Source organism: Puma concolor, chromosome D2, assembly GCF_028749965.1.
Source record: "Puma concolor isolate L17-30 chromosome D2, mPumCon1.1.hap2, whole genome shotgun sequence".
Taxonomy (NCBI): Eukaryota; Metazoa; Chordata; class Mammalia; order Carnivora; family Felidae; genus Puma; species Puma concolor.
Window position 1 is genome coordinate 25,038,080 of NC_141677.1, and position 72,089 is coordinate 25,110,168.

Sequence of the window (72,089 nt, forward strand, 5' to 3'; positions counted from 1 at the left end):
AGTCAGTCAAAGGACAGATATATGTTTTCACTCATATGTGGATCTTGAGAAACTGAACAGAAGACCATGGGGGAAGGGAAGGGGGAAAAATAGTTACAAACAGAGAGGGAGGGAGGCAAACTACAAGGGACTCTTAAATACAGAGGACAAACTAAAGGTGGATGGGGTTGGGGGAGAGGGAAAATGGATGATGGGCATTGAGGAGGGCACTTGTTGGGATGAGCACTGGATGTTGTATGGAAGCCAATTTGACAATAAATTTTATTAAAAAAAACAATTAGGCCATAAAATCACTCCAGTGAAATGAAAATAATGCACATTTGAAAACTATTTTAAAAGGACTCAGGGCTTTGGCTCTAAGAAAGATGGAATAAGAACTGCTCCCCATCTCTTCTACCGAATGCAACTATAAATCCTAGACTGATTGCATAAGACAGCTATGTGAAGTCTTTAATTTTTTTTAATGTTTATTTATTTTTGAAAGAGAGAGAGACACAGAGCATGAGTGGGGTAAGGGCAGAGAGAGAGGGAGACACAGAATCCAAAGCAGACTCCAGGCTCTGAGCTGTCAGCACAGAGCCCAACAAGGGGCTGGAACCCACAAACTGTGAGATCGTGACCTGAGCTGAAGTCGGACGCTTAACTGACGGAGCCACTCAGGCACCCCAGTTATGTGAAGCCTTTAAAAAATAAATGGCAGCGTGCAGATTGAGGAATAAGACCTGAATTTGAAATTTAACCCAAACTAGGGCATTTACCAGTGGTTTTCTCCAGTATCACACAGTCTGGACTCAAATGCAGCCCAAAATCTGAAAGGTACCCGGGCTGCTATCAAGAAGAGATCTGAGAGACACTCTGGATTTCCATTTCCAGAGGCAGAGAAAAGGAGATTGTATGGAACAGACAGAGTGGAGAACACTCTGGGTTTTGCTCACATCATCTCCTATCCCAAACCCCAGGCAATAAAGGAGTGGCAGTGTTTTTTTATTTTTTCTCTCTGTCCTTCTAGTGCTTGGCCCTAGTCACAAGAAGTGCCCTGCTGAGTAGAAAAAATAAAGGTTCAACTTTCTGGCTGGAAGACCCAGTGGGTTGAAACATATTGGTGAGATTGCAGACAGAAGAGAAATCAAGAGTAATTCCCTAATATTGTATATGAGGCTGGGCCTGCATTTGATATGCACATATATGGATCTGAGCATACCATAAGATTAGACAACAGGATGACAGGACAGACCACACCCCAGGCCCCAGACTGGATGGTACACATGTGGGATTGAATAACACTGAAAACACTTTGAAATTGAACTGATACTGGAAACATAGCCCATAGAAGTCAGGTCAGAACATGGGATGTGAATGTAACCTGGACAATTGCCTGCTAAAACAAAAAGTCATTTCCCTCAGGATTTAAGCAAGATTCAGAATCTCATAACTTAATATTCTAAATGTCTAGGATTCACTCCAGAATTATTTGGGGAAGGAGTAGAAAGAAAGAAAACCCAGGGAAATCTTAATGAACAGGAAAACACAATGAACAGGTGTCAACTCTGAGATTATCTGCAAGAAAGAAGAGTAAATGCTCTTGAAACAAACAGAAAGGTAGACCATCTCAGCAAAGAAATAGAACATATAAGGAGAACCAAATGGATATTTTAAAAGTGAAAAATACAATGTCTGGAGCGCCTGGGTGGCTCAATTGGTTAAATAAGCATCCAACTCTCAATTTTGGCTTAGGTCATGATCTCACGGTCATGAGATCAAGCCCGACCATCAGGCTCGTGCTGGGTGTGGAGCCTGAGTAAGAGTCTCTCTCTCCCTCTCTTTCTGTGCCCCTCCCCCATTCACGCACATGAGCATGCATGCTCTCTCTCTATCAAAAAATAAAATTAAATATTAAAAAATTTTTAAAAAAGAAAAGTAAAATTTCAAAACCAAAATAAATCAATGATGGACTCAATAGTAAATCAGAAATGGCAGAGGAAAAATAGATCAATGTAAATAGTGCAATATTAACAACAGAGAAGAAAAATATTTTTAAAAATGAACAGAACCTCAGGGAATTATAGGAAACACCAAAAGCACTAACATCAATGTTGTATCATCAGAGTCTCAGAAAAAGAGAAGAAAGAGCATGGAGTAGAAAAATTATTTGAAGGAATAATGGTTGAAAATATTCTAAATCTGACAAAAGACATATGTTTTTTAATTTAAGAAGCTCAGTGAATTCCAAATAGAATAAACTCAAAGAAGTCCATCTTCAAACACAGTATAGTCAAATGGCTGAAAATGAAAGGCAAAGAACAATCTTGAAAGTCAGTCAGAGAAAACCAGTTTATCTCATATAGAGGGATAAGGATACAAATGGTCGCAAATTTCTCATCAGAAACCATGGAGACCAGAAGAAAGTGATACAACATTTTATTTTAAAATTTTATTTTATTTTATTTTATTTCATTTTATTCTATTTCATTTTATCTTATTTTTGCTGTTGTTGGATATGCCAACTTTTGTTTTGAGGAGGTTAATTTTTTATTTCAATTTTTTAATTTTTTAAATTCTAGTTAGTTAACATATATGGTAAAATTGGTTTCAGATGTGGAATTTAGTGGTTCAAGTGATACAACATTTTATGTTATTTTTTTTTTTAATTTTTTTTTCCAACGTTTTTATTTTATTTTTGGGACAGAGAGAGACAGAGCATGAACGGGGGAGGGGCAGAGAGAGAGGGAGACACAGAATCGGAAACAGGCTCCAGACTCTGAGCCATAAGCCCAGAGCCTGACTCGGGGCTTCAACTCACGTGACCGCGAGATCGAGGACGCTTAACTGACTGCGCCACCCAGGCGCCCCTATGTTATTTTTTAAAATATTTATTTATTTATTTATTTTAGAGACAGCACAACAGGGGGAGAGGGGCAGAGGGAGAGAAAAGAAAAACTCTCAAGCAGGCTCCACTCTTAGCATCTTGCAGCCCAAGACAAGGCTCTATCTCATGACCCTGGGATCATGACCTGAGCTAAAATCAAGAGTCAGATACTTAACCAACTAAGTCCCCCACATGTCCCAGTGATACAACATTTTTAAGGGCTTAAAGAAAAAAACCAGTCAAATCCAAATTTATAGCCAGTGAAAATATCCTATACAGTGACTATTTTACTGTAAAGAATGAAAGTGAAATAACAATTCTCAGTGTAGAAAGAAAAAAAAAGAATTTGTCATAAGCAGACCTGCTCTAAAAGAAATGCTAAAGGAAATGATTTAATGGAAGGTATTGACATCAGAGGTCTGAGGGAAAGGAAAAGGCTGGTAAAGGGGGAATATGAAAATAAATGCACTGCAAACATGGAAAAAATTCTTGAGATTGATGGTGGTCGTGGGTACTTAATGACACCAAGCTATACACTTAAAAATGATTAAAATGGTAAATTTTGTGTGATTTGTATTTTCCCATAATTTTTTTAATTTAATAAAAAATAAAAGCATTAACTGTATGTCATGTATGTTATTACTAGACCAAAAAAGAAAAAGCCACATAACCATATAAATTGAGGCAAAAAAAAAAAAAGACTTCAAAAAATCTGACATCCATTCATGATAAAAACAATCAGCAAACTAGGAATGGAAGGAAAAATTTTAAACCTAATACAGGGCATCTACAAGGATCTTAAAGCTAACATCATACTTAATGGTGAGAGACTGAATCCTAGCCCTCCAAACTGGGAACAAAACAAGAATTCTACTCTTACCAATCCTATTTGTTATTATACTGGAGGTTCGAAGCAATGCAAAGCAGAAAAGAAAAATAAATAAAAGGATACAGGTTGGAAAGGAAGAAGTAAAATACTCCTATTCACAGATGACATTGCCCATGTAGAAAATTATCTATGTAAAAAATGACATGGAATCTACATAAAAGTTTCTACGACTGATAGCATGGTAGAAAGTCAACACACAAAAGTCAACCAGATTTATATATGCCCACAATGCAGAAATTGAAACAGAAGTAAACAAAACAATAGCAATTTCCATAGATTGCCCCCAAATGAAATAATATGAATCTAAAAATCATGTGCAGGCTTACGTCCTCAAAATGCTGATGACAGAAATCAAAGAGAGAGACATATTGTGTTTTCTTGGACTGTTCTCAGTGGATTAGAAGACTCCGGTAGAGTTAAGATGTCAATTCTCCCAAATTTGATCTATAAATTTAGTGCAATCACAACTGGATTTTTTTTATAAATACAGAGAAGCTGATTCTAACATTTATATGGAAAAGGAAAGGAACTAGATTCGCCAAAACAATTTTGAGAAAGAAGAACAAAGTTGGAGGGCTGAAACTTCCCGGTTTTAAGACTTACTATAAAACTATAGTAATCAAGATATGTGAACAGAGACATAGGTCAATGAACAGAATAACAGTTCAGAAAAAGATGTACACAATTATGGCCAATGGACAGTTGACCAAGATGGAAATGCAATGCAACAAAGAAAATACAATCTTTGCAACAAATGGCGATACAACAATTGGATATCCCTAAGCAAAATAATGTACGTTGACATAAACCTCATGGCCCATACCAATATTCAACATTGATGATAAATGCACATCTATAAAACTTTCTAAAGAAAACATAGAAAAAATTCTGCATGACTTTAGGCAAAGTGTTCTAAATTTAACACAAAAAAAGTATGATCCATAAAAAGAAAAAAAAAAGGATAAACTGGATTTCATCAACATTAAAAACTTTTGCTCTGTGAAAGATACTGTTAAGAGAATGATAGGTCAAGCTCTATACTTGGATAAATATTTACAAGTCACATGGACTTATATCCAGAATATATAAAGAATTCTCAAAGCTCAACATTAAGAAAATAAACTACTCAACTAAAAATTGGCCTGGGTGGCTCAGTCAGTTAAGCATCCGACTTCGGCTCAGGTCATGATCTCACAGTTGGTGAGTTTGAGCCCTGTGTTCAGGCTCTGCGCTGACAGCTCAGAGCCTGGAGCCTGCTTCACATTCTGTGTCTCCCTCCCTCTCTGCCCCTCCCCTGCATGTGCTCTGTTTCTCTCTCTCTCTCAAAAATAAATAAAAACATTAAAAAGTTTTTTTAAAAAAATGGGCAAAGGACTTGAACTATACTTCAGCAGAGATGATACATAGATGGCATGTGAGGACAGGAAGGACGCTCAACACCACTAACCATTCGGGAAATGGAAATGAAAACCATGAGGAGATACCACCACCCCTATTAGAATAAATAAAATAAAAAATATTGACACACGTACGTGTTAATAACAATGTGATGTTGAGTGCCACTCACAAATCACTGCTGAGATGTCTCACATAGATGCTGATATAAATCCCAGGTTTCCATACAGACATATTTGACAATCTTTTGCATGTTATGTTTCAAAGGACTACCACTCAGCAATAAAAAGGGATACATGCAACAACATGGTTGAATAGCAAAGGTTTCATGCTGAGTGAAAGAGAGTCTCAAAAGGATGCATACTGTATGATTTCAATTAATGACATTCTAGAAAAGAAAAAACTAAGATGATTGAGAAAAGATTGATGCTTGCCAGGGGAAAGAAAGAGGGTAGGAGGAGGATGTGACTATAGAGGGGGCAGCATCTGGAATTTTGATGGTGATGGGCTTTTCTGTAACCTGTATGTGGTGGAGTTTAACATGAATCTATTATATGTGTGTTAAAATGCATAGAACTGTATATCAAAAAAAGTCCATTTTATTGAATGTTAATTTAAAAAATAGAACATGACTTAATAGCATAATTTTAGATTTAAATACAGAAATAATACTTGTAAAAAGCATGATAAATTGGAAAACCTAATAGCAGACAGAACTGAAACAGTATCACATGCGTGTAAAAAACTTTTAGGAAGAGAGTGATTAAGTAACTTGACAGAAGTCACAATTTAATAAGAGACCATGGGATCTGAAAGCAGGCCAGCTGACTTGAACTGCAGAAGAGGTGTTACAGCACTACCTAGGAAGTATCTATGCTTAGTGGTTAAGAGCATTGGGTGAGGACTCCAAATGCCTACTTTTGAATCCTGGCTCCACCCTGCTTTCCAGCTTGAGATGTTACCTCATCTGTAAAATGAGATCAGTAGCAGGACCTACTTGATAGTTTTGTCATGTGTACATAAAATGCTTAGTATATCACCTGGTACACAGTGAGTACAGAAGACAGGACAGTTATTAACCACTTGGCTACTAAGTTTCTCCGCTGGTAACAAAAATAATACCTGCACTGTTAGGAGTTTAAAACAGTACTGTACAAACCTGTTCTTTAGCTGATACATTAGTATTTCCACAAAGAACACAAGTCCTTAGGGTTCATACTGGGTTATAGATATAGATGAAAAAACTTGAGTTTAGTTCTGTTTGGTAAAAAACAAAAAACAGAAAACACAGTCCTCCTTCTACTGTTAACCCATCCTCCACTTCTTTCTCATTTTTGTTGCATAATAATCACTTCCTGAGTGGACATCCATGCATATCTTAAATTTCTACTCAGATCTTTATGGAGTACCAATGAAAGTTATATGAATCTAAATGTGTCTTGAAACACAAAGAACCATACATCAAAAAAGTCCATTATTTATTGGATATAAGTTGAAATCCTAGAGAAACCAGAACACAAACTTCTACTTAGCATTTCTGATATAAAGAAATACTACTAACAAAAAGAATAATAAATTGTGAAACATAAAAAGCAGGCAGAAGTGAAACAATATCACATGACTGTAAAAAAATTTCTTGGAAGAGAGTGATTAAGGAACTTGACAAAAGGTCACACATTGACTAGAGATAACAGTGGAATCCAAAGGCAGGTCAGTATATATACACTTGGCCTCAAAGACAAGAAACAGTAGTCAAGATAAGGAGAGGAGCAGAGAAAAAGTAACCTCTCTGAGCACAGCAACTCTGGCTAGCTCACTGCATGCACGAACTTGTGAAGCAGGAACAGAAATTATAAGCACCCTGGCTATTATTATACATATAGATCACCTTGATTACTTTAAGTGATGTTGCCTAATATAATGGGCAGCAGTTTTTTAAAACAGGCAAAGCTCTTTTCCAAGAATTGACGTCAGCATGGCCTTGTAATTGTTCCTCTCAATGGCTCAACTGCCACTACAGTCACAGATGTTCCCTGCCTGGCGGGGACTGTTGCTTTCCACACTGTAGCATGGACACACAGAAGCCACTCTCTCCTCGGGGTCTGCAGGAGTTTGGGAGGGACCTTTGCTTCTGGCTTATTAGCTGTCCACATCATTTCCAGTCAGAGGTGTAGGATAGCTGAGGCATGTCCCTTTTCTCATTCGCGTATATGAAATTCAGTGTTAGAAAGGGATAGCTTGGAAGACCCAAATCCACCTCAAATCAGCATGGCAGCTGCCCCTATTCATAATCAGAGGGCTGCCTAAATAGTTTGATTTTTAGGTAAGAGTCAGAAAATCCTTTTCTCCTACTCCAATTCGTATTCCCATCAGCCCAGACGTGCTGCTAAAAATATCAAGATGATTAAATCTGGATTAATATTTTTAGCCAGATTCAATCTATTGAGCTTTTAGCAAAGAGCAGGACCAAAGGGTAAGGGACCCAGGGAAGACAACTTTTGATGGGAACTTTAAGGCAGAGATAGAAAAAAGGGATTAGCAAAGAATACACAGGGGATGTTTAAGTATGCAGGCGGGAGATCGGGGAAAGATGAGCGCAAATAAGAACAGAAGTTAATAAAAACAACTTCGTCCACTCCATCAGAAGAAATTCACCTCGTCCTTCTAAGACTCATAGATAAGAAATGATTCAATAATTGATTATCCTCTGTGTCCTGTCTTGTTATCATATTTTCAGTAATCTTTGTTTGATAAGCAAATCTAAAGATGTTGGGTTTTAGTGATAAAACGGGATGTATCATCACTTTGAAGTTGGTTGTCTTAATTTTGCCTTTATTCACCACAAGCGAGACTTGGAAAGCTGCAAAACTTTGTGTTTTTCTTCCCCTGGCTGTGTTCCCATGTCCATAAATGATACTTCCGGAAAGACGAAATTCAAGTCGTGTCCCGGATGTGATCAAGACTGGAATATTATCTAGTATCTGAATAAAACTCTCATTTTCTAAGAGGATACTTACTAAAATAGCTCTTGAAACTCCAGAAAGTCTGACTGGTTTCCCCACTGTGTTTGAAGACGTTTTGCTGTGAGGTCAGCACACGCTCCACCTTTGTGACAATTGGCCAAGCCCTCGGGCTGGGGTCGGGTGGAGGATGGCCATACGTGTGCAATAGAGATGACAGCTTCATTTCCCACAAAAATCTTTTTGTATCAACTGTGAGAACCTTTCTGAGTTTAAATAAATACTTAAAAGTCTGAGACGACTGGATTTCTCTCTGTGCTGTCTAGAGTAACATCAAACTTCAGCAACGGAGGGGCAGAATTCCTTCTCCAGTTAACAGAGGCTCTGATATGGATACAGACAATTAACCATGGTATAAAGCTCCTGGTTGTCCCTCAAGTTCTGTTCATTGTGTGGTTGACAGTGTGGGCTCTGGAGTCAGAGAACTGGGTTTAAATCTGCGAGTCTGGACAAGTTATTAGCTTAGGCTCAGTTCTCCCATCTGTAAAATGGAGGTCATAAGGGTATGTAAAGAGCTTCAATCAGTTCCCAGAACATAATAAGGGCTAACTAAATGGCAGGTATTATTATTATCGTTATTGTTGCTCTTGATGTTTTTTCATCATTGACATAATTATTATTCCTTAAGTGGATAGCTCTATTTAATGTGCTCCACAGAGTTCGGGCCACTCCACTGACCAGGCTGGCAGAGAACTAAAATAGCACTCTAGTGCATCTAGGGCCAAGACAGTGGCAATTGGGTTTTCAGCTCAGCGTACTGATTAGTTGATGGTAACTTCCTGGAGGACTGTGTGGACAAGAATTCTAAGGCTGCTGATGAGATTAGCAGAGTGCCGTGATGCACTATCGATGTCGGCCACCAGTGTGGCCGGGAAAAGGGCAATAGTTGGCTTATTTGCCAACCCCGGCCTAGGTACCATAGGCCGTGTCACAGCTTCTTTCTGCCCCTCTGAAACAGTGCAGAAAAGTACATTCTCCTTCCAGGTTATGGCAATTCGAACGCCCTGGATGTTGAAAAGGGTTTCTTATTGGTAGCGAGCTATAACCCAGTTCAAGACCAAACACTGAAAAATTGTGTGTGAGTGTCTGTGTATGTTTTAATTTTGTTTAGAATTTCATAGCTTCCTTCTGGGAAAACGATTTGGCTACTAGACATCATCATCTGAGTAACATGGTGGTCTCCTCTCTCCCAATAATGATGATAATGGCTTATATTTTCAGAGCACTTAATTTGTAAAATGCTCTTACATCCATTAAGACACTTTATATTCAAGTATTTGGCATGCAGCAAGCACAAAAGGAAGTGAAGGCAAACTGGTGTGGGTATTTCTTAAGTCTCATTTCAAGTTCATTGATGATTCCAGCACATATGTTTTGTTTCCAAAGTGCTGGCGTTTCACTTCCAGGGTAATGGTATCTGCGTCTTGCTGTGAGCCTCCCTCTGGTTCTTGACTCCTTAATTTATTTTCCTTTCATTTATGATTCTTCCCCATGTAATACATGCTTGTCTGTTGTTAAAATATTGCCCTCATATTGTGTGGCATGCCCAAGTATTTCCTCAATGAGTCACTTATGGATCACAGGGCCAATTCTGTTCTCAAGACAAAATACCAAAGCTAAGATTAGTTCCAGTTTTGTATTAATGATTGCAGATTCTTAAGGCTTAGAAACTCCCAGTTGTTGCACAGATACTGAAATGGCCAAATGGTGGCCGATGTCAAAGGCAGGCTCTCATTCTTTTTTTTTGTACCAAAGGGCTGTTATCCTGTCCTTCTAGATAGTTTCTACTTCAGAAGCATAATCCATTCTCTCCCACTCATCCAGTCTCAAGAGATTTGGAACTATTTTGCAATAAAAGATGTGTAAGGTTGACCCTCTCTGCCCACACTGCTCTCTGCTCAAATGGGTTGAGTCAGTATTTCCTCTCTCCCTAATTCAGCAATGGGCCAGCTGGGTTTGTCTGATAGACTAAGACCCAATTAAATGAAATTCAGACTTCACCTAACCAGGAAAAAGACAGTTAAGCAATGATTTAAGTAATGAAATCAAAGAAGACTAGGGAAGCAGATTAGATCCTAAAACCTCTTTCCTCCATAGCAGTATTTTGGGAAGTTTCCATAGTAGAGTAGTTTGTCTTATGAAGCTTCAAATTATCAAATAGGGAACAATGTTTTCTAGATGGATTAAAATTCATTAGATGAGGAAATAAAAATATTATTTATTGTTTATATGATTTCAAAGGCCAACAAAAAAACTATTAGAGGCCATAAAGCCCTATATGTTTCTCTCTCTCTTTTTTCCCTTGTTATTTAGGTTTGTTTTTTGTTTGCTTTTTGAATATAGTTTATATACAATGTTACATTAGTTTTTGGGTGTACAACATAGTGATTCAAGTTTTTACATTATGCTATGCTCACCTTGGGTATGGCTACCCATCTGTCACCATTCATCACTATTATAACACCATTGACTATATTCCCTATCCTGGGCTTTTTAGTCACATGACTTATTCATTTCCATAACTGGAAGTGTGTATCTCCCAGTCCCCTTCACCCATCTTGCTCATCCCTTCACCCCCCTGCCCCTCTGGCAACCATCAGTTTGTTCTCTGTATTTATAGATCTGATTCTGCTTTTTGTGTGTTTATTGTTTGTTTTGTTTTTTAGATTCCTCATATAAGTGAACTCATATGGTGTTTGTCTTTCTCTGACATTTCTTTTTTTTATTTAAAAAAAATTTTTTAATGTTTATTTATTTTTGAGACAGAGACAGAGCATGAATGGGGGAGGGTCAGAGAGAGAGGGAGACACAGAACCTGAAGCAGGCTTCAGGCTCTGAGCTGTCAGCACAGAGCCCGATGCGGGGCTCGAACCCACGGACCCTGAGATCATGACCTGAGCCGAAGTCGGACGCTGAACCGACTGAGCCACCCAGGCGCCCCATCTCTGACTTATTTCACTTAGTGTAATACTGTCTAGATACATCCATGTTGTCACAAATGGCAAAATCCTATATCTCTTGTATGTTTTCACTGAATGAGCGTTTGGTATTATGTCCTTGATATACATTAAAAAGTGCTACAGGAAACAACCACATGAAATTTAATTTTGCATTTAATGTGGAGATATGATTTGCATGTATTTTCTACATAATTCAATGTCTTTCTTTGACACCCTTCCTGAAGCCATTTTTTTTTGAAGAACTAAGTATCATGAAAAGCTATGCTTCCCTTGAGTAACTAATGTTTTTCTCCTTAAGGATAATGACAAATAATAACTGTTTAAGTATCTCTTTTGTTGTTGTTGTTTTGCCAGTTAGGAAGTTCAAGGAAGGATGTGTGGTTCAACTGCAGTATGAAACTTTGAATACATCAATCGGAGTTATAAATGACATAAACAGTGTAAACATGTAGCGTCTCATTAATAAGACTAGAGGGAGTGAGTGCTGGTGGTGGTGTGACCGCTCATTGGTGTCATCAAAGACATGGGATTTTTCTTTTGATTTTTCTACCATTTTTGCCTCATGTCTTTTCAGTCTCATGTTTAGTGCCTCATGTCATATGATGGCTGTTACAGGACAAGGCCATATGTCCATGTTCAGTTCAAGAGAAAAGAGAAGGGATGAGCCAGCAAGTTCTCTTCTCCCTGGCCATCTCAAAAGGAAACAAAAGCTTTTCCAAAATGAATCTACTTAAATCTCGATGACATTTCTGGATCACATGACTACCCAACAAAATCGGTTATGTTAACCAATTATAGTTATAACAACGTATTTTTTCTGGTTCAATTTTTATTAATATTTTAATAGGCAACCTTAAATCTAAGGAATTGAAAAAAGTTTAAGTTATGACTCTTGCTTTCTTTCTATAAGCTTAGCCTCTAGTTGAGAGGCAATTCAGGACAATAACAACAACAACACCAATAATAATAATAAATAATAATAATAATACAAGTCAATAACACATGATGTACACAAGGCATTCATCATGAAATACCAAATGAGTGATCTAAATAGTAAATGTTAAGGGATCCAGATAGTAGGTAGATAGAAGTAGACTAAGTCTAGATGGTAAATGCTGAAGGATCCCACTATGATTTCGGATGAGCAGGGTGGGTTTTGAAGAGTAGAAAGGGCTTGAGGTAAATCTTACAAGGAATGAAAGAGATAATTGAAAGTCTTCTTTTGTCATTAAACCCTAGAACTACATATGTTCTACTGTATTTTTTATTATCTGCAAATCTGCTTCCCACAGACAGTAGAGATTTTTGGAGTATCCATGACCTATCAGCTACCTGAAAGTCAGGAATCTAATGATAAGGTAAAATAGCATTAAAAATGTTGGTAGCTTATGTAATGCACTAAGAATAAGTATATCTATAGGGCATAGGAACTGGATGACCTAGGGGGAAAGAGGAGCTCAGTCCAATGGCCATTTACTAGCTGCATAATCTTGGGCAAACTGCTTAACTTCTTAAGCTTTGGTTTTTCTCATCTGTAAAGTGAACACAGTAATTTCCTCCACAATGACTTGCAATGATTATAGAAGCTAATATGCTTGAAAGTGTTGTGTAAACTTTAATAATGAGGTACAAATTATTATTTGAAAGTGACACTAATTTCAGCAAAAGACTTCTTCATATAGATTTAATTATTATCACTATCAGAATGTCCATCTAACCAGGTTCAAAGATTTCCATTGATTTCACACTTGGTACTGGAAATCAAAACTGTCAAGTCCACTTATGGCAGGGCTAGTAAGCATACAAGGGCCTCTGAAACAGTGGACAAATATTAGGTTCTTCCATGAGTTGACTGAATCCCCTCGAAGGCTTAGAGAAAATTCTCAGATGTCAAGTCAGTGGGGTTCATTCCAGGTATGCACATAATCTCAAGTAGAGTTTGCACCCATATTAAAAGTAGGTTTAAAATGAAGCAAGATATTACCTTTCCATTTTGAGAAAGTCTGACATCACATCTGTAAAAATGGTATGAACCTCTGAAGAAAGGCTTTGGCATAAGGATAGCATGGTGATGTTCAAAAGTGGTTTAATCTCCCTTTGCTAGATTTGTCCATGGAAAAGTTAAAAATAATTTTGGAAAAAACAGAATAATGAGCACCCTGGAGCTCTCATGCCACTAGCCTCCTCAAATAACAAACAGAAATAAGAAAATAGCTCATTCATATATTATAAAGAAACCACCACACAGAGCACTAAGTACTAAACAGGATGCAGGATTTTTTTTTTTCTAATCCTAATGCTGTAAATGTGCAATAAAGGGAAGAATAATACACAAATGAGTTTAAAATAGAACTGAGCAGGTCTTATCCATTCTATTTTAGGGAAATTCAATGAAGTATGTACTGGGTTTCTAAAACCGTTGTAATGAATGTTGCATGGGAATTCATGGACACTCATCCCAGACCCACCCCCACTAGACCAAGGGAAAATCTTGCAGACCATGAGAAGTTGCATCCAAGTGTATTGCCTCGCATGCTTGACTAGCTGTTTTAATGTTAGGGCTCAGCATCAAATTCCAGACATGGTACTCATTCTCAGTATTGTCTGTTGACCTGATATTTAGCTGGAATAAAATATTTTAAACAGAGAGTCCAGATGGGAGACTGACACCAACAGTGGAGTAGTGTAATCATTTCAATAAATCTTAAGTGCAGTTTAGGCACTGGTTTCCTGGACATCCTGAAATTTACAATTCTGTTTCTGGGAAATAAAATAAAATTTTATGTTTATTACATTGCTCTGTGACACTTTTCATGGGTTAGTAATTCTCTAGGGATTTCAGGGGAATACAGCTAACATGTTTTAACCTGTTCTTAGGTGCTTCCTAGGTGCCCAGATCTTACATATGTCATCTGATTTAATCCTTACGGCCAGTCCAAAAGGTAGGTGTTGTGATCTTTTTTCCATAGTAAAAGTAGAACTTGAGTAGGTTAACCAACTGACTCAAGACCACAAAGAGATGGACTTGGAATTCTGAGCAGCGCCCACCACATAGCCCCTTCTCTTCAAGTACTTTGAAAATCATCCTTTTTCCACTATAGCATGTGGTGTCTGAATATATCATTAAAGATGCAAATGTATGTATTGCTGCTTTCCTATAACTGCAATGCCCAGGAAAGAAGGTTGGGAGGAATTCTGGCTAATTGGCTATTTTAATTAGCTGAGGGTTAGTGTTTTCTTTAAAAATCTTGTTGAAGCAGCTCTTGAAATGCACCCATCTTCTTCCTTGGCTTAGCAGAATATGGCAACTAAAAGCAATGTTTTATCTGATCATGCCATAGTCTTAACCAGATCTCCGTTAAAATGTCACTTAATCAGAGAGACTTCCTATGACCACACTTGATTAAAAAAAAAAATCTCTCCAAGTTTTCCCTCCATTTTTCCACCCTTTCACTGCTTTGCTTTTTCCTTCACAGCACATGTCACTAATTGATATGCTACATATTGACTTGTTTATTCTTTGTCTCCCTTCAGTGTAAGCTTCATGAGAGAAGGGGCTTTGTGACATCCAGAATTGTTACTCCAGGGCCTAGAACACTGTCTGAAATATAGTAAGTACTCAAACAATACTATGGGATGAATGAATGACTCCAGTTAAATGACTTCTAACCATTTAGTTCTGTTGCTGAAGTAGATTGGGCTGAATATGTGTGTGTGACCCCCTGTTGTCCATTATACGGCACTTAGGGTTGGAGTTATTTATAATAAAGCTGTTGCCACACTGTCTGATTCTTTCTTATACAAATAGACATAGAGCAGTAGTTTTAGTAAATTAAGGCTTCTGGCCAGTTAGAAATGGTCCATCAAGTTGTCTTACAATTTGAATGAAAGAATGGGTTTCTTGTGTGTTCTGCTTTATAATTGCCATCTAGCTCCTCTCGCTGAGTATTTTCCTCAAGATTCTTGCATGGAACACATGAAAAGTTATTCAAAAATGAAATATTTTCCACACCAGCTATGCACCAAAGTCTGATGAAGAGAAAATATAGTGGAGTTTCTGGGTATTCTATGTCAGAATGTGAAGGTCTATTGCCCCCAAAGGGCTAGTTACAACATCTTTAATAGTGTGATAGGCTTTATGAATTTATATCTTCAAAGAGTGGACTTTAGGTTATTTGGTGGTAGCTTATTTTTTATGCTTGACCCAGAAATATAATTTAGCACCAATCAATGAATTGAAAATTCTTCGCTTCAGTATCAGAAAGAAATTATTTTATATTAGAAAATAAAGACTTGCAGTGAAACATGTAATTGTAACCATTACAAATATTGTCCTATTCAGTGGTTCAGCCCATACTTGAATCCATAGTTGAATTCCACCTCTTCATTTCATCTACCTTTACCACACTCCCCCTCAAGTCAGAACTTCATTTGAATGGCTTACTGGCTTCATCAAATGTCTGTAATTCAACCTGCCCCATTTCCCCCTCAAAGATCCCTTCTGCTGATAATCCTCTCCATTTTCCTTTAGTTAATTTCATCATTCTGTTGGCTTACTGGTATTATCTTTTCTACCAAAGATGCAATCTCTTTATCTTTGTATTAATAGCTTCTCAATTCTTGCATGAGCTTCCATTTAAATATCATAGTTTATTACTTTTTGAATAAAATAACTATTCACAATGACTGGGAAATTAGATACTCATATTTTGGGCTCTTATGTAACATTCCTTAATTGATCTCCTCTGCTCTCAGCATCACCTCTTCTTCTAGGTTCACTGAAATTATTGACTGAGAAATCCTATGTCAATAGGATAAAGAGGGGAAAATTGATACTACCCCAGAGTCCTTTATCCTCTGACAAGTTGTAGTCACAATTTAGAATGCTATCTTATATTAGATTGGTTTGTAGGGTCAGGTACCCATACTAGCTGAAAGTTAGGACAAGAACACACTAATTCAGCCATTTGAAGTTTGAATCCATTGTTTTCATTTGTCACTTTTGAGAACTATTTAACCCAAGTTGAATTGATTTGGTTGCAAAAGTAGACTTACAGTGTAAGGGGAAGAGTGTTTCAACTTTCTAGGCAAGGGGAATAAAAGCTCACATGAGGGCTGTGCTGTGTGTGGGGTATGATTTTAAAACTTTGAAACATGACCAATGGATGGACATACCAACACAGGAAAGCCCAAATTTTCTGTTCTCAAATCCTACCCTTGCAATCTCCCTCCAGAGATATTCCTGTCTCACCACTCAAGGAGCCCAGGCAAGGGTATAAATCCACTTCCTCTCATTTTCCCCTCATGGGAAAAAGCCCAGGTAAAAACACTTTCTTCCTCCTTAGCCCAATGAACATGTGACATTATAATTCTGTTCAGTTCTGAATTAATGTTCTTATGTTTAGAACTGTCTTGCTCTCTTATATGAATATGGGTGTAGATTGGACTTCAGCAGCTGATCTGTGTTTCATGTAGGCAATTTGGTTTCTCCTGGTAAGTGACCCATCCCTGTTGAATTCTGGATGGTCAAAAATCCATAGAAGGTGTTGAAGAGATAGTCCCAAAATGAAGGATTTCTAATGTGAGGAATTGGCTGGTGTGAGATCTCAGGGAAGATTGTATTGGTGATTCCAAAATACCATTATTTCATAATTTGTAAGGGTATCTGCAGCACTATCAGCACAGCAACTATAGGCATCTGATCTCAATCAGTCCCTCCATGGAATTTTAAAATCAGAGTTGAGGAAAGGGGGCCAACCTCTCTCAGATGGCAAAAGCTGTTAAGAAAAGAGATTTGAATGTTCAGTGGTCATGTTTCCCATCATAAAGGAAAAACTGGTTTGCTATGAGAAAAAGTGAACTTGACCCAGAAAGAGGCCAAAGGCAAGGATGAGGCAAGAAAGCCCAGGTAGCATTCCAGCCCCTGGTTCCCACTGTTCCTGAGATCCAAAGGCACTGCTCTCATTTCCACAGTGAGATAGAATTCACTGTGAATTCTATTCAACTATTTCTTTGATTAAATAAAATATCCACAGAAACCTTCCAATAAACTCCTTTTCCCTGGACTAAGCTAGTTCCAGTTGGAGTTTTGCATATTTGTATTCAAGAGTCCTAATTATACATGTATACTTGAGAGTTCAAAACCAGGCTTCAATCAGGCCATTCTAATGGTGTCTGGGACAAGGTGGTGGTGGGGGGGGGGGGTGTTGCAATTTATCCAATTATAACTTTTTCCCAATTTGCCAACCACAATTAAAAGAGCAATAGTCAAGAATCACAGTTTTTCTGGTTCTGTGTTGAGGGATAGAGTACCATTTTCAACAGGAAACTTCGAGATTATCTTCTGTGTACTTTTATCACTTGTTCACCAACGAATTCTCATGGCTTCCCTTCTACTGAGTGAATACAAATGACCACTGGTTGGAGATGAATGGGCAGAGCCAAACCCAGTGTGTTCCTCTAAATATCTGTACCTTTTCTCCTTTTTTTTTTTTTTTTGGCCATGAGATTGCATTTTAAATATGGCTCTTACTTTTTAAAGTAATGCTTTCCTACTTTTTATAAAGTATTTTTAGAAGTAATACATGCTTCCTATTTTTTATTAATTTAAACCCCAGTGATGGTTGATGATGTTAAGCCATTGCAGTTCTCTGTCCCTACATTTCTGGAGCATTCCAAAGGCCAGAATATTTTCTGCTCTTGGCACCTCCATTTCTATTCCTTGTAATTTTCTGACTTTTCCCGCAAGGAGCATGATGCAGAATCAACACTCACAAGTCGATAGTTGTATGAGTAAACAACCCTGCAAGAGTGAAGAGATGTTGTGAATTGATTAATCCTTCTGTTCCACTAGGTGGTGCTGGTTGACATGTCGTCTGCCTTCAAATGTAAAGGCCTCAATCTGTCACCATTTAGTTGTCAGTAGGAATTGATGAGATTCAGAGAGTTTATCCGTCCAAGCCAGGAATTTCTGAGTTGCTGCTGGGCTTGTCCTCTGACTAGATGTGTGGGCTTCTTAATTTCTTTATTCTAAGATAGGCTAATGGTCCTCTATGTGAGAGGATGTAGTAGGATGTCTGGTTCTCTCTCGACACCTCAGAGGCCCACTTTCCTCTGGGGTTTGGGGTTTGGGGGCACTGCTTCGTAAGACCTATATGGCAAAGGGGTTGTTTGAGAGTGAAAAGACATAGGTTTGGCTCACCAGTACTAGATATCTCACTATCATCTTGCCTGCTGATCATTAGCATTTGGCCCCAAAACTATTGGTTTTGGGTCTCTCCTTTTCTGCCCCTGAGATAGAATTTTAGATAAGACTTTTACTTTCAAAATGTAAGAAATACAATCATAGGATCCTTATGATAGACTTACAAAAGGACCTTTTAAGTGATTCATGTTTTGGCAGGATAATGCCTAATATAGTAATATTCACTTTATCAGGCATCATCAGAGAAAGAGATATTGCATACAAGCAAATTTTCCAGATAATCAAACCTTATTATTTTCCATGCCAAATCTTTAGAAAATATTGCAGTGTTGGAGTAGATTAAAAATAGTCCTAAAATATATTGTACATGCTGTGCTTTTTAAAGCATAATATGCTAAATTTAATTTATTTAATAACTCACATTGCATGTATGTATGTATGTTCTAAGAGCTGTTTTGGCATTCTAGTATTTTTGCCCTGAAAAATTGCTAAATGTTTCTACCATTCTTCCTTTCTTCCTGAGTACACTCCGCTCTTTTCTATTTTTCAAGTTTGTAATCAGTGGCATATCTTATGCTGGATACCAGATTGGCAGTATGCTCAGTATGGGCTAACAAAGGCACTAAACTCCTCAGCCGAAGTTCTGCATAATAATATATTTGGACAGAAAACTGCACTTTCCTGCCTTCCATGGGGTTCTCTGGACTCCTGAACACCTCAAACCCCAGGGACAGTTTCCCAGTCAATGGTCTAACAGGAGACCTCACTTTGGTTATAGTCACTCTCTGAACGCTTCCTTCCCATCCATGTTCCATAATGGAAATGGCTTTATTAAAGATACCAAGGAAATAACATTAACATAATAAGATAGGGAGAGGGAGGAAGAAATCTATAAAAGTCAGAGCCACAATGGTAGGTTCTTACCAAAACATGAAAGACCAGAAAAGAGAAATAGCAGATAAGACTCCTTTATTCATAAAACAGAAACCCCCAACTGGGATGCCTGGATGGCTCAGTTGGTTAAGCGTCCAACCTCAACTCAGGTCATGATCTCACCGTTCATGAATTCAAACCCTGTGTTGGGCTCTGTGCTGACAGCTCAGAGCCTGGAGCCTGCTTCGGATTCTGTGTCTCCCCCCTCTGTCTTCATATTCTCTGTCTCCCTCTGCCCCTCCCCCGCTTGTATTTTGTCTCTCTCTTTCTCTCTCTCTCAAAAATAAACATTAAAAAAATTAAAAAATAAAAGAACAGAAACTCATCTTAAACTGGCTTATGCTCCAACATTCACCAAAGAAAAGAGGGTCTGGAAAACCTCAGAAGAGATGGATACCAGGGTTCAAATAGCCTCCAGGACCCAGTTGCTCTCCATCTCTGTCCTACTCTGCTCTGTCTTGGCTCCATGCACATACCTGTCTTCTCCATTCATGGCCCCCAGAAGATCCAGGCTTATATCCTCCTGGCTTCCAGTCAAATGGAAGGAGAGCTTCTCTTTTTAATAATTTCTACAAACACCACATAATTGACTCATTGGCTAGGCTTAGGTCTTATGGCTCCTAAAAGTGGATTGTTATGATTGACAGCTGCAAAACACTAATTAACCAGATCTGGTCCACCTGTTATCTCTAGAGATAAAGGGATCGGTCAACCATCACCATCTAGATCTAAGATTTAGAGGTTTGAGTGTAGTCACTCCCCAAAGGAAAAACTATTATATTATTACCAGTGTAGGTATGAATGGATGCTGAGAGAATAAAATCAACAGATTTATGCTAAAGAAGCTAATGGAGATGAGCGAGTAAAGCCTGGACACCGATCTACCAACTCCTATTATGACTGAGAATAATTCTACCACACACCAGCCATGCCTTCCTCCCCTAGTGGGTTCTCTTCTCACACTGTCTCTACCCAGGCAGAATCAGAGATGGGAGAAGGAGAAGGCAAGGTGGCTGCTGAAATCTCCATTAGCCAAATGCTCTGAACTCTTCAAAAGCTTTTATCCTATTCCAAAGGTTTTCAACTATTCCAGCTATTTTTCTTTCTTTTAACAGGTTTAAATAGGCCATCACGACTACTTCTCCAAGGACATGAATACTGTCGAAACAAACATAGCTCAACGTCTATCCTTCTAGTACTCTGATGGTTGACCATACTAACATCAAGAGGACTACCTGTGATGTAAATCCAGGTTATCTTTCTCACCTAGTTCCCCATTATTGAATTGGAAGTTTTGAAAAGTTCTAGAAAATCCCACGGATATCTTCCTTTCTTTCCTCTTCCCTTCCTCCCTCCCTCTCACTCTCTCTCCTTCGCCCCATTCCACAAAAATGGACCAAGATCCTATGTACCTATCTGCTGTATCCTAATGTACCTGAGGATACAACCATGAAGACATGAGTCAAAGTCTGACCTTGCAGAACTCACAGAGAATGGCATACACAAGTAAACAGATAGTTATAATACAGAGTGGTCACCACTAGCATAGAATTAGACATAAGGTAGCATGAGCATAAAGATAAAGACCCTTAATTCATACTGGAAGCGTCAGCAGATTGGTTGAATGTATTTCTATTACAGCAAGGTTCTCAGGACACATCTGCCTTCTCCTGATCCCCAGGAGTGCTTCAGGTAATATATGGGGCAGGAGATAAAAGATCCCAGCACATCCCTCAGACATTAAAGAGCAAAAATTCCTAGTTTGAGTCTATGAGCACTGGTTTTAGGGGGTGGGGATATTGCCTGAGGTCGTGCGCAAACTTCTTCATGTTTGTTCATTTTTTTCTGGGAGAGCATTTATAATTTTTACCAGGGCCTCAAGAGGACCATGATCAAAAGGATTTAAGAGTCACTACTCCAGAGAGAAAGGGGAAGAGAAAAAGAGACAGAGATGCAATCCCTGATGAAAGATTTCTAATGTTTGATGGGGAGCCAAGGAATGAGGGCGATTTCAGCTGCACTAGACTTGCATCATCTCACTTTCCCTGAAACCATTTCCAGCTAGAATTGAGATTTTAGAAAGTATACTAATAGATTCTTTTTTTCTTCTTTTTAAATTTTCCCTTTAATGGTGAAGAGCCCTATTGCATGTTGATTATATTAAATTAGCCACTGTCTGTCCCCCACTCCCATCCCCTCCCCAGGGAACGTTGAGCAATATCCTGATCAGGCCGCATGTGGATCTGGGCTGTGTCTGGCCTTCTTGTGAAGTAGATGGGGCTTGGCTCCAATGCCCTTCTTCTCTATTCTCCATCCTAGATCCTTCTCCTCGATACATGTGTCTCTACCCTCAGGGCCTATCCTGTGTTTCATTCTTCTTATTCATCTTCATCCTTACCAAATGATTAATTAGTAACTTAGGCATTGGTTGATAAAGGAAGGAACTCATGATTACATTTCAAGAGAAGATTGTCTAATAGATTTGGAAAGTTCTTCAGGAATCAAAGTATGGTTGCTGACTGCCTGAGAAACTGGTATTTCAAGGCATTAGAGACTCAAATCACACTACAAAACTGAGTGCTGATTCATGAGGGAAGTGTATACCCACTCATAGGTTGGTATCACGACAATGGGCAATGACGTTCTGAGAGTCACTGGGCCTCCCAACAACTGTCAAATAAGAGAATTGGACCAGATTCTCTCCAGGGTCCCCTTTAGCTTCAAAATGTCAGATATTGAATGAGAATTACAAATAAACTCCCAATAAGCAGAAATGCCCAAATACAGAATGAGAGATACTTAATGCCCTACCATGGAGATATTGTTGCAGAGGCTAAAACAACCCCTTGTGAAGGATATTCTAGAAAGGATTTGGGGTGTGTGTGTGTGTGTGTGTGTGTGTGTGTGTGTGTGTATACACTCATTTTTTCATTCAACAAATGCTAAGAAAGCCCCATCTACCAGTTAGGCCCTGATGAGTTGGCATTCAAACATGATTCTGACAGTTTCTGCTTTAGTAAGTCTGCATTCTAGACTCACACATGACTACCGTGGTCAGATATGACTATAAGGAGAGATGGGCCCTGAGGTCAGCTATAAAGTATAAGCCCTACTAAAGACATTCAAATGTTAAAAGTATACTCATTTTGTGGGTCAGATAAAATAGGTCTACAACATGTATTTAACATTGATCACAAAGTGGTGATTCATGGTCCAGAAAATAATAAAGATTTATTAAGTGCTTATCGTGTGCCAACATTGTTCTAGGTGCTTTATACATATTAAGTCACTTGTTTCTATAATTAAAGGCACTTGTATTAGGGGCAATTCTTACCTCCATCTTACAGATGAGAAAGCCAACGCACAAAAGAATGAAGTGAGGAGCCCAAGTTACCTGGCCAGCCAAAAATTCTAACTGTAGAACTGTTTTTGACACTTTACATTGCCTCTATAGATGATTTCTCTGATTCTGAACTTCCTGATTATATGAAATTGGTCTTATTTCATCAAACTAAAGAAACTGTGTTAACGAGCAACTTTTATTTACTTGTTCTGTATGCAACCTGTTTCATACAGGTTACAGTGAAGAGAGTCAGGGTCCATTTTATACTTGAACCAGAATGACTTCTGACATTACATCTCATTTTTAAAAAATGGTCTTCTCAAAAGAAGGCAAGCCCGAAAAGATGCTAGTTTCAGATTGTGTCCTTGCCTACTGAGTGGCCAAAGGCTGGGGTGGAACAGTGAACCAATAATCCTCTATTTTACATGTCAAAGGAACAAGTAAATTATTCACACTTTTATGTAACAAACTTGTAGCCTTGACCACAAAGCAGTAGAACTTAAAAAGTGGAGGAGCCTGCTTAAGATTCTTTCCCTCTGCCCTGCTCCCCTGCTCCAGCTTTCTCTCTTTCTCTCTCTCTAAAAAAAAAAAAACAACCCAAAAAGTGTGGGGAGAGGTCTGATCATCAGGTATTACAGTTAGTTCTAGGTATGTCAATAGGATTTTCCAGAAAACAGTAGCCTTCTGGGGCACCTGGGTGGCTCAGTCGGTTGAGCATCCTACTTCAGCTCAGGTCATGGTCTCACAGTTGACAAGTTCAAGCCCCACATTGGGCTCACTGCTGTCAGAATGGAGCCTGCCTTGGATCTTCTGTCCCTTTCTCTCTGCCGCTGCCCCACTTGTGCTCTCTCCCTCTCAAAAATAAATAAACATTAAAAAAGAAAAGAAAAGAGAACAAGAGAAAAGAAGAGAAGAGAAGAGAAAGGAAAAGAAAAGAAAAGAGAAAAGGAAAGGAAAGAAAAGAAAAGAAAAGAAAAGAGTAGACTTCATGATCAAATGAGTGGAAAGTTTTGAGTTATAGGGAGTCAACCTAGGTTTGCTACTTAAAGATTTGTCAGATTCCTTTCACTGGGAATCTTTTTTGCATTTCTTGGGCTAGGAATTTCTGCAGAGCAGATTTGGAAATCTGAGCCCGGTCTTCCCATCTAATTTTGCACATGTGGAACTGAAGAGCTTGGAGAAGATGAGTGAGCCACCCTCGGACTCACAACTGATAAATCATAGCCTGATTTAACGACAGTACTGAACAAAAGTCCATTGGATTTTATAATCCTTTTAGGCTAGAACTGAAAGAAATCTTAAAGAGTATCTAATTTAAGAAATTCATTTTGTTAGAGAAGAAATACTGCTCCAAAGAGGATAAGTTACTTGCCCAAAGTTGTACAGGCAGAGTCTGGATCACAGCTTAGGCTTTCTGCCTTCTCCTTGGAAGCAGACAAAACCAAAATGAATTTAATTATGCTAGCCAGAAGTGATTATTAACCAAGATTTTCTATGTACTGTGTAAAAGCTTCTGCTAAATGTTATAGGGCCTTTACATGGCAGACACTGAAATGCTGCTGTAGCCTCAGTAAGAAAGCAATTGAGAGTTGGCCAGGGATTTCACATCAGGATTATGTGAGGAGCTTTAAAAATAATACTGATGACCCTTGTGGGGCCACACTGGATGATCTAAATCTAGAATTTGGAGGTAGGATGGGGCCCTGATACCTGTACTTTTTAAAGTCCCCCAGATGATTCTAGTTTACATTGGGTGGAAAACCACTAACTTATAGCAAAATTAGAGCAAAATGTGACCTGGAGTTAGGGAGAAGGAGGACACATGGCAGCAAAGGCCTCAGGTAAGAGGATGCCCAGGTCACCCACAGAGAGGAGGCCATGGTGCCTATCTCCTCAGAATGCTCGCATGCACACACACACACACACACACACACACACACACACACACTCCTTTTATCTGTCTAGTCTATGTCTGGGAGAGGAGAAACACCTTGTGGGAAGACATGAATAAAGGGATCACTGACTAACCTTAGGCCTAGCTGAGTCTTGGTGGGGATTTGTGGGAAATCTTATCAGCATGACCCTCTGGTTTCCTTCTGAAACACACTATACTCTGAGAATCTATGCTCAGGATGTGGAAAGAACAGGTCTGAGAATCACTTAGAACTTTAGGTAGACAGGATTGACATAGAGGACTCTCACTAGCCACAAAACTAAGAGGTGACAGCAGGCAGTTGATAGAGTCCATGAAAATTGCTCTGGTGCCACCAATACAATGAACCAGTGATGACTCCCATGAGTAGATTCCACTGCAAGTGGGCACATGTTACTCCACTACCCAGGAAATGCTCCCTGGAATCAATTCCCTGCCCAGGACAGTGGTAGTCTACTATGTTCCTTAGATATCTTTGTTCCTTAGATTCTTTTCAACCCTCCTTTGCCATCCTTTGGAGATTTTTTTTTTTATGCCAGACAAATTTTGGACCTATAACCATTACTCCAATTATTTCTGTAATAATAACCTTCTTATATGTCATGAGACTGCCCAATCTGGCCATGACACAGCTGATTATGAACTGTGACTCAGTGGCCGACATTTCAAGACAACCTTTAGCCAGTTCCAGTAAAAAGTCAGCAGCCAGCATTTTCTAGCAATTATTGTAATTTTTGTATTAAAAATCAAAATAGCAATAGTCAGATTTCTCTAATTGATTCTTGACTAACCACATGAGGATGGAGTCTCATTTGGAGGGGAACCAGCTTCTTGTCCTTCACCTCTGATCACAGCAAGTCTCAGAATGAAATGCTATCTGAAATTAAATTGTGGCTTGCTTTCTTTCTTTCTTTCTTTCTTTCTTTCTTCCTCTCATTCTTTCTTTCTTTTTATCTCCCATCCCTTTTTATTTAACTATCCCCCGCCCTAGCCGGAACCTGAGAGTTAGCATGTACAGTGTGCCTTCCAACTGAACTGCCTGGTCGTCTATGACTCAGCTATCCAGAGAGCCACAGCTGGCTTGGTGTGGATTTTAAAAGACTCCCCTCTCTCAACCTCACTCTCTCTCTCCACATACCCCTCCCTTACCCCCCAACCCCCTCTCCCTCTTCAGTTACACAGCGTGAATTAATAGCCAGTTCCTTCCAGTTGGCTGTGAGGAGCACAGAGGGAAACTTCTAGTTCTCTGGCTACAGGCTTGGTCTGAGGAAGCAGCTTATAAGGTCAGTGTCCCAAACCAAAGCAGACAGCAATACAAATAAACAGCCATGGGGAGACAGACACGGAGTCAGGAAAATCCCCTACATGACTAGACTATCAGTTTCAGCAGTGCTGTGGCTGGGAATGTCAGGTTCAAGCCTGTGACACTGAGGCCAAAGTGTTTGCCTTGGAATAATTGGTGTTCTCAAGCCTATTTCTCCTTAGTGACCATATTTTGCTAAAGAAAGAAAAATCATGCATGTATGGGATGGGTGGGAGTCAGTTTCTGATAATTATAAAAATGGTGCATTTCCAGGATTTGAGTTAATTGAGGTAGAAGGACATTCTAAATTAGTAAAGAGCCTGAATTGTAGAAGTTCTCAAGAAACAAGTGCCAGTGGGGAGGGGTCCTACTGGTTGATGTTCTAAAAAAAGGATGGGTGTTCAAGATCCTAGATGTCATTTGAATCCTGGCTCCAAATGTGGTTTGTTGTGATAAATGTTACCAGAGGCAGATTTGTCATGAAACCAGTAAAGCTTGTATTTTGGGACACAGCTAAGGGGCACTCAAAATGTGTTTGTGTGGTCATATTTTGTTGTAAAATTTGCAGAAGTAAATTATTTTGTATTCTTTTTCTTAAAGAAGGATCCTGACTTGTGTAAACTCTAGGCCCCTTAAAACCTGGATCTACCCCACTTCAGAAAGGTGTGGTTAGGGTTGGGGGTGATGGTGAAGGGGATTGCCTTTGGAGTTCACTCTTGTTCCTATTGATTCAGGAATAGAGGAGGAGGTACCCTGCTGGGAGGGTCCAGCTTGTCATTTTCATTGGTGATTTGGCTTCCTCTCTCTTCATCCAGGCCAGCTCCCTTGTACCCCTCAGAACAATTCAGTGTGTCCCTACAGACACTTCCTATACTCATGATCCTGACTTTAGAAGCAAATATGAGAGTTTGTATGCCTGGCATAAATAAGCATTCAATAGCACTAGCAGTAGTGGACAAATTTTGTGCATCCAGAGAGGTATCCCCTTTTATGAGTACCTCAGATCCTAAGCCACAACTGTCCACGGTGGGCATGTGCCTCAAGTCAGGCCTTTCAGAATCCTTCCTGGGTTATTTCAACTGGAACGGGGTAAAAAGGACCTATTTTTTCTCTTCCCAAGGCCGTAAAAGATATGAACCCATGACTAATGGCAGATGCATCTTCTGCCTTGCAGAAAATCTGGTCTGAGAATGAGTGGAGAGAAAGTCAACAGCCCTGCAGTCCCTGAGTTCATCCAGCCCCATATCATCTTCCTGTAGTTCATGAGCCAGTACATTTCTCCTTTCTTCTCAAGTAGGTTGCTGTCTCTTGCAACCCAAATTATTCTGGCTGATGCATCTTTTATCTGGAATTACCTTGTCATTGAAAGAATTTGTCAAGCTCGTTGTTTCTCTTTCTCCTCATGGGCATACTCTCTGCAGAGTCATTCTCTAAAATGAAATTTTAATCACTTTTTAAAAAAAATTTAATGTTTATTTATTATAGAGAAACAGAGAGAGACAGAGAATGAGCATGGGAGGGGCAAAGAGAGGGGGAGACACAGAATATGAAGCAGGATCCAGGCTCTGAGCTGTCAGTACAGAGCCCCATGTGGGTCTCGAACTCACAAACCACTAGATGATGACCTGAGCTGAAGTCAGACGCCCAACCGACTGAGCCACCCAGGCACCCCAAATTTTAATCACTTTTATGAACACACCACACATGAATAGATTACTACACATCCTTGACACTTTCAACTCAACTACCATGTATTGAATACCTATTAGGTCCAGGACAACGGGCTTTCATCTGGACTAGGTGAACTACATGGAAATTGGCTATGCTTATACTGCAAAATAAACAAGCCATAACTTCTTCGTGCTCTTGTTGCTGAAAAGGAAAAGAAACTCTTGGGTTGATCAATGATGGCTGCAACTTCTGGAATATATTAAATGCCATGTAGCTGCTGGATTAATTATCTGAGAGCTTGAAGGACATTTTGACTATTATAAGAGTTAAAAAGAAATAGATGTGTTGGGTATAATGACTTTGCTCTCATTGAAATTACTCACAAGAGACAACTGTTCCCATTAGGGACACCTTGAGTTGGTGACTTCCTATATTAATAGTTGATGTGACTGGAGGGCATCAGTTTTTACTCAGCCTATGTAGGTGTGTACCACAACTCAAACTAATTTAGTCAACACTCAAATTAGTGCTGCCAAGAATTAGATTTTTCAATTAAACAGTTAAGAATGACTAGGGGCACCTGGGTGGCTCAGTCGGTTGGGTATCCGACTTTGGCTCAGGTCATGTTCTCATGGTTCATGGTTCGAGCCCCGCGTCGGGCTCTGTGGTGACAGCTCAGAGCCTGGATCCTGCTTCAGATTCTGTGTCTCCCTCTCTCTGGCCTTCCCTTGCTCATGCTCTGTCTCACTCTCTCTCTCAAAAATAAATAAACATTAAAAAAAAAGAATGACTTGTAACTAGTTTACAAATAATGTTTATGGTTGATTTATTAAATGATACTATTGAAGAGTTTGAAAATAGCCTTTTTCATAGGTAGGTTATATATATTTAACTTGAAACCCAATTTTCACAGAAAGTAGGAAAAAATGTATTTCATCTTAGTTCACTGCCCAAATTTTCACAAATTGCCTACTCAAAAGATCAAAATTACAGAGAGAGTGATAAATGGTAAATTACCTGAATAGAGTTTTGGGTTGGAAATCTGAAATCCTAAGTTCTTGTCTTAGTTCTGTCCATAAATTATTTCAATTACTCAGAGCCTCAGTTTCTTCATCTGTATAATGGTAGGATTGGACTACATAATAACTGTCATTTATTGTGCTATTACTATAAGCTAGACATTATACTAGGAGCTGCATGTACATTATTATACTGTCATTTATTTCTCCCATTAATTCTTTAATAGGTGATATTTTTAATCTCTAATTCTGCACACATAAAGAAACTGAGATTCAGAGAGATAAAGAAATTTTCCTAAGACCACACAGAAAGTAGGAGGAGAATAAAGATTCAAACTGGATTAGACCAGGTTCCAGGTCAGAGCCTCACACATAACCATTATTTCATACTTCTCTCAAAGATTCTTTCATCTTTAAAGTACTTTTCTTCTATTTCTATGTAGCATCTATTTCAGGATGAACAAGGTTTCCTCTTTATCTTAACGTATTTAGACCAGATTGTGGCAGTTAATGTCCAGTTAATCCAATTGTAATAAAAAGTGATCTTGGACCTATTTATTCAATTATTACCAGCTCAGAACTAATTTTCAGCAAAATTAAGATCCACTAGTCAAGAAAACACAGATGGCACCTGATTCCACAACTTATTCTCCAGTTCATTCTGACCATATTACTTTTTCTTAGGCACAAACTCTGTTTAGAAGGCAAATTTTGTACTGAAAGAAAAATTAACTATTCTTGGCTTCTGTCAATTGAGTAAAATCCTCAGCCAAACACCTGTTTTTTTTTCCCCTGGTCTCCAATCCTTTGACTCCACCCCAGCCACCACAAACAACGTCTGACCATGTGGTCTGACTCTTGTTATGATGGTGGCAATTTTGATTCTACCCCAGTTCCTCCAAAAAGGAGGTTGAGATTCCAAGCAAATCTATCAACAAGCTCATATTTATCTCCTAGAGTGTTCTTAACTCCTTGAGGAGCTGAGGGTTGGAGTTGCAAAGAAATGTAACATGTGGCCCATTGCCTTGTAGGGGCTGCAAATGGTGGGGGCACAAATGAAGCTGCTGGAGATAGAGAACAGTGTAGAATGAAGGGTAAATTATATGTTAGGAAGTCTTCACCATGGTAGAAGTGAAAGCCGAAACCAATGGTCAAGGGCTGGGCTGGGGAAGAGGGAGACACTGAACAGAGGTATAGGCAAAACTTGGGTCTGTCAGAGAGAAGGGTCTTTCTACCTAAGAGGAGTGAGAGAGCCCTGGTGAAGGTGATAGATGTCCACTAAACTTATTTGGTAATCATTTCACAATATACACATGTGTCAAGTCATTATGGTATACATCTTAAATTTATACAGTGTTGTATAACAATTATGCTTCAGTTTCAATAAAACTGAAAGGAAAAACAAGCAAGTAAGACAACCACAATGACTAATAAAGAAGGGAATGAACATGATATGCTACAGCACCGTGAGGAGACTTTCTGTGCTGAGCAGACCTCTAATCAAAACCTCTAGGGGCGCCTGGGTGGCTCAGTCGGTTAAGCATCTGACTTCAGCTCAGGTCATGATCTCATGATTCGTGGGTTCGAGCCCCGCATCAGGCTCTGTGCTGACAGCTCAGAGCCTGGGCCCTGCTTTGGATTCTGTGTCTCCCTCTCTCTCCGCTCTTCCCCGACTCACATTCTGTCTCTTTCTCTCAAAAATAAATAAACATTAAAAAAAAAAAAAAAAACACCTGGGGCGCCTGGGTGGTGCAGTCAGTTAAGCGTCCGACTTCAGCCAGGTCACAATCTCGCGGTCCGTGAGTTAGAGCCCCGCGTCAGGCTCTGGGCTGATGGCTCAGAGCCTGGAGCCTGTTTCCGATTCTGTGTCTCCCTCTCTCTCTGCCCCTCCCCCGTTCATGCTCTGTCTCTCTCTGTCCCAAAAATAAAAATTAAAAAAAAACGTTGAAAAAAAACAAAACAAAACACCTGTAGTTAAAAACTGGAAAATTCCATCAGAAAGTTTCATTGAGAACAGAAACCACTTTTTTTTTTTTTTTGCTTATTACCCTGTACCTAAAACAATACTCAATACAGAGTAATTATTCAACTATTTATTTAATGAATAAACAAATTACTTATCTACTTTTTTTTTCATTTTAGAGAGAGAGCACAAGCAGGGGAGAGACAGAAAGAATCCTAAGCAGGCTCCATACTTAATGTGGAGTCCAATGCAAGGCTTGATCCCATGACCCTGGGATCATGACGTGAGCTGAAATCAAGAGTTGGATGCTCAACTGACTGAGCCACCCAGGTGCCCCTTATCTACTTCCAATACCTAAATGCTATATTTGTTTTTTTAAGTTTTAAAAATATTTTTAATTATATTTGACAAAGAGAGAGAGGGGCAGACAGAGCTTGAGCAGGGGAGGGGCAGAGAGACTGAGACAGAATCTGAAGCAAGCTCCAGGCTCTGAGCTGTCAGCACAGAGCCTGATGTGGGACTCAAACCCATGAGCAGTGAGATCATGACCTGAGCCGAAGTCAGAAGCTTAACCAACTGAGCCACCCAAGCGCCCCCCCCCAAGTGCTGTATTTCATGTAGTCCTGTGCCTCTCAAAGTATGGTCCCTAGACTAGCATCATTGACACCACATAGTACCTTGCTAGAAGTGAAAGTTCTCAGGCTCCACTCCAGACATGTTGAGCCAGACATTCTAGAGTTGGGGTCTAGCAGTCTGTGTTTTAACAAGCCCTCCAGGTGATCCTGATTCAGGCTAAAATTTGAGAACCACTGATATAGGCCAAAGCTTAATTATGGCAATTTTACTACTGCCTCTAAAACTCAAGATACTTCTTCTTCTCTTCCCTTCTCTTCTCTTACTTGCTTTAGAATGGAGGGAAATGGGAATATTAAACCAGAACCAAAACCAAAAAATACAGTCAGGTAATATCTGAAACAGCAGTGATAGTGAAATCTTTGTATTTTAAAGAACATAATTATCTATATTCAAATAAATAACACATAGATTTATCCATTTATCCAGGCCGTTACTCAACTACCATGTGGAAGTGTCTCTGACAGGAAGAGGAAGCAGGACCTCCAACCTTGGTGAGGTAATGCTACTCAAAAATCAAATGATGAGGTCCCAGTTAAGATGGCTGCCTGACCCAAGTATTTCCCCTGCCTTCCAAAAGCCCAATAAAATGATTGCAAAAGAATAGCCCAGAAGAACAAAGAGAATGAGAAGAACACCAAGATAATACCAAAGATTTCAATTAATTTCTGAAAAACTGAAGAGGACAGAAGACTGTGGGACCTTCTTGGACCATCTCGAGTGTACTTGTATTCCTGTTAGTAAATCCCGGGGCAGATTTGTGAGGAGCTGGGCCTGAAAGTTTAGCAAGGCTCTCTCTATTCCATAAGTTAATAAGCCTCCTTCACAATATTTCATAGAATTAGAGAATTTGGAAGGGACATTAGAAATTGCATTTCTAAACTCTGCATTGAATTGGTGAAGAAAATGAGGCATAAGGAAAGTAGGAGACTGCCCTCAGTAACCCACTAGTAACTAGCAGACCTGAGATAATTAACCATGTATCTTTCCCAGTACACGTCCCACCATATTCCACTGCCTGTGTCAGATGGCCAGGATTGCCAAGGCATTCTATCACTTAGTCCCTTTTATCTTTCCAGTTACATGTACCTCTATCACACTATTGCATGAGGCATGGAAGAAAATACTGAGCCAGGGGTCAGAATACAAAAATGCCTCAGCTCTGTTCCTGATTAACTGTGTTGATTCATTCATCTGCTTTGTATTTGTGGGGGTATATGGTGTGTTAGGGAGTGGAGTGGACAAATGGAGATGGGGTTTTTAATGTATATTTTTAAGGTTTTCTTTTTAATTAAAAATTATATACAGGAATGTTATTCAGTTATGAAAAAGAGAATGAAATCCTGCCATTTGCAACAATATGGATGGACCTTGAGGGCATTATGCTAAGTGAAATGAGCCAGACAGAAAAAGATAAACACTGTATGATCTCACCTAAATGTGGAGTCTAAAACAAACAAACAAACAATGGAAAAATAAAACAACAAACAAACAAAAAAATCAAACTCATAAACACAGAGAACAGATTGGTGAGGGGGTGGGTGAAATGGGTTGAAGGGGGTCAAAAGGTACAAACTTCCAGTTACAAAATAAATAAGTTCTTGGAATGCAATGTACAGCATAGTGACTATATTGCATTGCATATTTGAAAGTTGCTAAGGGTAGATCTTAAAAATTCTCATCACACACAAAAAGCATTTGTAACTATGTGTGGTGATGGGTGTTAACTAAATGTATTGTGGTGATCATTTATATATATATATATATATATATATCTCATTTATATATATCATATATATGATTTATATATACATTATATATATAAGGTCTAAGGTGAATACAATGTTATATGTTCATTAGATCTCAATAATAAATTAATTATTTAATGTATACTCATTACATTAAATGAGCTCTATCACAGTACCATGAATAAATTATTCTTTAATATTTGCAAATCCTTTGGGATTCATTTCTTTTTGTGCTTTGTTTAATACCCAGCTTAATAACCTTATGAATTTATCAAATAATTAGCATTTCTTTAATCCTTAAACAATCAATATTCCTTTCAATATTTGTACATACCTCAAAACTAAAAAAATTGAAAACATATGTAGCTATCAAGTTAAAATTTCCCAAATATTTAAATATTGATTGCTGATGCAAATACTTATAAACATTTGGTTAAAACCACAATTCTACTGGGACACCTGGGTGGCTCAGTCAGGTAAGCATCTGACTCTTGATTTTGGCTCAGGTCATGATCTTACAGTTTGTGAGATCAAGCCCTATGTCAGGCTCTGTGCTGACAGTATGGAGCCCACTTGGGATTCTCTCTCTCTCTCTCTCTCTCTCTCAAAAGAAATAAATAAACATTTTAAAAACCCCACAATTCTGGGGCGCCTGGGTGGCTCAGTCAATTGAGTGTCCGACTTCGGCTCAGGTCATGATCTCATGGTCTGTGAGTTCAAGTCCTGCGTCGGGCTCTGTGCTGACAGCTCAGAGCCTGGAGCCTGTTTCAGATTCTGTGTCTCCCTCTCTCTCTGCCCCTCCCCTGCTCATGCTCTATCTCTGTCTCTCAAAAATGAATAAACATTTTTAAAAAACCCAAAATTCTACCACAATAAACTATCCTTAGCATTTAAACCCTTAAAAAGAAGACATGAATACTATTAAAAAGCTGATCTATACCTTGAAACAAAAACTAGTTACTGTAATGTTAATATCTTAGATTGAAATACCATTACATTATTTGTATCTCTTTCTAGGTTTGCCTTCCAAAAGTTACAGTAATTTTGTATTTTTATATCTCCACTGACCAAAGGAAAAGGACTCAGTTATGGTATCTGAATAATCAAAAAATTGACACTTGACCTGTTGGCAGCATCTAAGGGAGTTCTTATTCTCTGGTTTTTCAACCAAGTTTCTTTTTACAAATATGTTTCGCTTATTACATTATAGGAGTTTTAATTTTTGGTCTTTCATCTAGATTTAAGATTTTTAAACCTAGTGCCTTTCTGTAATGATTTCTTCTTTAATTGGGCATGCCTGGCAGAACCTCACTCATGGTCTTGCCATTTTGAGATACTGATTTAGCCTCTTAGCATTACTGAAAATGACTATAAACCTTACTTGAATATAAACCTTGTGTTTTATTATACCATCTAGAGCAAGCAGAACGCTGCAACCAGCCTACTATGCCATTCACCATGGCTACACATGAATCACAGGGGGACCAAGACAGAGCCCCCCGCCCCGTACCCTGAATTGCTTGGAGACTCAGTGCTCAGGAGCCCAAGGGGAGGGCAGCCTCATACTGTGCCACGAATTAATGTGTCATTAGACAAATGTTACCCTTTCTACATGTGCCATGAAATGAAAAGTTTGGGAAGTACAGATTGGGACAATTCATCTCCAAAGAGAGAAGGGATTGAGTCTGCGTGGCCAATGTGCTTTTCTAGGACAAGAAGCTAATTCATCCTTAATTCATCTTGGCTAAGGGAAGCCCCTTTAAGTTGGCTCTTTTGTTCTTTGATCATCACCTCTGGCATATTATAGAAGTTTGCACACTGTCTGGCTGCATGGACTGTCCCAGACCCATCCTGACTTTTCCCTGAACCCTAAGATATGAAATCAACTACCTTTCAAAGGATCTTGAAGTCCTTTAATGGAGGAAAGTAAGAGAGACTCAAATCTGAGCACTAACAATGCACAATGAGAAAGGGTGGTGAGAATACTAAGTAGAAGAACTGGATAATACAAGTGCATTTTTAAGGAAGGCATGAGTTTACATAGAACTTTGTATTTTGGTGTGGTGTGTTTCCATAAGCTACTTTTCCTACTCTGTATGGTGTTATCTTCCACTGATACTCCCTTCTCCACCGACAATAGCAGCAACAACATTCTATGATCCCATTATCCACCCCCATCACCCAAAATTAGTACTTTGTTATAGGTCTTGTAGGCTTTTTTTTTAAGTCAGTATTTTCATCTTGAAAATAGGAAGGATTCTCCAATGTAACAGGTAGTTGAATGGATTAAATGAAATATTATTTTTTAAAAAACCCATGAAAATAAAAACTATTTTTATTAACTACCCCTACTATTCTACTCATAGATGTTCTTCTCAGGGTTCGCAGAACACATCTATATTTTCCCATTTCATCATCTTTGCTCATGATGTCCCCTGCTGCTATAATGCCCATTCTCAGTTAGTACCTGCTGAGACCAGGCCCAGCTCAAATGACGCGGCCTCCAGGAGTGTTCCAAGGCTTCCAGGAGAGATGAGTCCTTTCTTTTCTGTGCTTCAGGGGTGTGCCAATAATTCTGCTTTTTAAAATCACTGGATTAGGTGATTTGTGTACAACATCCATCTCATCTAATAAAACTTGTGGAGTTCAGAGATCATGTTTTATATACCAAGAGCTTCATGCAAAGCCTTGTGCAAAGTAAACAAGACATGTTTGCTGAATTAAATTGAATGCTGCTGATTGGGTTACATCACTGACTCATTTCCTATTATTGTACAATTAAACAGACCCAAAGAGCTATGGATGAGTAGGATGAATAATTATTTAAAACACTAGACTTACTCTGATAAGATTGCAGTTTCCTAGAACTGAACAAGTGTGGGTTTAAACTGCAGAACAGAATCACCTAAGAGACTTATTAAAGCTGTAGACACTCAGGTTCTACCGAAAACTCAGTGAATGAGGATCTCTGGTGCTGGAGCCAAGCAATCTGCATTGTTGACATTTGCACAGCCACGTTTGAGAACCACCAGGTAAGAAAGCCAGGCCTCATCTCATCCATCACAGAACGTTACTCAGTAGACCCTGGTCTACACACCTTCCAGTGGCCCTTTGCAAAGTCTTCAAACAAGGTGCTGCTGATATGAAGGTAGACGGATCTCCCAGCATGGGTACCAAGGTCTGTGTGACAAAGCCAGGAAGGAGGGCCTTTTGAATTTGTAATACTATCAGGGTGCCTGGGTGGCTCATTCAGTTAAGCAACCAACTCTTGACTTTTTTTAATATTTATTTTTTATTTTTTTTAACGTTTATTTATTTTTGAGACAGAGAGAGACAGAGCATGAATGGGGGAGGGGTAGAGAGAGAGGGAGACACAGAATCAGAAGCAGGCTCCAGGCTCTGAGCCATCAGTCCAGAGCCCCACGCGGGGCTTGAACTCACGGTTGGCGAGATCATGACCTGAGCTGAACCTGAGCTTAACCAACTGAGCCACCCAGGCGCCCCAATATTTATTTATTTTTGAGAGAGAGACAGAGACAGAGACAAAGAGCAAGTGAGGTAGGGGCAGAGAGAAAGGGAGACACAGAATGCAAAGCAGGCTCTAGGCTCTGAGCTGTTAGCACAGAGCCTGACGCAGGGCTCGAACTCATAAACTGTGAGATCATGACCTGAGCTGAAGTCGGACTCTTAACCCATGGAACCACCCAGGTGCCCTGCGACAAACTCTTGATTTCTGCTAACGTCATGATCTCGCGGTTCGTGAGACTGAGCCCCATGTTGGGCTTTGCACTGACCACGGAGCCTACTTGGGATTTTCTCTCTCCCTCTCTTTCTGCCCCTCCCTTGCTCATGCTTGCTCGCACTCTCTCTCAAAATAAATACATAAACTTTTAAAAAAAAACAACCCACTGCAATGAATCGTAATATTATCTCATAGCTCCCAGTGGAGCAGCTCTGTCCATGTAACCGAGGAATACTAAAATGGATGTGTGATTTGGCCCCAGAGTAGGTAGATTTGATTCCCAGCATCATTATATGCTGACTGTGTAACCAAGGGCAGGTTGGTAAGTCTTTCTGAGTTTTTGTTTGGTTGTCTGTAAAATGGAAATGTGAGAACCTCCTTCGCTCTCAAGAACGTGATGAGGACTTTGTGAGAGGCAATGTCCTACGTAAAAATGTTTTATTAAATCTCAAGTTGGTCTTTATTATTATTTTCGATGTATGCACCAGTGTAAAAGGTTCACTTACAGAGAATTTATTTCACTTCTCCCAGCTTCTCCCTGCTGGTTAAGTGGCCCCAAGCACAGCTGCACCGCAGAAAAAATGATATCCACAGGGCACCTGGGACCTGCCCCCTGACTAGTCACAGTGCACATTAGGAGTAACTGCTTGGTCCCTCTGGTTTTCAGCCACAAAGAGAGTTAAGTTACCCATTTACATAGATGAGAATGATCCATGACCCAAGCCACGATCGTGTCTCTGCTGTCCACTAACATGGCCCTGCTTTGAAGGGTGTTGAGCTCTGCTATTGTCACTTGCCTGGCCCAATGTTCACTTTGATTCAGAAGTAGATATCAGGCCATCCAGATCAAAACAAGCACTTAAATTGGGGTAAAGGAAGTCACATCATCCCTGGAATTAGAACCAACCTCTTGTGATGTTTTGCCCTCTCCCTGCGGTGGGAAGCAGTTTTATTCCACTTAGTGGTCACCCCAGTTACTCCTTTCTGTAGGCCCAGAGCTCCCCAGCCCCTTACACAGTCTGTCAGCATTGAGCTGACTTGCTCAGCATTGAATTGAATGTGTACTTTTTATACAAAGGAAGATCTTGGTCTGAGATACATTGCACTGGTGAATGTGGTGGTTGTAACAATGCTTCTGTGTAGAACTCAAAGTTCCACATGCAGCTTAGATAGAACCTCTTATTTGGAAAGGTCTTTGGCAATCTAGCATTTTCCAAAATGTGTTCCATTAAACACTAATTGTGTGAGAAACTCTTTAAAAGGGGGTAGGATCGCATTGTTAAACAATTTTAGAAAGCACTGCCCACCCCCTCAAGACCTGTTGAGGTCTCTATGCACAATGGCATGTTAAGGGCTCTGAGAAGTCCTGCAGTGGTCTCACTTGTTTTGTTGTTGGGGAACAAACATATTTGACATGACCTGGTAAATTTTGCTCTCTTATCTCAGCTTCCTAAAGCCTTACTGCGGTTATACCATTTATATGTACAGTAAGGAGACCACATCTTTTTAGGTGTTTGCCACTCATGGCCTGTGAAAATTTGGAGACTAAGTTAAGTGTGTGACTTATGATTTCGGCTCAGGTCATGATCTCATGGTTCATGAGTTTGAGCCTGGAATAGGACTCTGAGCTGGCACTGTGGAGCCTGCTTGGGAGTTTCTCTCTCCCTCTCTCTCTCTGCCCCTCCTGCATCTCTCTCTCTCTCTCTCTCTCTCTCTCTCTCTCTCTCTGTCTCAAAATAAATAAATGAAGTTAAAAAAAAAACAACAAGGGATTGAGTGAGAAGCAGCCCTCTCACCCAAAACCCCATCCCCCTCTGCTGAGTTGTCATTCTCCATCACCAGCATGCACCACCAGAAATAACTGCTGCTTTTAATTTCTTGTTTAACCTTCCAGGCAATGTTTATGCATATCAATGCATGTATATATGCATATATATGTGCGTATACATATCAATGAATATATATATATATATATATTCATTCATATATATATATATATATATTCATATATATATATAATAAGTGTGAATATATATATACTTTTTAAAAGAAATAATAGCTTATTATACACACTTTTCAAAGAGCAAAAATTATTTATCATTATCCTAAATGGCATACAAATCACAAAATTGGCTTCTGCTTTGAATCCTTAACTTGTTCATGTGGAGATAAGAAATGTGCTTATGGAGGGCACAGAAGTCTTGGGAATGGAAAACCAGAAACGTCTACATGGCAGGAGGCTCCATTAGGACTTGCAGTGTGTGTCAAGTTCATAAGCAAATCAAAATGCAAAGACTCCTTCGACCTTGCTGCACGCAGATCTCTCCTGCATACTTTGTTGCTGATATGAAATATGCATCATTCAAATGCAAAAAAATAAAAAAGAGTTAAAATGCAAAAGGAGAATTGCCAAATGAAAAATGTAAGTATCATCAGAAGCCTAGCAAGTAGGAGGGCAGGGAGAGGGAAAGGGTAGCCACAGATGGCACATGGAGTGAAATATTCAGTAACAATTGTTACTTCTTTTTCAGTTTTAATCCACTGAGGCCAGGAGGTTTGTTTGTCTTATCATCAAGGCAGTATAACAGAATGGTTAAGAGGATTTAAAGTCATTGAGACTGTTTTCATGTCCTAGCGAGGCCGTTTACTTTCTGTGTGACCTTGGACAAGTTACCTAACCAGGCTGTGCCTTGATTTCATTAACTGTAAAATGGGCCACTAAGTACCTTCCTCACAGGACAGTTGTGAAGGTTATGGGTGATGGTACTTATAAAGAACTTAGCCTGGAGCTTGCCCCTGCTGAGTTAGTATTTGCTGAAGAGGTGATTTTTAAGAGGATTTCATTAGTAGGCGAACTATTTAGGCTGTATCCTTACCCCATCCAAGTTAACAATCCATTCACTTAAAAGTTTAGACTGAGAGCATTCTACCTAGTTTCTAGGTAGAATGGTAAGGTTTTTTGTTTTTGTTTTTTTTTTTTACCTGCATACTCTGACTTTTTTGTTTTAGTGATTCTGGTGCTTTCCTTTTGCTACTGCCTTAGAAAGTTCCAATTTATCCAGCAATTTGGAGCCAGTTGCATGTTTGAATCACTGAAAGACCATTTGGGTTCCAATGAATGACGGAGTCAGATTCTCTCCCCATCAGTTTCTAGAAATGGATTAGTGGCCCAGTCCTCTCGCTAACTTGTAGGAATGGTTGAGAGAAAGATCCATTTCAGATATTATCCATGAACTCAACAGAAACTGTGCTAAATCCATGCTCTTTAAACAAAGTAGAAATGATACTTGGAAAGTACCATAGTCTGAAACCCAACTGTGTAATCAAAACCACATTGCTGATGTCAGCAGCTAGGGGCCCGTAGCCCATTGAAAGGCCTTGGGACTCCCGCATCCGCCTGTATTTATAAGGTTTTTGCTTTCTTGCCCTTGAAATGACACATCATCTTAAGAGTTTCATAGAGATTTCCAAATCAGAGAGGGCTGAGCCTATGTAGAGCAGATGCGAGAGCCATGGCATTAAAGTAGCCGTCACCCAACAAATGAGGAACTGAGTGACTTCAGAAACTATAAACCCACAAATTTATTTACAGCTAAGGGCTCCAGACAGTTCTCAGACACTGAAGCAGGTCAAAGTCTTTGGAACCCACCACAGTATAAGTGAAGGAGGGGGATTCTTTCACGTGTGGCCGGTGACATGATGGCTGCCAAACAGGTCCAGGAAGCCGGTAAGCAATGGATCACATTATTAAATGTAGGTGTACATGTCTCGTCGGGCCCTCAAGATAAATAGTATGAAAAATAGTACTTAATATCTCTCTGGGTGATTCCACCCCGGAATCAGCTAAATGACACGAAAATTGTCATCTGTTATGGATGAGAATAATAAACTCACAGAGTAATTTTTATCCTGAACTCAGATCCCGTCTGCTTCCCCCTCCCCTCTCTTTCCACATGCTGTAATGGGATAAATGATGTTTTCAATCAGGGAGGGATGGGAGAAATTAAGAAGCTTCAGGAAAAGTAGATCCCGAATTTCCAAAAAGCTGTCTAGGTCAGTCCAGAGTCTAGTCAGAAAGTGTATTCATCCTGCCTGGATATTTCCACTGACAGCGGAAGCGAGGAGAGACAGCTGAAAATGATTACCCTCGTGACCCTTTCCCAGCGAGAACCTAACATTGAAGGTACATGGAGACTCACAGCTTGTTGCCATTTTGTCTTTGTTTCTCTGGGTAAGCAGTCATGCTGAATGAATTTGTGATTCACTTAATAAACACTTGAGGGAATGATTTCTTGCTTCCCTGAGCCATGTTTTTTAATCTGGTCTACACCACCCTTCAAAATATGAAAGGAAAAAAAAAAGCCTTACAAAACCAAATGACTGTCTTTTCTCAACATGAGTGAAGAATGTTTTCATTCTGTTTGGGTTGTTACAGAAGAGAGCGTGCCAGGGTGGGTCGGGCACTAAACTAGGTGTCAGCCCTACCTGCCCGTGGTGGGGTGGAGAGAATTACTACATTTCAAGTGGCTTGACAAGTGTAAAAATTCTAGAAATGTAAAGGCATATTATTCTTTCCTGTTTGGTGAGCCCATCAGACTTCGTCATACTACTTGACTAGCTTCCCAAGAACACTACTGTATGGTTAAGAAAAATACACTTCGTAACACCCTTAACTAGACTCTCTGAAGTGTTCGCCTTAGGTACGTGTTCTTTCTCGTTTGAGCCCATGTGATGTAACCATTGCAGAGTCTTTTTTAAAAACGTAAACAGAGAACATATATTCTGCTTGCATTGAACCGAAGGATCTCCTTGGCCAGTCAGCTGCCTTCTTTTTTTTTTTTTAATGTTTATTTATTTTTGAGACAGAGAGAGAGAGAGTGCAAGTGGGGGAGGGGCAGAGAGAGAGGGAGACACAGAATCTGAAACAGGCTCCAGGCTCTGAGCTGTCAGCACAGAGCCCGATGCGGGGCTCGAACCCACGAACTGCGAGATCATGACCTGAGCCGAAGTCGGACGCTCAACCGACTGAGCCACCCAGGCGCCCCAGTCAGCTGCCTTCTTACACCCAGATTTCAGCCAACCCGACCTGGCTGCTCTTCAGAGGGAATAATCAGATAGCCCAGATAACCAGCTTCACCTGAAGTTGTTCAGCTGTTTTGCATTGAGAGGCTTAGCTTTAAGCAAATCCTATGGCATAATACTTTTTAACATTTTATTAATGCTTAACAAAAAATTAATTTCCGAGAACCTAGTTTTGGTTTACAGAGAGCTGCAGTATGCGAAGTCTTCCTGGGGCTCTGTACAGCACAACTTAACAGAAATCATTCTGTTGACAGAGCATCTTGTATGTAAAATGTACATGGGTTCAAGTTCAGAGTTGCTGGTTTCATGACATCACTGTCTCTATATTTATACACTTGTATACAACATTAATCCTGGAGTTAACCAGTTGTTCAAGGAGAGTGTCATATTGCCAAATAGCCAATGTGTCACTACATGTGACAGCTCCTGAGCTTTCTGCCAGAAATTCAATACACACATCCCATACCTATTTCACTTAAGACAATGGAAAGGAAAGATGAGAATGTTCCAGCATCCTGAGGCTCCTATGTGAAGAAAGTATTTCTGACTGTGTCTGCAGCAAGGGATTTGTGGATGTGGGTTTCCCACGCAGGGAAACCTGCTGGCTTGTGTCAGAGATTCCCGCGGCAATGCCGTGAGACAACATGCTGAACGCATACTGCACACATGCTTTGAATGGCCACTGACGCTTAATGTAAACAATCACGGTAAAGTGATTTTAGTGTAGCAACTGCAAAATTGCGTTGCCGCTTAGACAGCTTTTGTGTTTGAAAGATACTTACATCATCTTCTAGAACTTGCCATGTTAGTCTTCGCTTTAACTTCTCATCTACTGCTAAGAACTCTTTGATCTTCCTTCCTTCTATCCAGGATCCTTCTTCTCCTGTTACAGCTTTTCTATGATTTTCCCTATTACCTACCTGTTAGCCCCACTGTGCGTTGAGCAAGCCTCCAGATTTCTGTACCGGTTGGTTGTAGAGTGTAGTAGTGGGGATAGTGGCAGGGCTGATAGTAAATAATAAGTAGTAAATTGTAGTAATAATAGTAGAACAATAGCTGCTGTAGTGAAAGTAGCTCGTTTTTACCTTCTTGGCAGCAATTTCTCCTTCTGAAGAAAATAGTTCTGCCATTTCCATTTTGAGATTTGATCTCCTCTACTCTGTCTACATGGATATGGGACCCAGGTGGATATAGAACATTCCATCCTCTGGCTCCAGTGACTGACTCATAACTGGACATGAGATCCAACCAGGCCAATGAAATCTCATTCCAGAGGGTTCTCTTGGTATCTCTTTCTCCAGTGGTTGCTCAGCTGGGAGGACACCTCAGTGCCCATTATGCCACCTCATGGGGGATAGTCTGTCTGAGAGTGAAAGCAATCAGAGGAATGCAGGGCCAAGTGATTTAGAACCCACGGTGAGGACCTTGAGCGAGCTCTGATGCTTCCAGATGCTTCACTCAGGCAGCCAGAGGGTGAATTGAGACACGTTGGAGCTTTAGAATCTTTGTTCAGCTCGTCTTGTCAGAGCCGACCACGGATGAAATGTAAGCCAGACAAAATTCAGCTTGCTTGGCCTTGGGGCTGATTAGATCCTGGGAGTGTCCACAGGGAGCAGGAATGAGGACAGTCAATTCCAAGGTTTCTGTGAAGAGACAACATGTATGTCAGGCTCTGTGTACTATAGTTCCTTAACACCTAGAAGGATTAGGGGCCTTCTGAAAAGGGTCTTCAGATAGGCCCACATGAGGTTGACTGGCGGGTGAGAGCATGAGGCAGTAGTTGACCCCAGAGTCCATTCCAGCCAGCATTTGTGGCTTATGATAGATTTGTCATGGTCTGGCCCAGGGCGAGGTGAAGTCATTGTGGTTGAAGGTAAAAAAAAGGATCCAAGTGTGTTCACTGTGCCTGGCTGGGCCTGTTTGCCCCTCGTCCACTCTTTATCCTCTGCCTTTCCCCTGCCCTGCCATGCTTCTGGGAGGGGGTGGGAGCCTGCCCCATGGCAGCCTTTCTGGGGCTCGTACGTTTGATGGCTTCTGTCTGGGTGCCTGGTGCAGCAATGGCAGGCATCAGTGACAGATCAGCGGGGACAAGGGCAAGCTGGAGGGTTTCTTCCTTCAGTCTCTGGCAGCGCTGGCCCTCCCCAATGGCTGGGGCCCTCACAAGACACACCCACCATAGTTCCCCTTTGGCCTCCTAACCCCAGGCCCTGGGCCCCTGCACATGTTGCCTTTGTGCCTCCAGTTTGGGGACTGGCAGGGGCTTCTGGCTCATGTTGTCCAGTCCTGGTGTCTCCATTCCTCTGTCACCTGTGTAACCAATACCCTGTTGCCCATGCTTGTAATATTTCCTGTTTTCCTGGTTAGCCAAACATCCAAAATACAACCACTTCCTGAGGTCAGTTACCCTGCATTTCAGTACCTTCATGTAGTATGTGCTTAAAAATAAGTTGGTTGCTCAGTAGGTTGGTGTGGAATCTCTTGCCAACCGAACTCGTCCACTGTACCCTCTGTTTCACAGGACTGCTCAATGGAATCAGAGAGCCTGGCTTTCAGCCTCCCTTTAATGGACTGGCCAAGTCCCCTACTTCCTACTGAGTCCTTTGCAGGCTGCCAGGAGCTGAGCAATAGGAATTGTTCCTGAAAACCTTTTCCGTCTTCTCAGTAATCATATTAAATATCTGATTTTGTGTGGGCTGGTCAGAGAAAACATACTTCCCTTTTCACTAAAGGCAAGGCATCTCAGCCTGACTCGTTGCTGCAACTGCTTTTTTTTCTTTTTTCTTAATTTAAGAGACAAGTCTGACTTACCCTGAAGACAATGATTGTGGTTAATGGACTTAGCATATGCATTCCCATTAACGTAGCAAACTCAAGGAGTAGGTTTTCATCTGAGTGGAGGTGAATCATAGTATTTTTAAACCATGGTATTGAAAAACATCCATCATTAAGTAAACACCATTTCCTTTAACCCATTTCTTTCATGGTAAAGTCAACCTGAATTTTTGTTTGCCCCTGAAAGAGTCAGGAAATGTATCTTTAGCCACAGCTTATACATCTGCCTGCCCTTGCTCTCAGGGTGCCACATTTCCAATCTAAATCTTTCTTTTTGGTTTAGGTGAACAACCTCTGCCTCAGGAAGAAACCCAGAAGGTTCCACATGGGCAAATGGGGTCAATGGCACAGCTTACTGGAGCTGAGTGAGCCAACAGTTCTCACATTGGTGTAGTGTTTTGTTGGCTCGATCAGCTGCAACTGGGGTTGGCCAGAGTGGGAGAACTTTGGGAGTATCCACAGGAAGTAGATATTTCCTGACCAGCTCATCCCTCGCTAACTCTCCAGCATTTTCTTGTCTACAACTAAAACATTTTGCCTTGTATGTTCCTGCCCAAGGCCTCTTGAGACAGTGGGTGGGATTTTTTTTTTCTTTCGTTTTTCAACTGGTGCCAAATGTGTCAGGAGTTAAGTCCATAATGCATAGATCTTGGCCCCAGATCTTTTAGGGATGTGGCCTGTTTCTGACACAGGCTTCCCAGTAACGAAATGTGTCTGAAAGTCTGACCCTTTAAGAATTCTTGGCGTGGTGCTGCTGTTGAAACGAAAACCCTGTTAAAGAGGAGATTGAGGAGACAAGCTTGACAATTTTTATCCTTCCTGTGTCCTAAGTAAGGATGAAAAGAGAGTAGAAGCCATGCAGACTGCATGTCCAAGGACAGGACTAACATGAGGTACCCTGAGTCCCTAGCTTTCACTTCTCCTCAGATTAGGTCCTCTAGGCAGGGCCACCACATCTGACCAAACAGGTCAACTTCAGGAAGCACCATTCTATGCATGTACAATGTGCCCAGCTGTGCATGGTGGCCCTACTGTGGGAAGACAGCTTCCTTGGTTTCCCTTGATACATAAAATGTCTTCTCTCTCTTAGCCCCAACTTTGTGTAAACTATTCCTGTTAGGCCTCAGTTTCTTTGCCTTAAAAAAAGAGGTGGTGAGTCCCTACCTCAGAAAGCTTTTATGAGACTGAATGAGCTAGCAAAAATGGGACTTACATTACTTGGGGAAAGTCTTCCCCAAAGACAATGTAGTATTATTTTCAAGTTGGCACTAACAAAATTACTCTTTGGGAATGAAAAATTTACCCATATGAGCTAAACTAACTTATTCCATGTGTTGGGATGACCACGAAAATTAATAAGGGCTAATGTGCCCCCAGGGTCCCCACGAAATGAGGCTGACCTCAAATCAACCATGCTTTGGAAAATTATGGATCATAAGTGGCCTTGAAATTATTATTACCCCTCTGTACGAATATGATTCTTGAGTTGAGAATTGTAACATTCATTATTCTTAGAGTCAGCCTCATTAGAAAATGCTGTAGGTTACATAGGAAGGTTGTCTTCAAGCACCAGATGGATTCAGAGAGAAGGGATGGAGTCGCAGCTCGAAGCAACTCATAAAACCAGTTCGAGTTTCCTGGCGGGGGGAGCAAGTGGGTTGGCTTTGGAGGGAAGAGTCTGGTAGCTCCGAAGCAGACAAGACGGACATGAGAGATTGCACAGGCAGAGAAACAGTTTGGTGTGTTAGTGGGATGCACAGTTGATTGGAATGGAGATTGCACATTTGGGGAGTGAGAGAAAGGGATGGGTGGGGTGGAGTCATCACAAACCAGAGACCGCAGAGGGCTAAGAAAGCACCACAGGACCAGGCTTGGTGCTTGGACACATTGTATATGTACTTTCCATGGCCATCCAACCAAGGATGTGGGGAAGAATCTGTTCCCTCAACCAGGTCACAACCTTAGAGAATCTCACTTTTTTTTTCTTTTCTGCATGGTCTGGTGTTGCTGTTTGTATATAATTTCCCATGTGGGTACACACACTGCTTTGCCAAATAAACAGTCCCTTCCTAAGGGCTATTCAGACTGGAACCTCTTTTCAAAAATGCATTTGTCTCCCAGCAAGTAAAACAAATAGACCATCCTAAAACTGGCATCCTTCAAATTAGAAGCCAAAGCAAGTTGCTGTAATGTATCTGTCATTGATAACTCACACTGAAACCAAAGTTTTTTTTTTAATTTTTTTGAAATGCTTATTCATTTTTGAGAGACAGAGTGCAAGCAGGGGAGGGGCAGAGAGAAGGGAGACACAGAATCCGAAGCAAGCTCCAGGCTCTGAGCTGTCAGCATAGAGCCCGACGTGGGGCTCTAACTCACAGACCGTGAGATCATGCTCTGAGCCAAAGTCAGGCACTTAACCGACTGAGCCACCCAGGCACTACCCACACCACCACCACCAGCCCTTGTTTAAAAAAAGTTAAGTCCTTAAACTCTCTTTTCTTTTCAAGTGTAGTTGAACATTTAGTCAGAACACAGACCGCCCTGAGATGAGGGGAGAGGGTTGGTTTTCTGATGTAGCACCTGACTCAGGAGCTGGCCATTGCAACCTTGGAAGCCATTGGGCATGGACTTCATTGTGACCTTGGGCCAGTTCTCAAATGGAGAGGCCATTGCATCTTTCCAAGGGAGACTCTCTTAAGGGTAGGTAATGTAAGGAGTACATGTTTCAGTCAAAACTTTGTTGTTGTAAGGAGAGGAAATTCAAGCAAGCTTAAATAAAGTTTGTAAAAATATTGAGATGCCATTGAGATGAATTTCAGCTTGTTCTCAAGGGAACTGAGCTTGAAACTGGAAGCCACCAGGGAGAAGGCATCTTCTCTGTCTCTCTGGAGCAGCACAGTCTGTCATCTACTTTCCTCTGAGCTTGCTTCATTCTCTTCTCTGCAGACATACTCAATTCTCATTATTCACATCAGGTATGTTCTCTAAAATCACACAATTACTGAATTAGTAAATGCTGAGCTAATTACTTACAGGGGAAATATGGGATTAGGTTCTTGCAAGCCTCTGGTCCCAACATTTTTTTCTGACTGATCAATGCATATCCTTGTTTTATGTGTATTTCTGTTTTAAGGCACCTTATTGAGTGTATATTGTTGATTCATTAACACTGAACTTACAACCAACAGCACTGTATCACATGCCTGAAGGAATCTTGTCTAACACATGTATTTTCACTGTAAGGAGCATCACAGGAGCATAGACAACACTTCAGGACTATGCTTGGGGGTCATTTTAAATAAGGAAATCACCAACAAAATCACAAAAATGTGGAAAACTTGGCACTAAATAAACTGAAAAGGGCACTTGTTTATAGCATAAGAGCTGAAACAAGAAGGTAGACTGTCAGTTTGGTCAGCCTCAGCTGGAAACATGGCGTTGGGTGACTCAAAGTTTTTGCCACTTTGCTCATGTCTGCAAGTGACTGCAAAAGCACTGTGAGTACTGATTTGGGGTTATAAATACATTTGAGCAACTAAGGGAGTTCACAAATATGGAACAAGCAGATAATAGCGATCCACCATAGCTTCTCTTGACTCAAGGTTTATGCTTCCCTATAGCTTCGGTTTTGTCTGTGTCTTTCACACACACCCCCACCCCCACCAGCTCCAGCTCCAGGGATGGCCCATGTGGTCTTTCTGCTCAGCTCCCTGTGGCTAAATGTCACTTCAGGTCGTCATCCCAAATCCCGCGAGAAAGAATCTGTCTGGCGTAACCCACCTGTTGAATTGATTCTATTTGGATCAATCATCCACCTGTGGCCCAATCTACTGCAGTACCAGCAGAGGTAGTGGATGGGCATTAGGGAAAAGAAGGCAGATGATGCATAGACTCCTCCAAAGCCTGAGTGAGAGGCCAGTTAAGCAGAAAAGAGAAGGTGGAGATTGCAGACAAAGAAACTAGTTTTCTGGTACAGTATAACTTCAAGAGTACCAGGAAATGTCCCTTCCTATTTCTTTCCTTTCTGGATTTTCCCCAAATGCTTTCTGATGTCTACAATTTTCATCACAGGGTCAAAGATTAATGATTGTTCTTTCATGGCTGGAGATAGGTCTTAAAATACCAAAATGCATTGGAGATGTTAAGAAAAAGAATGTTGGGGCACCTGGGTAGCTCAGCAGTTAAGTGACCTACTCTTGAAAGTGGCTCAGGTCATGATCTCGTGGTTGTGAGATCAAGCTCCATGACAGGTTCCACTCTAAGCATGGAGACTGCTTGGGATTCTCTCTCTCTCTCTTTCTCTCTGTCTGCCCTCTACTGCTCTCTCTCTCTTGCTCTCTCAAAATAAAGAAATAAACATTAAAAAAAAAAGAATGTTGGTTCCCACAAAGGTATAAATGGCTTCTGCTAAGTCATTCCTCTGAAATCAGGGAAATGCGGAGGACAGGAGAGGAAGCTGAATCACAGAGCAGAAAGTAGCACAGATAGGGGAACCAGGGAGCTCTCTGGAAAATGACATCTGGATCCCAATTTTACCTGGGCTGGTGTTTGCTTATTTTTCTTGTTTTGGTTTTGTGCCCCAAGCCCCCTAGACTGTGTCAGGGAGGAGGAGACTCCTGCAGCGTCTAGTGGCCCATCACTATCTCTGTGAGAAGCTCTGAATGAAACCCCAGAACAGTCGGGTCTGAACCCTTCTTTTTTAATCTCAAGCAGGCTCCACACTCAGTGTGGATCCAAACATGGGGCTCAATCTCACAACCGTAAGATCATGACCTGAGCCAAGATCAAGAGTCAAATGCTTAATGGACTGTGCCACCCAGGCGCCTTGGGTCTGAACTCTTCTAAACATCATCAGCCAAACACTCTCTCAGCAGCAACAACACGCTCATATGTCCAGTTGTCATGGAGCTGGACAGAAACTCCACTAGCAAGCCTCTTAACATGCAAATTAGCAGTCATCTCCCTCCTTTCATTCAAGCTTTCTCTTAGAATCTTACTCCAACTCAAGTGCATCAAAGTACTTTCTCTAAGCAAACACAAACACAGGTAAACCTAGTAACAGATATCTTCCCAAGATGCAAAAAAGTTACAATCCTCTCCATCTCATGAATCCAGAAAGCTGAAGAATGGAGAACAGCAAGATAGAGAAGTCTCTCTCATGGAGGCAAGGAGATAGTAGGTTAAAAGGACACAGATGAAAATGCACACTAATGGTTCTGGTTGGAAGAGAAGGCAGCCCATGAGGAAAGGAGGCGCTAGAAGTTCAGGGAGGTGGGGAGGAGACAAAGGGATGGAGACAGGAGCGTCTGGTGAATGACTCCTACTTACTGAGTTGATAAAGGGGGGGGGGGTGGGGAATGTACCCTTTGGAAGGAAGAATGATATGGGAGAACCAGTGTCTAAGAAAATTTATTCCCAGAGAAGTGGGGAAGTCCAGGCTATGACTTAAAGAACTAGAGAGATTTAGAGGCCAGTACCACTGGGAATTAACCAAGGGCCTAAATCCAGTGCCTGACAAGAGTCCAGGCTGAGAATGGCTCATCACTTTATCCAAAGATCTCATAGAATTTTAGAGCTAGAACAGCCATGATAGGAAAAACTGTTTCCTGGTATCTGTTGGCATTTGGGATTGCTTCATGCAATCTAAGTGCCAGGACATTAATGTCAAAAAAGCATATGCCTTGTCCCTACAACACATCGTCTCCCCACCCCCAAACTCTTCCTCCCTATTTGCCTGATGTCATATCCTGGCATCTTGAAAGGGGGGGGGGGGAGAAATTATATAACTGCCGGAAGTATTACAGAACATGAAACAATAAATAAGCTATGTAAATTGTGAAATATGAGTCATCATTCTCTTTGTTCTGCATCTTAATAACTGCATTTTTAAAATTATATATTTTTGCTTCATGATAGAAATCTAAAACAAAATTTAAAATTTTTTTTTTCAACGTTTATTTATTTTTGGGACAGAGAGAGACAGAGCATGAACGGGGGAGGGGCAGAGAAAGAGGAAGACACAGAATCGGAAACAGGCTCCAGGCTCTGAGCCATCAGCCCAGAGCCTGACGCGGGGCTCGAACTCACGGACCGCGAGATCGTGACCTGGCTGAAGTCGGACGCTTAACCGACTGCGCCACCCAGGCGCCCCAACAAAACAAAATTTAAAAAAACCTCTAAGTGCCCCCTCATGGAGAAACCTATTTTATCACATCACATCATGCCTGGGCAATTGCTACTGAAATAATAGCCAACATTTTTTTTTTTTTTTTAATTTTTTTTTTCAACGTTTATTTATTTTTGGGACAGAGAGAGACAGAGCATGAACAGGGGAGGGGCAGAGAGAGAGGGAGACACAGAATCGGAAACAGGGTCCAGGCTCCGAGCCATCAGCCCAGAGCCCGACGCGGGGCTCGAACTCACGGACCGCGAGATCGTGACCTGGCTGAAGTCGGACGCTTAACCGACTGCGCCACCCAGGCGCCCCAAACATTTTTAAGAGTCTATCATGTCAGGCACTCAAAACCACCTACTTCTATACCTGTTTTAGATACGAGGAAACCAAAAATAGAGAGGTTAAGTGGATTATCTATGGTTACTCAGTCACTAATTGTCAGAGCCAAGACTTGAACTTAGGGCCACTTGTATCCAAAGTCCACTTTCTTGCTCCTGTCCATCCATTACAATACACCATCTCCCTAGTCTCTTCTCAGAGCAGAAGTCTAAAGAGATCCAGCAAGCCTAAGGTTGGCCACCTGCTCCGCAACAGGCTGCTATCCTGGCTGACACTCTCATGTGACAAATGGGAACTTCCTGCTACACATCTACAGGTGTTATCAGTAATCTTTCTTCTGCTCATACCCTGATCTTTGAAGAATACATCTTTAAGCTCCTTAGTGCTATCTACTACCCACTCTTGATAAAATAGCAGCAGGGCCTAGCTAGGGAAGCCTGAAAAGGTATTTGTACTCATATTAACTATGTAAAAAAAAATCTATTCAGTTTTGGGGCAAAAAGAATTTAAGATACAGATGGCTAAATGGGCTGAGGCTAATCATGAAACTAAGGATTTAAAATTCTAGTGAGAGAAGTGGCTTCTGGACCCTCCAGTCCTCAACAGTGCGGTTTGAGTCTCTCCTCTCTCTCTAGAGATGAGTTAAGGTCTAGGGATAAATATTCTGTTTAAATCAGACCTGGGCCAGACCTGTAGAGATACAGTGACAAAAAAGCAAAGTCTGTACCCTTTAGGAGTTTACAGGTTAACTAGAGAAGGGAACCCAAGAATATAAAAGGTGAGCTCTGAATTTTAATTGATAGCAAATATCTTTATTAAAAAGACTGAATGATAAAATAATTTCAATAGATGTAGGTAAAACATTCAGTAAAAAAAAAACAAAAAACAAAAAACAACTCTTGAGAAACCAGAATGAAAAGAAACCTTTAATCGATAGAAGGCATTTACCAAACCCATCAAAAACCATACTTAATTTTGAAATTTTTTAAACATCCTTATTTAGTTTAGGAATAAGATAAGAATATCTATTACCACATCTGTTATTCTACATTGAACTTGGCAGTCTTCACCAGCACAAGAAAATAAGAAAAGAAGTAATTAAAAAAAGACATAAGACTTGAAAGGAAGAGATTAACCCTCATTTGTAGCCTATTTGATAATTCAAAAAGCTGAAATAATCAATGCGCCAACTTTTATAAACAATAGAAGAGTTTAAGCAAGGTAGCTGAATACAAAAGCAAAACAGAAAAATCTAATACTATCTGGCAATTGCATAGCACTTCATACATTTCAAAGCACCAGATATGTTTGCATTTTCAGAAGCTCCCCCAAATCCTGAGTTTGATTATATCATCATCATCATCATCATCATCATCATCATCATCAGTAGCAGCTGCATCGTTCCTATTTGAAAAAATGTGCAACTCAAAAACGGACACATAGACTAATGGAACAGAATAGAGAACCCAGAATTGGACCCACAAATGTATAACCAACTAATCTGACAAAGCAGGAAAGAATATCCAATGGAAAAAAGACAGTCTCTTTAACAAAAGGTGCTGGGAGAACTGGACAGCAACATGCAGAAGAATGAAACTAGACCACTTTCTTACACCATTAAAAAAAATAAACTCAAAATGGATAAAGGACCTGAATGTGAGACAGCAAACCATCAAAACCCTAGAGGCGAAAGCAGGAAAAAATCTCTTTGACCTCATCTGTAGCAATTTCTTACTCAACACATCTCTAAAGGTGAGGGAATTAAAAGCAAAAATGAACTATTGGGACCTCATCAAGATAAAAAGCTTCTGCACTGCAAAGGAAACAATCAACAAAACTAAAAGGCAACTGACGGAATGGGAAAAGATATTTGCAAATGACATATCGGATAAAGGGTTAGTATCCAAAATCTATAAAGAACTCACCAAACTCCACACCCGAAAAATAAATAATCCAGTGAAGAAATGAGCAAAAGACATGAATAGACACTTCTCCAAAGAAAACATCCAGATGGCCAACCGACACATGAAAAGATGCCCCACATCACTCATCATCAGGTAAATACAAATCAAAACCACAGTGAGATACCATGTCACATTAGTCAGAGTGGCTAAAATGAAGAAATCAGGAGACTATAGATGCTGGAGAGGATGTGAAGAAACGGGAACCCTCTTGCACTGTTGGTGGGAATGCAAACTGGTGTAGCCGCTCTGGAAGACAGTGTGGAGGTTCCTCAAAAAATTGAAAATAGAACTACCCTGTGACCCAGCAATAGCACTGCTAGGAATTTACCCAAGGGATACAGGAGTGCTGATGCATAGGGGCACTTGTACCCCAATGTTTATAGCAGCATTTTCAACAATAGTCAACAATGTTTCAACAATGTTTATAGCAACATTTTCAACAATGGAAATAGCCTAAATGTTCATCAACTGAGGAATGGATAATGAAGATGTGGTTTATATATACAATGGAATACTACTTGGCAATGAGAAAGAATGAAATCTGGCCATTTGCAGCATCGTGAATGGGACTGGAGTGTATTATGCTAAGTGAAATAAGTCAGTCAGAGAAAGACAAATACCATATGTTTTCACTCATATGTGGATCTTGAGAAACTTAACAGAAGACCATGGGGTAATGGAAGGGGGAAAAAAAGTTACAGAAAGGGAGGAGGCAAACCATAAGACTCTTAAATACTGAGAACAAACTGAGTGTTGATGGGAGGTGGGGGAGAGGGGAAAGTTGGTGATGGGCATTGAGGAGGGAACTTGGGATGAGCACTGGGTGTTGTCACATGGAAACCAATGTGACAATAAATTATATTTAAAAAAGAAAAAAAAAGAATGTACAACTGAGGCAGACACTGCATTTTTTTCTTTTAAAAAATTAAGGTGTAATTTATACATGTTGATATTCATACTTGTTGCTATTACAGTTCTATGAGCTTTGACAAACATATAGTCATATGAGTCACCACAATCAAGATGTTGAACAGACCTGTCCCCAAAAAGATTCTCTGATGCTCCTCTGTAGTCAACCTCTTCCTACTCCCAGCCCCTGTTAATTGCTGATCTGTTTTTGGTCCTATAGTTCTGCCTTTCCTCCTGAACTAATTTCCTTCCTTTCCTTTCCTTTCCTTTCCTTTCCTTTCCTTTCCTTTCCTTTCCTTTCCTTTCCTTTCCTTTCCTTTCCTTTCCTTTCCTTTCCTTTCCTTTCCTTTCCTTTCCTTTCCTTTCCTTTCCTTCTTTCCTTTCCTTTCCTTTCCTTTCCTTTCCTTTCCTTTCCTTTCCTTTCCTTTCCTTTCCTTTCCTTTCCTTTCCTTTCCTTTCCTTTCCTTTCCTTTCCTTTCACTCTAGCCTCATATAAGTGGAATCAGACAGTATGTACCCTTTTGCGTCTGACTTCTTTTACTTAGCATAGTTAGTGCATTGGAGATTCATCTATGTTATAGCAAGTAAGAGTAGTCAGTTCTCTTTATTGCTGAGTAGTACTCCATTGTGTGGACACCCCGCCCCCAGCCCCACCAAGAGTTTGTTAATCCATTCACCCATTGAAGGACATATGATTGTTTCCAATTTTTGGTGATTATGAACAAAGCCACACAAACAATTGTATACAGGGTTTGATGTGAATGTAACTTTTCATTCTTTTGTGTAAATACCTAGGAAGGGAGTGTTAGGCCAAATGGTAAGCATGTGTTTATCTTTATAAAAGACCACCAAACTGTTTTCCAAATTGGCCATACCATTTTTCATTCCCACCAGTGATGTATGAAAGTTCCAGGTGCTCTGCATCCTTGTCAGCCCTGATATTGTCAAAACTTTTTAGACTTTACCCATTCCAGTAGGTGTGTAGTAGTATCTCACTGTGGTTTTAATTTCCATTTCCCTAATGATGAAAGATACTGAACATCTTTTCGGGTGCTTATTCGCCATATGTATACCTTGTTTGGTAAAGAAAGAAGAGATGGATGAAAATGATCTGTTAAATGGTTTGCCTGTTTTTAAAAAGTGGGTTATTTTCTTATTGAGTTGTAAGAGTTCTTTACATATTCTGGATATAAGTCCTTTATTAGATATGTACTTTACAAATATTTCTTCCAGTTTGAAGCTTGTGTTTTCATTTTTTGGACAGTATCTTTGTAGAGCAGAAGCTATTGATTTTGACTGAGTTATATTTATCAATTTTCTTTTAGGGGTTGTGTTTTTGGCACTGTGTTTAAGAAATTATTGTCTAATAATTTGTAGGTCACAAAGTTTTCTCCTCAGAGTTTATAGCTTGTTCCTGGTGAAACTAATGGTAAAAATTCAATTCTCTTGGCCTTCACCCATTATTCTGTTTCATCACATCATGATCCTACAAAGTAAGTTTGATGGATGGATTAAGGAATAAAAAAGAAAACTATAATGCTATATTTGAACATAGAGACAGAGCTATATCATTTAGCAGTTAATTTTTCTCTAAACTTCCCATATATGTTGTTTTGCTTCAACAGTTGAAGTCAATTTCCTGAGACGAGGATCATGCTCTAAAATTACTACCCTGTCCAGCACTGTTGGCCCAATGGGAGATATCCAATTGGACCCAATAATGCAGCCAACTTCATTTGCCGACTGAAGGGAACATTCTGGACTCTTGTCATTCTGCTAACCCAGAGACCACATTAGTCTTTTTTTTTCAGCTGGATTGGGTACTAGATGAGGAGGCTACTCTGTTCTCTGGGTATGTCCACTATCTGAGTGACAACATAGGGGAGTCAGCATCTCTCAATAATACTAAACACTCAATAGCTACTTGCTCCAAATCAATCTATTCTTCACATCAAAAACCAAACAAACACAGATTTATGAAGAACTTGAGGAATTTGAGGCACTGGAAAGAAGTACAACAGAAATTCTGAGGAATCTGATAAATTAGCTAAGCCTGTTAGAAGCAAAAGGAGGTAAATAGGAGTTCCAACATAAGCATCATGGGAATAAATGGCCAAACAGAAAGCTCAATAGATTTTACCAAAAGTATTCTGGGATAAACTGCAACAACTTAGATAAGAAGTCAAAACACATTCTGAGTCTGATGACTAATTATCAGAACCATGGACATATGTTCTGAGGCTGACAAATCCTTCTGTGATGCAGTTGCTGAGAAAATGAACCCCAAAGTTACACTCGTTTAGTGCTCTTGGGTTGTTGCCATCTCACACAGCAATGAAGAGGTGAGTAAATATTACCTTCATGATCAGGTAGGAAAAGGAGACAGAAGGTAAATAGAGTAATAATGCTGTGTGAGGCAGGGGAGAGGGAGTGGGTAGGATGAAGACACTCAATCCTCTTGAGAAGCATAGTATGTCACAAAAACCAACCAGAGAAAACAGAATAGAGCAAACACCTCCTTTAAAAAAATAATAATAAACCTTGAGAGAAAAGAAGAATCAGGAAGGAAGCTTATTTAAAATGACTGTTACTAACTGAGGGTTGATGGGGGGTGGGAGGGAGGGGAGGGTGGGTGATGGGTATTGAGGAGGGCACCTTTTGGGATGAGCACTGAGTGTTGTATGGAAACCAATTTGACAATAAACTTCATATATTGAAAAAAAATGACTGTTGGGGAGCCTGGGTGGCTCAGTCGGTTAAGCATCCAACTTCAGCTCAGGTCACGATCTCATGGTCCGTGAGTTCGAGCCCCGCATCGGGCTCTGGGCTGATGATGGCCCAGAGCCTGGAGCCTGCTTCTGATTCTGTGTCTCCCTCTCTCTCTGACCCTCCCCCGTTCATGCTCTGCCTCTCTCTGTCTCAAAAATAAATAAACGTTAAAAAAAATTAAAAAAAAAAAAGAAAAGAAAAAAATGACTGTTACTATTTAAAATAACTTTAAATTTCATCAAGGTTTAGTATGGCTTCAAAAACGTTTGGAGGAGCAGGGTATACTGAGAAAGGATTTCTAAATAGATACACATGTATAAGAGTAAAGACTTTGGTTTAAGTTTATATGTTTTGAGAAAGAGTGTGTACATGAGAGCTAATAGGGGAGGGGTAGAGAGAGGGGGAGAGAATCCCAAGCAGGCTCCACACTGTCAGCTGGGAAGCCCCACATGGGGCTCAAACCCAGGAACTGAGAGATCACGACCTGAGCTGAAATCAAGAGTTAGACACTCAACCAATTGAGCCACCCAGGTGCCCCAAAAGAAAAGACTTTTTATTTATTTATTTATTTATTTATTTATTTTTTAATTTTTTTTTCAATGTTTATTTATTTTTGGGACAGAGAGAGACAGAGCATGAATGGGGGAGGGGCAGAGAGAGAGGGAGACACAGAATCGGAAACAGGCTCCAGGCTCTGAGCCATCAGCCCAGAGTCTGACGCCGGGCTCGAACTCACGGACCGCAAGATTGTGACCTGGCTGAAGTCAGACGCTTAACCGACTGCGCCACCCAGGCGCCCCAAGAAAAGACTTTTTAAATAGACGTCTTCTAAAGTAATATTTAAATTATAATATTCTGTTGTTAAATAAAATTTGTTATGGTTTGCCATGTGTAAGTAAATGTTCAATCAAATGGAACTACAGCCATAATGTTAACACACCCAGGAAGGAAATGAGAACTATATATTCAGTTTTACGGGGGTTAATACTAGGATGAATTATATGGACATTGTTTCGGGGTTTTCTTTGTGGGTTTCTTTTGTTTGTTTCTTGGTTTTTGTTTTTTGTTTTTCTGGTTCAACCTAACTCTTAACCAGAATTTAATCCTAATGATCGGTTTTCTAGCACAGTATATTTCTTTCTCCTTTTTAAAAATTTATTTAATTTATTTTTTAAATTTACATTCAAGTTAGTTATCATATAGTACAACAATGATTTCAGGAGTAAATTCCTTAATGCCTCTTACCCATTTAGCCCATCCCCCCTCCCACAACCCCTCCAGTAACCTTCTGTTTGTTCTCCATATTTAAGAGTCTCTTATGTTTTGTCCCCCTCCCTGTTTTTATATTATTTTTGCTTCCCTTCCCTTGTGTTCATCTGTTTTGTATCTTAAATTCTTCATATGAGTGAAGTCATATGATATTTGTCTTTCTCTGACTAATTTCACTTAGCATAATACCCTCTAGTTCCATCCATGTAGTTGCAAATGGCAAGATTTCATTCTTTTTGATTGCTGAATAATACTCCATTGTGTATATATACCACATCTTCTTTATCCATTCATCCATTGATGGACATTTGGGCTCTTTCCATACTTTGGCTATTGTTGATAGTGCTGCTATAAGTATTGGGGTGCATGTGTCCCTTTAAAACAGCATCCCTGTATCCCTTGGATAAATGCCTAGTAGTGCAATTTCTGGGTCAGAGGGTAGTTCTATTTTTAATTTTTTGAGGAACCTCCATACTGTTTTCCAGAGCGGCTGCACCAGTTTGCATTCCTACCAGCAAAAGTGGGATCTTCTTTCTCTGCATCCTTGCCAACATCTGTTGTTGCCTGAGTTGTTAATGTTAGCCATTCTGACAGGTGTGAGGTGGTATCTCATTGTGGTTTTGATTTGTATTTCCCTGATGATGAGTGAAGTTGAGCATCTTTTCATGTGTCTGTTACCCACCTGGATGTCTTCTTTGGAAATTGTCTATTCATGTCTTTTGTCCATTTCTTCACTGGATTATTTGTTTTTCGGGTGTGGAGTTTGGTGAGTTCTTTATAGATTTATGATTCTAACCCTTTATCTGATATGTCATTTGCAAATATCTTCTCCCATTCTGTCAGTTGCCTTTTAGTCTTGCTGATTGTTTCCTTCGCTGTGCAGAAACTTTTTATCTTGATGAGGTCTCAATAGTTCATTTTTGCTTTTGTTTTCCTTGCCTCCAGAGACGTGTTGAGTAAGAAGTTGCTGCGGCTGAGGTCAAAGAGGTTTTTGCCTGCTTTCTTCTCAAGGATTTTGATGGCTGCCTGTCTTACATTTAGATCTTTCATCCATTTTGAGTTTATTTTTGTGTATGGTGTTAAGAAAGTGGTCCAGGTTCATTTTTCTGCATGTCGCTGTCCAGTTTTCCAACACCATTTGCTGAAGAGATTGTCTTTATTCCGTTGGATATTCTTTCCTGCTTTGTCAAAGGTTAGTCGGCCATACGTTTGTGGGTCCATTTCTGGGTTCTCTATTCTGTTCCATTGATCTGAGTGTCTGTTTTTGTGCTAGTGCCATACTGTCTTGATGATTACAGCTTTGTAATACATCTTGAAGTCCGGGATTAGGATGCCTCCTGCTTTGGTTTTCTTTCTCAAGATTGCTTTGGCTATTCGGGGTCTTTTCTGGTTCCATACAAATTTTAGGATCATTTGTTCTAGCTCTAGCACAGTATATTTCTAATTGATATTAATTTTCCTAACTGAAGCCTTTCCTGATGGGCCCAATCACAGACTGTGGCTCATGAATGACTCAGAGGGTTCCTTCCCTTCAGTCCAGTTGAGGGCTCCTTCTCTCCTTAACCATCTTCACCATCCACTTCAATTACTGACAGCAAAAAATATAGTCATGATGGAATGGATGGAGTTAGAACTTCACATAAGTGAGCTTTTTGGAAATATTTGTTTGTGTTACTTCCTTGATTCTAAAGAGACCAGGGTCTCATGTTTGAGCTGCCAAATGTTTTCAATTTGTTCAATAAGAACTCTCCTTTAGGGACAAAAAATAAAGATGTACATGTACCTTTTATATAAGCATAGGGCTATCTATTGCATTTATTTATTTATTTATTTATTTATTTATTTATTTATTTATTCTATTGCCTTTAATTGACTCATTTGATAGAGATTTGAGCAACTGTCATATGCCCAGCACCGTGACTAACACTGGGGATTGCAAAGCTATTGAATTTCCATGTAGGCGGGCAAACCAAATATACATCTACATGGGCTTAATTACATGACTTGAAACTTAATAATAAAGCAATCATGCATTTTTGAAGTCACATTGTAATAAAGATACTAATACCAAGAGACTTTTGCAGATAGTATTTTGAATTTAGGAGAAGAATAGCTCTGTGACTAGAGTAGACTAGAGAAAGAATTTTAGCAGAGTTTGAAGAAACAACTGCATTTAGAAAGGAAGAAACCAGATAGTCTAAGTAGGAGCTTCAGAATCAATAAAAGCATGGTAGTAAGATAGTTAATGGGGATCATGAATAACAGTGTCTATGATTTGTCATGTACACAGTCAGATTTAATCCACTATGGGGCAGACAAATGTAAAGGATGGATACATTTCCATTGTTAATGGAAAAACCCACAAATGCAGTGAGAAGCAAAGCTTCCTTTGTTCTTTTCCCTCCTCCTCTGTTCTCATCTCCTCACTCTCCCTGGACCCTGAGTGTGGGTGATTGGTACTGAAATCTCTCCACCGAGTTGGGAACCCCTCAGTATTTCTGGCAGTGATCCCAAGTTGAAAAGCACAAGCCACAACCAATGTTCATGTTTCTATAATTTTTTAATACTAAATTTTAAGCATTAAAAATGTTGTATTCATGATTGCTAACTCTTTCGGTAAGTTTAACTGTTAAAATAAAGGCAAACAATTAATAGTTTCAGAGAAGTCTCCAAAGAACCAAGCTGATCATCACGTCTCTATTCAACTCAGAAGTTATATCCACAGATAGTTAATGACTTCATAGGGAACGCCCCTTGGGGTGTTTGTATTTTAAGAGAAGTCATGGAGGACAGGCCAATGCTCTACCCCAAAAATGAATTTTTCATGGTAGAATTTTCAACCATCAGGCACATAAGTAAAAGAGATGGTTTAGGGCAGGGGACTCTTTGAAATACCACTATATTTCAGGTTACTTTTCTACCCATAAGGGAGGTTATCGCTAGCAGTGATGATAAGAGAGAGATGGTGGCCTCTTCTTCCTTCTCACACTTAAAGAGCTAGGGCTGGAACCTCCATTGGACCCTGGACAAGTCTGGTGCCTACTGAGATAGAATTCAGAGACCCAGATGCCTCCAAGAGAAAAAAAAAAATAATCTGGGCAGGTGAGAAAATTAGTCACAGTGTAAACATTGCTTCACAATGGCCAGGATCCATGAGTGGATTCTGGGATGACTAGGAAGCTTGAGGGTGGCCCATGCTTGGCCTTACTGCCGCCCACAGCAAGTGGCAATTTACTAATGTAAATTCACCTGGGCTTGGAGCAGGACTGTTTACACTGAGGCCAGGACCGGATGGGCTGCCCACATCATAGAGCAGAAGGTAAAGTGGGACTTTATCTGTTGCTCCAGAATTTTCCTAAACAGCAGGCACCCAGTACCCTCCTTCTAGAGACAGCGGCCAAAACTTGGATATAGAACCAGCCTTCTTACAGGCAACCACGGTCAATTCCCTACCCCACCTGCAGCCCATTCCTCAGAGGCAGAGGCCAGGCAGGAGACAGAGAATGAACAAGAGGCTCAGGTTGGCCCTGCAAGAATCCAAAGGACTCACAACCACAGCCCCGCAGGGAAATCCTCTTCGTGAGAGACAGTTCCTTTGACCCCATTAGGATGGCTCAATAAACTGCTTACAGTCATAAAACCATCATTGCACGTATTATTACACCCATATCATATACCATCTAAATAACATCCCTGGAACGTTCGAGTGCAATTTCTGCTCAGAGCGGTATGCAGTGACCTCTTTAACCAAATCATTTAGGGAACTCTTGATCTCTTTCCCCTTAACAAACCTACCTTCCGTTCCTTCATTTTATACCATGGTATAAATGACTTTAAAAATTAATGCTTTGAGCAATCAAGAGAAGACTGCAAGGTTTCACCAGAGCCTTCTAGTCTCTGGAGCTCTAATTATAGGCTGTCACTGACTTCCTCATGGTCATTCCCAACCCTGAGGGCAGTCAGCAAGTCTGAGTAATGCCCGTCACAGCCACTGGGTGGCACTGGCAGGCCTGAGTTCTAGGCAAGAGGGAGGATGAAAGAAAGGAAGAGGCAGGAGAGAGTCAAGGTGGAGAGGGAAAGAAGAAAGGAAGAGAGATGAAAGAGAAGAGAGATAGAAAAGGAAGACTAGGTCACGGGCAACAACTGCCTTGTGTGGCCTCTGTAGGCACCCCTGACACTGAACAACGAGGCGAGCATGTTTTATCCATCTTTATATTCCCAATACCTAGCTTGACGCCCAGCATTCCGCTGATGCTCTGGGTCTGTCACCTTGTGGAATGAATGCTGCAGCACCCCACCCCCACCCCAAGAAAATGGTCCTTAAACAGGGAGGTTTAGGCAGTGTGTGTCTCAATGCTCTATCCTTTTGTTTGGGGATAACTCAGTTGAAAATGCAGAGTGGTGCCTCACTGTGGTTCTCAATCAGTGGTAAATCTTTGCCTTGTAAAGAAGCAAAGCAGGAATAACACACAGGTTAGATTATCCAGGAGTTGACAAACTTATGCTGTAAGAGACTGGATAGCAAATATTTTAGTCTTTGCAATCCATACAGTCTCTGCCACAGCTACTCATCTCTGCCACAGTAGCATAAAAACAGCCACTGACCATTGTAAACAAATGGGTGTGACTGTGTGTCAATAAAACTTTATTTATGAAAACAGGCAGCAAGTTAGATTTGGACCGTGGTTTGCCAAACCTTCAGTGCTTTGGGTTCAAAGGTGATCTTTCTGGTTTCTCCAAACATGATGTTACATCCTCATTGATCCAACACCACTCTTTTTAGCACATAAGTATCCAATGGTCTCTCTCTGAATCTGTGTTGACCACATGATCTTAGACTATAAACACTTTGGAATCTAAGAGTCCATATAGGGGTGCCTGGGTGACTCAGTTGGTTAAGCAACCAACTTCGGCTCAGGTCATGATCTCATGGGTCCTGGGATCGATCCCCATGTTGGTCTCTGTGCTGACAGCTCAGAGCCTGGAGCCTGCTTCAGATTCTGTGTCTCCCTCTCTCTCTGTCCCTCCCCCACTATTCTCTCTCTCTCCCTCCCTCTCTCTCTCTCTCTCTCAAATATAAATAAACATTTAAAAAGGTAAAAAAAGAAAATGAGTCCGCATAACCAACTTTGATGTGCTGTTAAGTGTTCCTGTCTTCCTTAGCTTTGAAATTCTCATGACACATAGTTTCTGAAGATTCCACAAAGGCATAGATAGAGTTATGTGATTGGTGTCAAACTGCAAAATTTAGTCTTGGGGAATTATACTGCTCTGGCTACAGTGGACCAAATTCAACCAGCTTGAGAAAGGCCAGTCCCAGCTCAAACTGTGAAGTAACTAAAGTTTGTCTTTAGAAAGACAAACTTCTAGACACACACTCCCTACCCCTCCTTGTCCAGTATTCAGTATCCTCACTCATTCTCCCTGCTCTCACTCCCATCAGGAACTTGATTCTTCACTTAGCTAAAGTAAAAGTAACTAATAACAGATTAAACCACTTCCCATTGAGGGAATTTACATTTTAATATGGTTGAGAGCATTTGGATAAAGGGACATAGTACTAATGATGGGATATTATACCTCCTGGTGATGATTTTTATTTGAAAGTGGATTCCACTTTGATCATGGTCAGTGGAAAAATCCAGGAGAAATACTGAGTAGGGTCACTGCATATAGCTCTGTGGCTTTACAGAATTCCATGCATTCGGATGTGAATGACATCTTTTGGAGTTGTGCAATCCAGTGGTGGTGGCCCAGGTAGTGGGTGCTCTGATGTGTGTGTGTGTGTGTGTGTGTGTGTGTGTGTGTGTGTGTGTGTAGCAGTGCCTAAGAGAGAGGCCAAGTTCCCTAAGGAACTCACACTGAAGTGCGAGTTTGTAATTTGGAGTTTTCCTCCTTGGGAAATGAAGGAAATTGACACGAGCGAGATTTTTTACATGCCAAATGAAATCAAGCACTCTGGACCAGATGAAAGTGTATTTCCTTCCCAAGAAAGAGCTTTACACAGGTATTTCAAAATCTCTTCTTACTCCAGGCACTGCAGCAGAAATCTGTTCCTTGAAGATTTGGGCCAGCTTCATGCTGGTGCAGTCACACAGCCCTGTGGTTATATTTCTCACTGCTCCTCTGATGGCAGGTGGAAGCTGCTCCACACTTAAACATGGGTAACATGGAAACATGGAGCTCTTTTACCAACAGGGGATGGGGTTCAGTGGATAAATGCTTCCTCCTTTCTTCCCCATGCAGATGGTTCTGAGACCACATTCTTCAAAGTTCTTCAAACGGCCCTGGAAGGATCGAGCACCAGTCGCCCACAGCAGGGACCAGCTTCCAAAAGAATCCTCGCATTGACTCTCCTCTTTCCTCATTCACTCTCCTTGTCCCTCACTGCTCCCTGAGATCACATGACAAATAAGCCACCTGCATAAAGGCCTTTACCTGAGGCTCTGCTTTGGGGAAAGCCCAAGCTAAGACACTGTGCTTGTTCATTTGTCATGAGAAACACTGTTGTCAGACACAAACTGCTGTGGGTTATCCAGAGGCAAAATTGCATGTTAGTAAAAACACCTAACTCTTATTTTTTTTAATGTTTATTTATTTATTTATTGTGTGGGGGGGGGTGGGGGGAGAGAGAACATGCATGAGGGAGCCAAATGGGGCAGAGAGAGAGGGAGAGAATCCCTCATGAGGAGAGAGATCATGACCTGAGCTGAAACCAAGAGTTGGATGCTTGACCAACGGAGCCACACAGGTGTCCCATCTTACTCTCGAATAGTAGACTTCAGAGCACTTTGATGCAAAGCACTTTTCTACATAGGATCTCAAAGACAAAGCTTATCTGTGGTGCCCTTTCCCTTCCCTTCCCACTGCTTACTCTCCAGTGTCAGTGTCTTCTACTGCCCCCATCTCTCTGAAAGTCCCAGTTCTGGACATAAACAGTGTCCACACTGCTCAATAGCTGCCTCTAGCTGGAACTGAGGAGCTACAAGGGGTGTGGCTCTGGGCCAGAAGTGGCCATGGACTGGTTACTCATGGTCCCAAGGCAACATCTGTCTCAAGGGTAGCCCATGTGTTGGCTTATTGTGGCTCATCAGGTGGTCCATTAGGGGCCCAGGTGAGAAAGATTCTACTCAACTAGACTGATGTACTGACTGCTAGCTAGGGCAAGCAGTCTGGCTTACTTAAAATTTGGACATGAAAATATATCAAAGATCAGCTAGTTTATGATGACAGTGGAGGAGAACAGATGTGCAGAGAGAAGCTCAACATGAGAAGATATTGCAGACCAGGAGCCGGTGATCCTGAGGTGTTCCCTAGAGCAGCATCAAGCTCTGAACAGCTTTGAAATTCCTTATAATATCTGCTACCTAGTAGTCCCTCTCTTTTTTAAGTGGGCCTAAGCAGAAAAAAAACCTTTTGAGCAGAAAAACCTGGGGGACCTGGTGCCCCAAACCCTTACTTTCTCCCTTTAAGATACTATTTTCCTCCAGGCTAGTGATAAACAATGGTATCTAACTGGTATCATCTCTCTATTGACAGGAACTCTCTAGAGGTAGGGCTTCACCTCAAAGGGGTGATACCAAAGCACTGAGGTGGGCCAGCAAGTGAGAGATTTGGGGGAAGTGAGGAGAGTTTCGGTGCCCCTTGAATGACCCTTTGCAAGCAGCTGCTCAGACTGTCTGTTTGCATCTCCAGCATCATGGTAGGAATTCCGTCCTGGAGAAAATGACAGGGATCTCTTCACATCTGGCAATTCTTCCACTTTGGAATGTACATTCCACAGAAGACTGAACTTGTGGCTTCTCAGCAGTCCCGCCAGTGACTAATGCCCATGGTATAGAGTCTACATCCCAACCAGATTTCAAACATGCTGCCCCAGGTTTGCTATAAATCATTGATCTATCCCATAAGCTCCAATCTTTGGTAAGTAATTTCAAACTAAACTCAAACTAGTGGGCATTAAAATAAACATGCACTTGGATTCAAATGATAGGATTCTCACTGGCTGAAGAAATCTTAATGATTTGTGGAGACACAGACATACTATGTGTCTAAAGCTGTCTAGATGCAATCTCCTACATCAAAAATCATTTGAAATATACTAAAAATCTTTGAAATCATTACAGAATTCTATTTTACTGTCAAAATGTATACAAAGGAGAAAAAATACAGTTTTACATGGATCCCACAATAGCAGTATTCCTTTTGGAAGAAGTATGGCAATTCAGAAGTAACATTTTGTCCCTGCTATAGTACATATCAGCAATTTAAAGATTCACATTTACGGGGCGCCTGGGTGGCGCAGTCGGTTAAGCGTCCGACTTCAGCCAGGTCACGATCTCGCGCTCCGTGAGTTCGAGCCCCGCGTCAGGCTCTGGGCTGATGGCTCGGAGCCTGGAGCCTGTTTCCGATTCTGTGTCTCCCTCTCTCTCTGCCCCTCCCCCGTTCATGCTCTGTCTCTCTCTGTCCCAAAAATAAATAAAAAACGTTGAAAAAAAAAAAATAAAAAAAAAAAAATAAAGATTCACATTTACTTAGAATTTTACATCTCTGAAACTAGAGTCCATCGTTTTCAGTTGATGGCATTGGATATTTTAATTGAAAGCATTTGTTCTTTCCTAGCCTATGTTAAAAATGGTGCATTTTATAATTAATGGCACAGTGATACACAGTGATAGTGATGTAAATGTTACTCAAAATGGAAAATTTGATAAGACTTCTTATATTATATTAGATGAACACAAGCTGACTGTAAGCCCTATAGCTTTCAGTATTATATTGAACAAATTTATGGCAAATATGGCTTTAAAATGCAATTTATTGCAACTCACATATTATTAGGTAAGATTATAAGCTCCAAATATTTAGACTGCACCTCCAATTTCCACCTTGCTCAAACCTAATTTTGTGTCAATATCAATAATTAAAAAACAGCCATTTTTCCAGAAGCTCAAGGTATGGGGCAAGACATTGTGCCTCACAAGTATGATAGATTTAGCTTACTGATAGGATGAAAATTTTCCTCTATCATAGTGTTGTATCTTAAAATTTAACACTAGAAGGGTGCCTGGGTGGCTCAGTTGGTTGTGTCCAACTTCAGCTCAGGTGATGATCTCACAGTTAATGAGTTCGAGCCCTGCGTCTGGCTCTGTGCTGACAGCTCAGAGCCTGAAACCTGCTTCAGATTCTGTGACTCCCTCTCTCTCTGCCCCTCCCCTGCTCACGTTCTGTCTCTCTCACTCTCTCTCAAAAATAAATAAACATTAAAAAAAGTTAACACTAGAGTACTGGCATATGGATGGACATATAAATCAATGGATCAGAATTGATAATTGAGAAACCAGTCTTTACATTTTTAGTCAATTGATTTTCAACAAAAAGGTCAAGGCAATTAAATGGGGGAAAGAACTATGTTTTCAACAAATGGTGCCAGGACAACTGAATAACATGCACAAAAATGAATTTGAACCCTAATTTCACACCATATAAAAATTTGTTCAAAATGGATTATATACCTAAATGTAAGAGCAAAATGACAAAAATTTTAGAAGAAATAAGAGGAGAAAAATATTTGTGATCTTGTTAGACAATAAGTTTTTAAATATGACACCAAAAGCATGATTCATAAAAGAAAAAAATGGTAAGTTGGACTTCATCAAATTGAAAATATTTGTGCTTCAAAAGACACTATTGAGAAAATGGAGGGGCACCTGGGTGGCTCAGTCAGTTAAATGTCCAACTTCAGCTCAGGTCATGATCTTGCAGTTTGCGAGTTCAAGTCCCACAATAGGCTCTGTGCTGACAGCTTGCAGCCTAGAGCCTGCTTCAGAATCTGTGTCTCCCTCTCTCTCTGGACCTCCCCAATTCACCCTCTGTCTCTTTCTCTCAGAAATAAAAAAACATTAACAAAAAAATTTTTTTTAAAGAAAATGGAAAAGACAATCCACAGAGGGGAGAAAACATTTGCAAATCACATAACTGATAAGGGACTTATATCCAGAATATATAAAGAACTTTTACAATTCAATAAGAAGGCAAACAACCTAAATCATAAATAGACAAAAGATTTGAGTAGCCATTTCACCAAAGAAAATATATGTACAGCAAGCAAGTAAATGAGAAGATACTCAACATATTTAGGCATTTAGGAAGTGAAAGTTAAAACTACAATGAGATACAACTACACATGCATTAAAATAGGTTAAAGAAAATCCCTGGTAAGTGTGCAGAACAATTGGAACTGTCATACATTTCTGGTACAGCCTATTTGGAAAACAGTTCAGCAGTTTTATTATAAAGTTAAACAGACCCTTACCATTCAACCTAACAACCTTACTCTTATACATTTACCCAAAAGAAATGAAAACTTATGTTCACACAAAACCTGTACACAAATGTTTATAGTGGCATTGTTCATAATAACCAAAACCAGGAAAAACTCAAATGTTATTTAACTGGTAAGCGGATAAATGAATTCTGGTGTATCACACAATGGAATACTAGCCAGTAATAAAAAAGGAGAACTAATTATTACAACATTGATGAACCCCCCAAACATTATGCTAACTAAAAGAAACCAGGTACAAAAAGTTATATATTGTACAAATCCATGAATATGAAAGTTTCAGAAAACACAATCTCACAGGTACAGAAAGTAGATTAGTGATTGCCAGGGGCTGGGGAAGAATGGAGGAAGTTCATTTCAAATAGAAAGGAAGGACATTTTCCTGGTGACAGACATGTTGTAAAACTGGATTGTGTTGTGGAGTTGGTTGAACTCTTCAAATTTACCAAAAAGTCATTTAATGTACACTTAAAATGGATGAATTTTATGGATATTTCATATAAATGGAATACAATTATAACTCAATAAAGCTGGTTTTTTCTTTTTAAATTAACACTGGAATTATCATGAAAGCTTTTGACCTTGACATCCTGCCAAGTTAGACAAACAACTAATGGTTATATGGTTGTTGTTGTTGTTGTTTTCTCTTATGAGCTATACAACACTTGTTGATAAGATTATTGATATGGTCATATAACATTATTAATACTAACTTTGGAGGTACAAAACACTTAGGTTCTAAAACTTTTTTTATAAATCATCAAATAATTATAGCATAACATTGGTGAGGATAGATGCCAATGGCACAAGCTTGAAAGAATTATATGAATGACACATCTGAAGTCTTCTAGTTGATGTGGAAGTTGATATTATAAAATACTGAAATGTTTTCATATTTATACACTACCACTAGAGACACTGAAATCATTCTGTAATTTTTATCCAATGGCTTTGCAGACAAATTTGATTATGTTTGAATATATGATTTCTGAGATTAATGTCTGTCCTTGAAGGATACCAATAGTATTTCATCTTGTATAAAGTCAACTTTACCAGTTAAAAATAAGTGGGTTTTTTTTGTTTTTTTTGTTTGTTTGTTTGTTTTTTTGAAGCACATGGGTGGCTCAGTTGTTTAAGCTTCCGACTCTTGATTTTGGCTCAGGTCATGATCCCAGGGTCATGGAATCAAGCCCCACGTCAGCCTCTGCACTGGGAATGGAGCCTGCTTAAAGATTTTTTCTTTCTCCCTCTGCCCCTCCCCTGCTCTCTCTCTCCCTCTCACTTGCTCTCTCTTTCTCTCTCTCTCTCTCAAAAAAATAAGTGGTTCTTAAGAAATTTCATAGATCATGAGTCATAATTTTCATATTTGTTTTATTGGTTAGGGCAAGCTAAGTGTTGTAACGAACAACCTCCAGATCTCAGTGGCTAAAGACAATGAAAGTGTATTTCTCACCCATGGTCATAGTTCAGTGAGGGTCACCAAACTTTGACTTCCATCCAGTCATTCAGGGATGCAGGTTTCAACCCTGTTGAGGTTCTATCATCTTCCATTTCCTTGGGGAAATTGTAAAGTTTTTATTGGGAAGATTTAACTTTTTATTAGCCAGGCCTGGAAGTGGTGCATATCAATCTGGTTCACATTCCACTGGATGGAACCCAGTAGTGTGGCCACATCTAGCTGCAAAGGACTCTGGAAAAAATAATTTAGTTGTATGGCCAGGAGGAAAAAGAGAAATCAGATATGGGTGGGCAGTGGCATCTCTGCCTTATGGATTCTTGTTATACAATATTACTATTGATTTTTTAAAAATACCTTTTTTGGGATATAATTAACATACCATGAAATTCATCATTTTTGAGAGTGTAATTCAATGGTTTTTAGTATATTCACAAAATTGTACAATCATCACTACTATCTAATTTCGGAGCTCCCAGAAGAAACCCCAATACCCATTTGTAGTCATTCTCTACTGCCCTCTGCCCTGGTCCCTGGCAACCACTGAATACTTTCTGTTTCCATGATCTAACTGTTCCAGACATTTCATATAAATGGGATCACACAACATAAGGCCTTTTATTTTTTTATTTTTTTAAGTTTATTTATTTTGAGAGAGAGAAAGAGCTCATGTACGCAAGCTGGAGAGGGGCAAAGAGAGAGAGAGAATCCTAAGCAGGCTCTGCACTGTCTGCACAGAGCCCAACATGGGGCTCCAACTTACCAACCATGAGATCATGACCTGAGCTGAAATCAGAAGTTGCATGCTTAACCAACTGAGCCACTCAGGTGCCCCCATATAATGGCCTTTTATAATTGGCTTCTCAGTACAGTGTTTTTAAGGTTCATTTCTGTTGTACCTGTAACACGTTTCAGTTGTAATATATCATTATTTTATTCTCTTTATTGCTGAATAATATTCTTTCATATGGATAGAACACGTTTTGTTTATCCATTCCTCAGTTGATGGACACTTGGATTGTTTCTACTTTTTGACTATTATGAATTATGCTGCTCTGAACATTCCTATACAGGCTTTTGTGTGGACATATGTTTTCAATTCCATTGGGTGTATGTCTAAGAGTGGAGTTGCTGGGTCACATGATAACTACTTTTACATTTTGAGGAACTGGCAAACTGTTTCCAAAGTGGTTTCACCATTTTACAATCTAACCAGCAATGCATGAGGATTCTGGAAATTCCACAGCCTTACCAACACTTAAGTATCTGTATTTTTTATGTTAGCCATCCTAGTGAATGTGAACTAGTATCTTATTGTGGTTTTGATTTGCATTTCTATGAATAATGTCAAACTTACTTTCATGTGCTTTTCACTCATTTGTTTATCTTCTTTGGATAAAATGTCTATTCAAATCCTGTGCTCACTTTTGGATTAGGATATTTTTCTTTTTTTTTTTTAAGTTTATTTTTTTTATTTTTGAGAGAGAGAGAGACAGAGAGAGAATCCCAAGCAGGCTCAGCACTGTCAGTGCTGAGCCACTCAGGCATCCCTGGATTGGGTTATTTTTCTTTTTACTATACGGTTGTAAGACGACTTCTTTACATGTTCTAGATGTAAGTTCCTTATCAGTTTCCTGATTTGCAAATATTTTATTCCATTATATGTTTTTTCTTTTCACTTTCTTGATAGTGTTCTTTGAAGGACAAAAATTTTCATTGTGATGAATTGCAATTATTTATTTATTTTTGTCCATTGTGCTTTTAGAAACCATGGCCTAAATCCAAGTTCCCGAAGTTTTACTCCTAGGTTTTCTTCTAGGTGTTTCACAGTTTCAGCTCTTACATCTAGGTCTATAATGCATTTTGAGTTTATTTTTTTATAAGTGTGAGGTTGGGGTCCAGCTTAATTCTTTTGCATGTAGATATGCACTTATCCAAGCACAGTTTGTTGAAAGACTATTCTTTCTCCATTAAATTGTCTTTGCGTCCTTGTCAAAAATCAATTGACCAAAAATGTAAGAGTTTATTTTTGGACTCCCAATTCCATCCCATTAATCTTTGTGTCTATAGTTATGCCAGTACCACACCGCTTTGATTACTATAGTTTTATAGTAGGTTTTAAAATCGGGAATTATGGGGCACTGGGGTGGCTCAGTCAGTTGTTTCTGACTTTATTTCAGTTCAGGTCATGATCTCACGATCATGAGATATTGAGCCTGATATTGAGCCCCAGGCTCATAGAGCAGTGCCTGCTTGGGATTCTCTCTGCCATACCCTGCTCCTGCTCTCTCTCTCTCTCTCTCTCTCTCTCTCTCTCTCAAAATAAG

General features: G+C 40.1%; 1 long non-coding RNA gene across 1 annotated transcript; it reads left to right on the top strand.

Moving 5' to 3' along the window:
• Nucleotides 1-13,979: 13,979 nt before the first annotated feature.
• LOC147575952 (uncharacterized) lies at nucleotides 13,980-32,859 on the top strand. The gene is made up of 3 exons (XR_015241985.1): nucleotides 13,980-14,072; nucleotides 14,665-14,741; nucleotides 31,562-32,859. It is a non-coding gene; the product is annotated as an uncharacterized LOC147575952 (long non-coding RNA).
• Nucleotides 32,860-72,089: the final 39,230 nt, after the last annotated feature.